Genomic DNA, 51,889 nt, shown 5'->3' with positions numbered 1-51,889 from the left:
GATTTGCTATAGCAAACTAAATTTAAAACAAGGTTAAACTGGGTGCCTCTTGCCTTGTCTGGACTTATTTGCACTCATCTGTGGGTCCTTTAATTTTTTTGTTTGTTTGTTTGTTTGATTGTTTGTTTATGCATTCACCAGTGGATCTTTTTTCATATCAGATACATTTTGTCATGGTTTGCATAATTCATGTTATTTTCCAATTATCAAACCAGCTCTTGCAATGAGTCTAAAATGTATTGTGTAGTGTAATTAGTCACACACTGCCACAGGTTTTTGGGCCTGGCAGTTGTGACTTTACTATTTGCCACTAGTTGACGCCATTCGTCCTCCTGAGACCAAAAAAAAAGTTGCAGTTTTAATTTTTCTACATTAACTTGAAACCATGGCAATAGAGGCATGACCTTTTGGTCATGTCTCTGGTCATGTCTTTTGCTCCAAAGGTATGCATCCTTTGAATGTTTCTTGAAATCTATAAACTAAATAGGACTTATGAGTAGGAATGGGTACCAAATTAGGTACTTTTATAAGTACCAACCGAACTCTGTCTGGAGTACCGATTCTTGTGAAATCAAACAGTACCATGTTCAGGTACCTAAACACATCCTTGTGACTGTGAGTGAGTGGAAGAAAAGGCATTTTTCCTGGCTGGATATGAACACAGCATTGCAAGTTGAGACAGAAGTATGTTAGATAAAAAAAAAAAAAAAGATTTCATTAAAAAAAAAAAGTATTATGACACAAACATGCATAAGAGTACAGAAAATTGGTTCCATTGAGTACCAATACCCATCGCCAGGTACCAAGCACCGGTAGCGTATTGGTTCAAATGTGAAAGGTACCTATCCTACTGATAAGGGACTGACTGTTAACTGTTTTCAACAAGCAAAGCACTCCACAGCCAACTCTTGAAAAGCTGTCATCACACCAAGTTTTCAAGTCTGATTTTCCAGTCTATCCGTTCCCTTGCTCGTGAGAATTTACTTTTATGTTCAAAGGTAAACACAGCATATTATTACCATTTCTAGAAGGGGAGAAAGCCATGGGTTCCTTCATGCCTTAAAAACATGTCTTTATATGTCTTTTTGTTAGTTTCCAGATTTATCAATATGTGCTTAATTTATTTATTTATTTATTTTGTTAACTTATGTATTTAAAAAAAAAAAAAAAGAAGTAGAAGAAGAAGAAGAAAAAGACACGCTACGTGTCCTGACCAGTTACCTGGATTAAGGATTAAGGAGCCTTCCCTTAAACACCAGTAGAACTACTATATGAGAACAATGCCTGGAAAAAATGTATAGCTGGAGGGCAGATGGCCTAGTGGTCTGGGTTGCACTCTGTGGCCTCTTTCAAGCATGTCATTCCCCACTGTCTTTCACTGTCTCCTACTTTATCCATTGTCCTCTTCTATCTGATCAAAGGAGTGAAAGAACTTAAAAAAAAGGTTAGCTGTAACTCCACTGTCTTGCACCTTGGGTTTTGTTTGCAATGTAAAAAAAAAAATAACCCCCCCCAACCTTACAAATCAGCAAACCCACCCCATGAACCTTTTGATGTCATGTGAGGGGCCTCCTTATTATTTTGCCTTTCACATTTGAAACAATACGGTACCAATGCCCGGGTACCTGGCAATGTGTATCAGTACTCAACAGTACCAATTTTTAGTACTTTTGCTTGTGTTTATGTGGTAATAAAATAGTTTTTCGGTAAGAAAACAGTTTTTCAATTTAACATTTTGATTTCTCGATATATAAACATGCGATGCTGTGTTCATGTCCAGTATGGAAATCACCTACTCTTCCCCTCCCTCACAGTCACAAGGTTGCGTTTAGGTACCAAAACATGGTACTGTTTGATTTTACACAAATTGGTACTCCGTACTACAGATGTAACTCCGGTCAGTGCCCATAAAAGTACCCGATTAGGTTTGCATCCCTAATTGAAGTACATGCAAGGTTTTTGTGACGTACAAATTATTTTGCTTTAACTCTCACTTTGACTGTCTAATCTTACTTTTTCACACATTTCACACATGTCGGCAGAAAAATGCAAATAATAGCTTCCATGTACACACACTGTTTTTGTTGTTGTTGTTGTTTGTTTTGTTTAGCAGTTTAGTTTAGTTTTTGTTTTTCTCTCTTAAAAAGGAAAACATGATAGGCTGTTAAAATGTCAAGTTTTTTTTGTACAAATAGAGACTTAACTGTCTCATATTCTAAATAAATAAAAGCCACAATGATCTGATGAGTCTAAATTAAAATTTTAAGACAAATGAATCCCCATATATGTTGGGTTTTTTAGGGTGCGGATGCCTATATGGCCAAAGTGAGGTTTCACTGCTCAGTGTCCTGAACATCTCGTTTCTTGGTCTCTGGGGAGACAGGATAGGCCTCCCTTCCCTGGTTTCAAGGGCAAAGAGGGGGGTGGTGCTGATGTGGGGGGGCATCTGCCTCTGCTTCTGCATGCATGCTGACGTCACGCAGTCTGCTCTCCTGTACGTTATCCACCACCCGCCCGCCCGTCCGTACTGTCCGGGAGGAGGAATTCAAACACTGTGATTTCATTTAACAAATCCTTCCTGAAATTCATACCAATCTACCAAAATCACCTCAGCTTCCTCAGGACAGGAGCACAGAGTTCACCTTGCCTCTAATTCACTCAGTGATTTGATTATTTATTTGTTAATTTGTACATTCTGCTTCTTTTAGAGCTGCATGTGAAAGGACTGCCAGAGACGAGGAGAGGAGAGGAGGATGTGAGGATGTGAGGGCTTCGGGATGGATCCTGGAGGAGATGGTGCGACAGGAGGAGAGCGGAGAGCGGCGCTGTGCGCCACAGCTCGACGCTCTTCTCATTCTGAGCATCCTTTCGTTATATTTCGACGGTGATTTTCCTAAAGATGGGAAGCATGCTGATGTAAGCTCCAAAACTTGATTTTTTGAAAGCATAAAAATGTTTTCAATTCCTTCTGACAGCAGCCAGTGTTTGTACCGTTATTGTTTGGCTGTATTCAGCCTTTGCTAAAGCACACAGGCTAATGCTGCATGGTCCGGCCTACAAACTGATTACCTGCTCCAGTGCATGTCGGGAGGGCTGGTATGAAACATCACTCTTATATAACATTCCTAAAGGGACATTCTGTCAATCTGTTCTTATCAATATAGAGCGCATGGTGGGTCATCACTTATTTCTGCAGATGATATGTGTGTGTGTGTGTGTGTGTGTGTGTGTGTGTGTGTGTGTGTGTGTGTGTGTGTGTGTGTGTGTGTGTGTGTGTCTTTTCTGCTCTAGTGTTTACTGTCTGCGGTGACTGTAAGATGCTTTTCAAGTCTTTATTATTTAATCAGTACCGTTTAAATTACTAACGTATTGTTCCTTTAATGGTACCAAATCCCATGTATAAAAATATTCTGAACAGATTAAAACCTGATCCATCACATGTACTTTTTCCCCAGGTCACACTATCATTATTTGGAAAGAAGAAGGGCTTCCACTAGGAGGGAAAATAAAAGGCCATATTTGATTGATTTGCTCTGTTTACATCCTGATGAGGTCCCATCAGGTCTGGTCTTAGCCTCATTCAGATCCTGGTCACCCAGTTGTTTCTCTGTAATGGCTGCCTGCTTGATGTGTCCTTGACATGTCATGAGCATAAAAAAGAGAGGGATGGAAAATAGTTTGTGTGTATTGCTGAGCTGTTATCCTGTTGACTGTCTGTCAGGAAAAGCGGTTGTAAACAGATGAAGGCTGCCATGACGTGAGGAGCTAAAAAAGCTGCAGGTGTACATGTGACCTTTAGACAATATAGGCAGTAAAGTGTCTTAACCTATTTGTGTTTTACAGGGTTTTTATTCAAATTATCTAGTATTTTGTATGCTTCAAAGAGAAAATAAGCAGTAAACTCTCCACCATGTGTCTTTAAAACCAACATTCACCTGGAAAGGGAAAAAAAATCACTGCTCCATTTGTTTAAGTGGGGAAGACGTTGTTCCTCTGTGGTGTTTTCTCCCTGCTGTTTCTCAGACTGTGGGCTGCTTCCCTCAGTGTTCACAGTGGACCTTGATTTAAAATCAGTCAATTAAGGCACGCGGTGAATGCCAAGTGAGGAGCCTGGCTGCAGCACAGTGATCAGGAGAATGTGTGGTGTGATCTTCCGTGCCCTGAGAGCTCAAAGAAACATAAACATCTCATCTTAATAATAACAGCTATTGACTGCATACATATTTCATGGCTGACGTTAAATGACATTTGATTAAGGTTGAAAAAATAATTTTGAACGATGTCTGTAACATTTTTGAGGTATTGTCTTTGAACAGTTTTTAATGTGTCAACTTTTTGTTGTTAACAGTCACTGTATTCAGTAAACAGGTCAAACTAATTCAAACTGTTTTTCTCTTTATATATATATATATATTTTTTTTTCTTTTCAATTAAGTTTCTCTTGAATAAATGAGTTGGTGAGAGTTCATCAATGGATGACTGTTTACCGAAGTTAATTATTAAGAACCAGAAAGGAAACCTGAAAACATTTTTTTAAGAAAAAAAAAAAAAAAAAAAAAAGTAGGGGAGACCAGGAACAGCTGTAACATTTTGACATTTCTGTCTCTAACTTTGAGCTCCTTTAACCCAGTGTCTCCAAACTGCTGTGCAAGCTGGTTGTGTCCGCTAATGAATGGCATAGAAATGTCTAAGCAACACAAACAGAAAATACATGGCTTAGTGGTATAGGTCTAGGCCCTCAAGCGGATGGCCCAGGTTCCAATCCAGACTGTATCGCACATGTATTTCCCAACTCACACCCTGTTGCCTACTCAATCCCTCAATCCACTGTCCTACCCTCTCTGGTTAAAGGCATAAAAAGCCTGATCTAAATCCCTTCTTTCCTCAGCAGTTGTGTCTGTTTCAGGACACTGCTTCTTCACATGACTAGGACTAAGGACTTTACTGAGCAGGTTCAGAGTAAATGAGGTGATACCTCAGGTTGTTCCTGATTGGAGTAATTGCAAGTGTAACTACTTACCTGTGTTACAACTGTCCCCGGTCTCCCCTACAGTATCAGTGCACTATAAAAAAAATCACTGTAAAATACTGGCTGCAGGAATGGCCATAATTTTCTTTTATTTTACAGTGTATGTGCTTTTTTATTATTATTATTATTATTACATTATAGTACTGTATATTGGATCACATTTAATGAATGAATATGTATTTCATTTGGAGTGAAAGGCTTCCACACAGTGAACCCAAACCGAATGAAATATGGTTTTCCTCTCAGGAAAGTAATAATAAATTCAAAATAAATATCCTGTTTACATTGGTAAGCTATTTACTCGTGATACAGCCTTAGGACACGGTTCCATCTTTTAAATAATCAGATTTCACCGTTGTATTTCACCAGAGTTAAACAGTTAAACCTGGAAGCTTATTGAAGTAATTTATGGCTGCATACAGTACCACCACATGCTCACTAGATGGAAGCAAAACATCACACATAAAAAGAGGTCCATCCTCCAGTATGTGCGATAATGAGGGATGCGGTGTTCATTTTAATCTAATAATTTTTCAATAGAGTGTCTTAACTTTGAGGTGGGTGGGCGTGTTCGTAGCTTGTTTGTTGTTGTTGTTGTTGTGGTTGTCTTTTGTTTGTTTGTTGGTTTTTTATAAGCTTGACTCGTGAATATCTCGTGACGTGAAGACAATGGTTTCAGGCAGTCGGCCACCGGAAGGCGGCAGAGATGGTTTCACGCGCTCAGTTCCCTGAGTGGAACAGATGATGGACTGCAACATGAGTCTAATGTGATAAAACTTAGTCGGGCTGTGACATGCTCTGAACTCAAACAAATGTTAGTGATGAGGTTTCAGGATGTGCGAGTCTAATCCTCAGGGTGGAACAGTAACAGTCAAATTCATATTATTGCATTTTCTAGGTAGAAAGTAGCTTCGTTAATTAAAAAATCTCTTTTGAATCTGTTTGTATTTGTGGTGTCCTGTAAAATAGTAACATCTCCTAAAGCTCCTGCCATGACAAATGTCAAAAACTGACCTGAATCATTGTCAGGATTGTCTCTACTTTGATGATCTGTGACCAAATCAAAAGTTAGGCTACTAACATCAGAGCATCAGATCTGAATGAGTAACCCTCCCTATAAGATGTCCTATTAAAAAACAAAAGCAAAACAGCTGATCCGTGATCAGTTCCCACACTTCACCAACAGTCAGCTCAGTAATCCTTCTCCTATTTTGCAAGAAATGTTGAAATTTCCCGTGAAATTCATTAAAAAAAAAAAAAAAAAACTTGACATATTCTTCCTTTTGGGGGTGTTAAGGAATGATCAAGGCCTCAGAGTCATTAAAGAGCTTGCTATAACGTAGCATGACCTTTTCAGACACGGAAAATGATTATTCGGACCACCGCAAAGTCTTTGTGGATACATTCAAAACCCATGGAATCCTGTGTTTTTATTTTATCAACAAGTTAGAAAACAGAGTAAACATCTCAGACTGGCACATAACAAGTGAAGCCTGTGATAATCTGAGTCTTCTACTGCCAAAAGAGTGCCACAAAAAAGAAATACAGTACGTTTTTACGTTGCTAGCTGCATTAACACTGTAGTATCTAAACATGTAACCTACTAGCTAGGGTCTTTGGCTTCCTAAACCAGTTTCATTCATAAAAGTAAATTCTGTGTTTACGGAGGAGAAAGTATTATAAACCACTATTTACCATTTTTTCCACTGTTCCCCTGAGATAGGAACATCAAAACCAAGGTTTTCCCAATTAAGTGGAATTCACAAGACCATCTAGTTATACTTGACGACATAAATGTGTATTTACTCACAGTTAAGGATAGGACATGAGGATAGCTGGTCGGGTTTACAGTGGAAGCTTGGGGTTATTTGACCAAGGATTTTAATATCTGCGGGAAATTCTCTTTAACGTCAAATAAAAGATAAATAAACAAAAAATCCCCCCCCCCGCACGCGCACACACACACACACACACACACACACACACACACACACACACACACACACACACACACACACACACACACACACACACACACACACACACACACACAATTTTATTTTATTTTTTTAAACAGAGTAACAACGTGTTAAGGTGTCATCGTGTTTTTATCAGTGGAATAAGTGGAGCTGCAGTAACCTCTCAATGTTCCTCTGGTGAGTTTATCCCTGCCCTTCATTTGAGAGACAGCTCTCTACCATGAGTGAGTCCATAAAAAAGAGAAACACTTCAGTCCGGTCGTCCTGGTTGGATGATGATTCTTGAGAAAGGCCCACCCATTCACACCCACTAACAACATGTTCATGTGCGCCGGAGCTCGGTGTGTTGTCCCATTTCCAACTTCACCTGAACGCAGCGGGAGACAGGCGGTGGAGAGGAGGGAGGGGGAAGATAGCAGCGGCTTGCTAGCGCCAGCACAGTGAGCCTGTATACCAGCATCAACTGAACGCTGTTTCCGGCCATTAGTGCTACAAATTCCTTCAGACACAACCAGTTTCTGTAGCTTCATATGTGACACCACCAGCTACACATCGTGTTTGTCGAGAATGTCAGAAAGACGTGCAGGAGGCAGGCTAGGTTGACGTGAAGACAAAAGGGCATCTCTGTATGTGAGCGATCGTAATCTTCGGATGAGAGTTTCTGTGTGACCGTTTCTGGACCAGCGAACCTCAATCTGACCTACCGGTCCTGGGCACCATAAAACCAAGGGGGCAGGCGAACCAAGCTGACAAGATGAAATTCACAGAGCATCTCTCCGCTCACATAACACCGGAGTGGAGGAAACAATACATCCAGTATGAGGTGAGTTAGCTCCGGGAACACACACTCTGCTAGCCACCAGCTAACTGACTCAATAACAGCAGAGCAGAGACCGACGGGTTGTCCTCAATCAACGACTCCTCCGTGAGGGTCACATTATTTTATAAACACATCCTATAAATAAAACACAGTCATCTATGTCGTTATTTACTTCTTTTGTGTCGTTATATAAAAGGGAAGTGAATGACATCCTTAAATGCTAGGCCTACACAGCGAGCAACAGTCAGGGGCGTGTCAAGACTTTCCTGATCGGGAGGCCCCACTGGGGCCCTGACGCACGCCAGGGGGGCATATCTACACACACAGTCACATTACTGGCACGCTGCCAGTTTCATCTGTTAATATATACAGAGAAGAAACAAATATAAACGACTGTCTGATGTTTTGTTTTTTTCACCAGTCTCATGAGGTATGAACATAAGAGCCAAGGTTTCCTAGTTTTGAGGAATTATAAGCCTGCTTTCTGTCTTTTATTAAAACAAGCACACACACTTGTGTTAACTATGCGACACACAGTGACATGTCGGACTGATGTAATAATCCTGAGTGTAATTTACCCACACATGTCTTCAAAATAGTTCCTCTACAAGTTCTCTCTTAACACTGAAAATGTGTAGATAAACAAATTACCGACTGTTTGACAGTTGTCATGCCGTTTTTCACAGTTGAAAAACAAAGTGTGTAAAATCACTAAGAATCCAGCGACTGTGTTAGAAACAGGACTGCAGGGAATGATCTAGAGACCGAAACCAAAACTGGACATCCTTGATCATTAAGCCCTCAGACAGCGCTGCATGGAAACCAGACACAGAAGAGGTCAGCTTAGAATCAAGGATACTTTGAATAGCTGTTGTCTATGAACACAAATGAAAGTTTAAACCTTCCTATGTATACACCAAGCTCAGGAATGCATTAGTTTATCAAAAAGAAAAACTGTACTACTCGTTTTGACCCGCCTGATCCGTCAAAACTTGCAGTCTTGTTTAGAAACCACAGGTGCTGCATCCTCCTGAAAAGTAGAGAGATAATGTGGCGCGCTATCAGTAAGCCACCATGTGTGATGATATGGGAGCTTTAGAGCACACAACTGCACATTTGTACATGCACCACCAGTGCTGACCCTTTGCTGACCACTCATTCTTCAGAGCAGAGTATGCTGCCAGGTAGAAAAGCAAGTCAACGCCAAAGCCCACGCTGTATAACACACATCTGTGAAATACCACATACTTTAAAAGCATATATCAAGCGCTGAATCCTCTGTAAAAATTCATCCACGGACATATTTTCTGACCCAGAGCTGGTCTGAAGAAAGGAGAGCAGGACTAGTCAGTCTTTAATGAAATAAAGTAAAGAGAGCGCTGATAAAGAAGATGTAGCAGTGAAAAAGACAGAAGGTTATTGTCTGATTGTTTCGCAGCCATCGGACTGTGATTGAAAACACTCTGACCAAAGCACTGGATGGTATCTGCTGGCTGCTGAATTTACACTTCTGTCCACCTGCTGTGTCTTCCTGCTCTGTCGTGCTTCACAGCCTCTGTGCTGTTAATTCTCGCCATCCAGAGGTTGGCAGATGCTGATGTGTTGTTAAGTCCTTTTGGCGTCTCCTAAAGATGCATGCGTTACGTTTCTGTCTGTTGTAAACAGGCTGAAAGCAGAGGAGAGACAGTGAGGTCACCTAGCTCCAATGTGTGTATCACTGCTGACTTGCAGACTCTTGGTCTCATTGCACAAAAGCTGACGACCATTAAAACGTACAAAATAAGAGAATTGGTGAATACAGTCAGACACCACACACACACACACACACACACACACACACACACACACACACACACACACACACACACACACACTTCTTCACTACTGTCACTGATTATTTAGAGAAGGTGTTTAAGAGATAACTTATTTCATTTTAATCCACTTATAGTTGTTCTGTTTTTGGAGATGATTTCTGTACCAGCAAATTGAAAAGGCTGAAAATCAGAAGCAACAAGATTTAAGGGGCCTTGGATTTCATTTCTCGTCCCTGTGGTATGGAAACAGATACAGATCCAGTTTGTTTTTAACTAGAATTATGTCAAAGTTCAAAGTTCTGGTATTGTTTTAATGATAGTGGTGACACTTTGTTGACTTGTATGATTATTTGTTTGAAAAAGACTGATGGGGGTAAAAGTAAGGGCTTCACTGACATGGCACTTAAAAAATGTGAAGTTTTTGTGCTGCATTGTAAATTGAAGTATGAAAATATAAATTCCTTTTTCGTCTCTCAAGCCCCTTCCCTAGTAGCTGTTAAGTCTCCTGTGTTGAGCAGGAAAATACCATGTTTGACCCCTCTTTCCCACGGTCCTCCCTCAATAGTATTAGTATAATGTACCGTATTGACCCAAATATAGGACGACAACGATTATCAGAGAACCTTCCTATTTTTGAGACCAATATCCAGAAGAAGACTCTGAAAAGTTACATCCAAAATTTACTTTGTTCAAAGACATTTTTTAATTAAAATTCGGAGACAATTACTGTTATAATAATTAGAGACTGCTTTCATTTTGGCTTCAAATACAATCAGTAAGATTGTGTTTCAGATGCAGTTTTGATGACAGCTCTGGTTATGGGCATGTCTTCAAACGTTTCTCAATAAACTCACACACCTTCCTGTCAGTCCCTGAGAAACAGATGGATGGACGCCCACGCCCATAAGCTTTTCTTCCAGTTTGCAGTTTTATGATGGTCTTTTTGGAAGCCCGATCTTCAGACATTAAGCTCAGTAACTCCATACTTTTTGTCTGCCTGACAGTTGCTTAAGGTCTCTGCTGCATTGACCATCTAAGGTTAGCGCCATACCTCCCAACTGTTGGTCCACTTTGCTCTGGACCATAACTGCACCTCTCCACTTCTTCTCTTCTCCTGTCACTGTGTCTCTGCTGTGGTTGACACATCACCATGGCCATAGAGGTCACTGGCTTTAGAAAAAGCTGGCGCTCTCTGCGGTCATGTGTCAATAGTTAGACCCTGATTATAAGGCACTCCCTTTTTTATCAACGAAAAAAACCTTGACTTATACTTGGGTCAATACTAGAGATGCACCGATCCAACTTTTCTGGTTCTGATACCGATACCTGGGCTTTGGTATCAACCGATACTGATCTGATCTGTGTTTGATAATAACCTGCGTGCCCTACTGTGGGATAAGACTGGTAATGTTTTGGGTAAAAGGCACAAAATGAGTAGATGAAAAAACTGAAGTTAAAACTTATTAAAACTATGAAAAATGTAAATGTTACCATCTAAACAATTCTTCAGATTGTACACACGCTATTTTCAATTGTAAATTGTTAGACCCTGTTGAATGGTAATGCAGCAAAAAACAAAGAAAGTGCATCAGAGGCAAAATTTCAAATCAAGGGGCAAAGAGTGCTGGTTAAAAAAAAGCAGAGAGCTGTTTGCCTGGATCGGCACCGTTGATATCTTCCCACCCCTACCAATCCAGCCTTGGGGGGCGCCGATACACCGATAACCGAAACCACCGATCAGTAACAGTGCATCCCTTGTCAATACAGTAATGAGAACTTCCACCTGCAGTGGCCTGGGTGGCAGTTGTTGCAAGGTTAGCGCTGACAGCTGGAATACACCGTAGCTGTAAAGTCTCCAGTTTTGTCTGAGAAACTACGGTATTTTAGCCCTTCATACCCAGGTGGGACTGCTCAGTAGGTGCTGGAAACTTTCCCTTTTCTTTTCAAATCCAAAACTTGACAGGTACGCCTATCCTGCAGACCTAAACCTCCGCCATCAGGCTCAACTCATCAGGCCAGGAATAAAATGAATTTCAAAATAAAATGTCTGTCCACTCCCTGTTCACCATTCCTGTTATAAATGCTCCTATGCTGATGTTCTGAGTGGCAGCAGTTTATTTATCCAAATGGGGAAGTCACTTCTCAAATAAAGACAAATAAAAGGCACATCCTTTTATTGTCTCATCATCATTTATCTTAAACAACAGTAGAACATTAATGTGGTGTGTTAAACTTTTTTACAGAGTAGATGCCTGCTGTTTTCTTAGTGTGTATGATAAAAAATGCTTGAAATTTAAAGAAATGTTACTATTTCTGGTCCAAACGTAATAAATTATGTCATTTTATTTCCATATGCACGTCGGGTGTTCATTTTTGAAAATCATCACAGTCAGGTTTGACCAACCTGTCACACTTCTTCTCAACCTGTTTGGAAATAGGAAAATGTGCTACACCTAAGCACAGAGTTTCAGCCTGCTCAACACATGCCGACGTAGGCCCCACCTCTGACCAGCATGTAAGCCAGTCATGGTTTAGCTTTTGAGGTTGTGCAGGGTTAACCAATCAGAGTTGAGGATGGCCCATACTAAAATTTGCTGTCCCTCTGAACATGCCTCCAGGCAGCAACAGCATTCATACAAGTGTTCAGTGGCTCCAAACTAAAGCAGCTGGGTAGGTTTGCTCAGTTCCTCCATCGGTCATCTACTCCTGCTATCAAACAGCACCAGACTATCGTATGTATGGGTCAGAAGACCTGAGTGTATCCGTCTTCAAAGCAGGTTAGAATGTGTTGAGGAGTCACGAGGCATTTGTCTGACTCATCATTTATTGAGCCTGTTAATCTTCGTGCCTGTTGACCATTCTCTCCATCCCTAAATGCTGACTCAGCTCAGCAGTCACGCTGCTGGTGTTTTCACATCAGGGTAGACAGGGTCACACGGTGACAAAGGTGCTGATAGTTCAGTCTCCAACCTTTGAGAGACTAAAGCTGTTTGATGCTAAGCTGTACCTCTGTCAGCTCTGACAGTGTCAACAAATGATTCAAGTTGCCTTTGCACTTTTTACGTTGTTATTCGGAGCAGAGTTATCAAGGTGAGACTGGGACAGTCTTCTCTTTTTTCACTGGGAACATTGTGAAACCATGAGAGCAGCAGCTCTTATATGAGCCATATTTAAACTATATCCAGTGTACAAGTGTCATTCATAGCTGCAGTACAGCTGGCCTGTGTGCTGCACACATCCTGTAACCAGCAACCTTCAGCTCTTTATCAAGTCCAGAGCTGGTTTTCATATGTAAATGGTAAATGCTGTCACACCAGTGTGAGCACCAACTATGAAAGGCAAGTTTGAACACAGACTTGAGGTCTCATAGAATTTTTTCCACAACCATAAATGGTCATTAAAAATCTGTCTTAATCAAATAAATCAAGTTGTTTTGAACAAATAGCATGTCTGCTATCAAGAGTCAAGTTATTTATGTCTCAATGGAATGTTACGATATTATTTCTGTCTCTGGATATGGATCGTGCTGTCTGGCTTGAGTTTTGGCTAGCACAGAAGTAGTCTTCTGTTTGGAGTCAATCAAAATGATATCAACGGAGAAACAGTGAATGTTTCATGAGCTTTGTGTAGGTTAAGATCTGTGCCAGAATCACACTGTTTAGATCTTTTATTGTGACATGAAAGTGGATTTTTCAGAGGTTACGGTTGTGCAGAATTACTCAATCAGCTGGAATAATCACCAGTACTCCTTGCTGCTCCTATACAGCCCTCGATGATGCATCGACCGATTTCCTGTTTGGAAACAGGTACAGCTACGCGCATTTTGGAAACAAAAGTGCTGCAGAGCACAATGGTTGGTCAAGCCACGTGAGGGTTTTAGCCAACAAAAAACACATTTTTACCTAAATAAGACCAGTTTCATTGACAGATGGTAAACCACTCCTGGGTTTGTGAGAAATCAGTGAGTGGACGGAAAACATCAGCAAGTGGACAGACGTTCAGTGGAGAAACCCAGTGTGAACCCCAGAGAGGAGTTCAAACACTCACGCCACCTGATGCTTATGTCTGCATTATCCATTGACACTTACCAGACTGGGAAATATAAAGACATGAACTTGTGTCAAATGACCAGAAACCCTCCCAAACCAAAGACCAGCACACTGATGCTGAGACCTGGGTTATAATAAAGGAGCCAGAAAACTATGTCCAGATAAGGAGCTGCATCAAGTACATCAGAATATTTATGGTCCGAGGCCTGAGTCAAGGCCCCTTCTAGCAGAGCTAGCATATTTATTGTTTGTATTTTAAAAGCACTAATAGGACTGGTTAATTAACTTTAATCCAAAAAATCCATCAGTCAAAATGATTGATTTGTAGTCGGACCTGGTTAGCTGAGGTTGGATAGAGCAGACACATTTAACCAAGCAGCCACAGATGTCACTGGTGTTTCAGAGTAAAGTGTGACTCTGTTCACTGGTGACTGTCAGCTGATAACGATTGACGTTTGGCTGAGAGTCACCAGTTAGCATGGTCATTCTTTGCCCTGAAACACCAGTTGCTCTGTTACAGACAGAACTGGATAAAGTTGAGTCCATGGTTGAGTATCGTTTGTGACAGCTGATCACAGATCAGCCAGACATGTTAATGCTGCTTACAGTTTGAACGTAGTGTTTAAAGGACAATAACTCGTCTAAATGGATGGAGCTAAACGTTGCTTCTGCTGCCAAAATGCACACACAAATTTTTGATGAGGTCTACAGCAAACTGGTCTATTGGAGCACCTCTAGTTCCTCTTATCTTTGTGACTCCTGTTTAACAGAAAAAACGTATAGTTCACATGTGATTACAGGATAGGTATCATAACTAGGATATTTTCCACCATACTATGCTTTAAGTATGGGAATTGTATTGATTGCAGACTGTGTCACCAGCTGCTTTGGCTGCTCTCTATTTTTGGTTTCTATTTGTTCAGTAGTCACACACTGAAGAAGGTTGATTTGCTATGTCATTTTAGAGCTCATAACATTTGTTTGTTGCAGAGCAGTTTATAATATTTTGGTGAAGCGGTGAGTTGGGCTCAGACTGGAGCAGAACAAAAGGCCATATTCATCGTCTGTTATCATTATCCCATAATAATACTGGATTTAATCATGATGAGCCGAGAAAAAAATGCAAGCTCCAAAATTCCACCATCATTCAGGTTGTGATAACAGCTGTCTATTCAGGCAGAGCCAGCTTTAAGACATAAATCAACCAACTGTGTAAAAGGAGAGCAGCTTCAGACTGAGATATGAGTTTAAAAACTGGATCACTTAATGTGAAACTCAGACTCCAACATAATTCCTGAGCAGTTATACAAACTAGTTTAAGAAGGGGCTAAAGTTGTGCCGCAGTCATTCACATCAGATGAAGATTTATGTTAGCCTGGTTGATGTGAAATGTATTGTTTGGTCAACAGAAGGTGGTTCAGTTTATGTATTCTCATGCAGATGTTGGCTTGGGAGAGTTTCAGCAACAACTCAACTCCAAAAGTTTTCTAACCATCAAACACTTAGCATCAAACACATGTGTCTTGCTCAGTAGTGATGCTTTATAGGGATGCACCATATCATCGGCTCATTATCATATTGGCTAATATTGGCTGAAAAATAAAATGTTTGATTATAATAAACTGATAAAATAATGGGCTGAAGCTGCAGATGTTTTTCGCACTTTTGTGATTCTGTTTGCACAGTTCAGACTGAGTTGTCCCATATTTGGCTCCTGTTTTAAGTTAAACTTGAATCAAAGCAGCAGTCAGTACGGTCTATGTTGCTGACTAATTTAGACACATTACCCAAAGTCAACCATAGGGGCAGGAGAAAAATAAAAGTATCGAATTGTAGTATTGGGATTTTTTTGTTTAACAATTTCAGATCCTGATTTTTTTTTGTTCTTATGTAATGTGCATTTTCTCTGAATATATGGTATTGTGATGATTTTTTTTAAGAAACAGCTTCATCCAGCTTTCAAGTAGGATTTATCTTTTGGAGTTGTTTTTTTTAAAAGGAAATGTCATAAATGAATAAACACTTTCACATGTATGTTTTCCTTATTTAGTGAAAGAAATTAATATTTCATAACTAATGTGATCAGAGTATGCACTATAATACAATATGCTCCTTTAAATACAGAACAGAGTTGATAATCTCTACTATTATGTGTGCAAAAGAAATATCGGTATCTGCTAAATGAGTTGAAATATCAGCATATCGGCAAAAATAAAATCCAATATGGTGAATCCCTAATGCTTTGAATGGAAACCCTTCAGAAAAATGTTAGCACATCTTCAACAAGAAGTCAGTCGTGTGTGTTACAGTTTGTGTTACAGTTTGTGCTCAGCTGGGGCTCAGTGATAGAGTTGGTCGTCTCTCAGGCTGAAGGACGAAGCCCTGCAGCACTCTGTCCTCAGGCAAGACCGCTCACCCCAAGCTGTGCCAGCGGAGCTATTAGTTCTGACTGATGAGCTCTTTACTGCTGTCAGTGTGTGAATGTGCTGTGATGTGAGTGTGAGTGGTCAGAATACTGGAAGAAGAGTTCAAGAAAGAGCCAAACACAGTTCATTTAGCAGTTTGTTGAAATCAGGTGCTGATTGTGGAGTTAACAAGAGCACATGATACCATTGGTGTATTTGACACGGTACACCAACTTCTACTCCTCCAGGCCATGTCTGACAGCCTCTGCTAACAAGAAAACAGACATTTCAGTTTTCTGACACGGGTACGTTAGAGCCCTCTCAGCCCTGCTGTTCCTGCTTTCAGCTCTCTCGGTGTCAGGAAGAAGAGCAGATCAAGCTTGTTGTTGCACTCAGCTGTCTATCTGACCCTGAGCCCAGTTAGTTTTTGTCCCATGGAGACTGGAATCTCCGCTCTGCAAGGTTAGCAGAACAACGCTGACTGGGGCTGTGGTTGTTGTGGTTGATGTTTTCTTATGGCAGCTGGGTTTGGTTCACACAGTTAGCAGGACAGTAAGATGTCACGCTGAGCTGTTCTGACACAGCTCCTCCATTGGAGGGTGATCTCTGCTGTTTGAAGCATGTGTTTTTTTCTTCTGTGACTGTAAAAAAGCAGAGTCCTGACGGCTATGGATGTGCTTTCCTATCACAGACTGTGAGTTATCCTGAATCAGCTTGGAAAACAGAACTCCCTCAGACTCTGTTTGCTGGCTGGCTGAATGACTGGCTGACTGACTGACTGGCTGCTTTTCCTAATAATAACTTGTGAAGGAAGCAGCTTTATTTAAGCATACGTGTTCCTAGTGTGACCAGCAGACAGGAACTATGGGAATAGAAATGCCCAGTAGACGTGTGTGTAGTGGTTCAGCAGTGATGACTCATCCTGAGTTATCCACTCGGTGCCTGTTTTTGTGTCGCTCTCCCTTAGTGACTGGGATGCTCTGGGAAGATGTGATGTGTTTGTGAAGAAATCATGTCCAGTAATGACTCAGTTCATGTTAAAAGCAGATATTTTCCTCCTCTGAGCTCTTCTAGTGGTACTAGCTGTTTGCAGTCTATTGATACTTAATTAGCTTTTTAGATTTCAAGTCACACAAACACGCCTGAATTTCGTTGTCTTACCTATCCGAACAACACACCACCATACACCACCTGGATAGGTAGGGCAGTTTTACTTTCATTTTGTTAGTCAGAACTGATCCTCCAAAGATAGATGACATGTTGACTGAGTTTGGATGCTAGCAGAAATGTGGCTTAATGCCACTTTTTCAGAAATTTTGCTGGCACCATGGTCTGATAACAGATAGAACACTTCTTACCAGGGATGGGTCATGGTTTGAAAATCATCCAACATTTATTACTTTATTAAAAATCAAATAGTCAGCGGCAACCTCTGGTCTCAAAATATGAACCTTGAATATTCTATTTTCTTTTGTATATTTGAAGAGGCTTACTTCGGCTCTTTCTCTAAAACATTTACAGTACAGTTCAGTCCTAAGGCCACTTTTTATCCACCTGCTCATTTTTAATATTCTGAAACAAAACTGGGCTGGATGACGCTTTTTTCAAATGGAAGCAAAGAAAGATGGAATTCACAACCAGAGCAGGGAAGAACTGCAGAAAACATCAGAGATGTTTAAAGAACCAGAAGGTAATAGACACCTCAGCAAAATGCTTTTCAACAGGGGAACAGGACTGGCCAGAGTGTGTGTGTGTGTGTGTGTGTGTGTGTGTGTGTGTGTGTGTGTGTGTGTGTGTGTGTGTGTGTGTGTGTGTGTGTGTGTGTGTGTGTGTATGTATGTATGTGTGTGTGTGTGTGTGTGTGTGTGTGCGTGTGTGTGTGCGTGTGTGTGTGCGCGTGTGTGTGCGTGTGTGTGTGTGTCTGCATCTGTGTCTGTGTGCATGCGTGCCTGTGTGTGTGTGTGTGTGTGTGTGTGTGTGTGTGTGTGTGTGTGTGTGTGTGTGTGTGTGTGTGTGTGTGTGTGTGTGTGTGTGTGCAGAGAGAGGTGCAGTGGGTCAGTGTGAGCTGCAGAAAGGGAAAAGAAATCTAGAAGTAGGGTAATCTGCAGGGATCAGCAGAGCTGCCTTACTTCCGCAGATGATCTCTGTGGGTTTTGTTTTGGAAACTTGCACCTTGGCACATGCTGAGCCAGGGTACTAGCAGCACACACACACACACACACACACACACACACACACACACACACACACACACACACACACACACACACACACACATGCGCACACACTAAGGGCCTCAGAGGGAGTGTTGGAAAGCATGACATTTTGTGGTTAGCGCTACAATAAAACACGTATGTATTTTCTGCTGACTGTGGCGCTATGCCACGCTGAGTTGTCGTCATATCTGAACAGAGGTCTGTCCACTTGTTTTTATTTGTCCTGAAACAAACACACACACCAGTGAGATTTCTGCTACCAAATCCACAGAGGTGATCTACATAAAACATATTCATCTCATTAGATCAGAAAACATTTTTGAAGCCACTGAAAAGTAAGGACAGGTCTTTGTTTTTAACCATCAAACTTTTGTTACTTTACAAAAAAGACTGGGTATTATGAATGCCCTCTCATAAAGAACTTATAGATTTTCATTTTTTTTCAGTACGTGATTATGATAAAGGACTGGCCCTACAGCCAGATGGTGTGGGGCATCTTGAAGCTGTCCATTAACTGCAACAGAAGAAGAGGAATTGTGACTGCTTTAGCCACAGTAGCTGGAGTAGTGTAGTGTAAATACAGATTTCTTTTAACTTCACTTTGCTCCCTGCATTGTCATGATCTCTCACAGAACAGGATAGGACAGGACACAGTTGTCATTGACCCTGCTCCTCTCAAAAAAGCGTTTCATCTGAATAGTTTCACAATGATTTGTGGTACACAACCAGCCTGTACATAGATTGGTTTCCTCTCAGGGTGTTCCCTTTTGACTAATTTTCCAGTTGTTTGGATGGAAATCAAGATTCTGAGTAACTCGTTTGCATTTGATTGGAAAAACACACTGAACAAAAGGTCCAGATTGGGCACAATACGTTTGATGTGGCTAAACCCGGTACCACAGAGCCTGCAGTTGGTTAACCAAAAGGCTAATGTTAGCACAGTAGCAGTACAGCATGGCTCTATGAAGTACCGTCTGTGCTTGTTTATATTTGGGTTGTAGAGTATTATCAGTGCAACAGTCTAGCTAGTAACAGGTAGCCTTGACAACAGCTTAGCCACAACATACGACCAAAATTTGAGGCCTATAGTGATAAAAGTGTGACAATCTGTTTAGGGATAGGCCAATTTTTGTCATTTTGTGGTATATCAGCTTCAGCCTGTTTTTAAGTCCAATGGGCGATAAAAAAATAACACGTAAAACTTTTTTTATTTTGGCACTGATGCAGCCGTGCCTCCCCATCTTCATTCACTACTCTGTGTCCAGCATTGTGCCACCCCCATCTGATTGGTTACATGCAAAGCCATGGCTCAGGTAACAGCCAATCAGCAGTGAAAGCTGTGCATACACAGTGCTCCAGAGAGCAGATAAATGTTTTGAAGGCAGGTTTAGGCAGCAGACTCTCCTGAAATTGAAATAAACATCCCAGTCCTACAAGTCCTACATCACGTGTAGCCATTATGATAGCACAATATTGGATTTTTGCCGATATCCGATATGCCGATATATCGAAACCTCTTTTGGCCGATACCGATAACGATACCAATAATCACAAGTTTGTTTGTTTTTTTCACTGTAAAGAAAGCTAAGTCTATCCTGTACTGGAATTTATATGTTACTCTAAAGCCGCGTTTCCACCAAGCAGTCCGGTTCGGTTCGTCTTGGTACGGTGCGCTTTCAGCGGCTTTTCCACTGACTCATCCCGGGTCAGATCCCTAGAAACCGAGACGAGCTGTCCCACTTTTTTGGGACCTTTTCATATGGGTGCCAGACTGTCCGCTCTCGGAAGGTGGAGCAACACACTGCAGACGGTTGATTGGTCAAAAGAATCATCACTTACCCCGACAGCGGCTGCATTTCTCCTGGCAGCACACAGTCTTCTCTGAAACGAAGCTTGATTGCACTTTGTAACAGAGAGCTACATAACAATCACAGAGAGGGCAATAGCTGCATGTCTTCCATCCGTGCTCTTTGTTTACTGTGTTGCGTTTTTCTTCTTTGTTGGATTTAATAGCAGGGTAAGCTGCTACGGCGTCGCGCTATTGTTTACCAGCTACTGCTTCCGGCATGCGGCTTACACGCCGCCCACCACGAGAGGGCACAGTTTGCTGTGGAAAAGCAAACGGGATCAGACTTAACTGTACCAAACCGTCTCAAACCGTACTGAACCGACCCGGACTGCTTGATGGAAACGCAGCTTATTTGTGACGGTTTAAGAAACACACATAAAACAAGACAAAAAAACATTTGATTTTACCATAAATAAGAAATGTATTATTTTTTCAAACTCAAGACATTCAGTATTGAAATACAGAAAAATAATTTCTTTAGATCACATGAACTTTAAATGTACAATGCATTTTTAAACATAACCAAGTTGCATTTGATTATTTTAGAGCTACTGTAACAACCTGGTGACAGTAACAGAGCTCTGCAGTGCAAATAAATGAAGTGCTACATTTTGTTTAAGGAGCTTATTTTTCAGATGGAAAATAATAATAATCCTAACTGAATAGCACCTTATCGGCTGTGCATATCGGCAGAAATTTTCATATCTGCCGATACCGATAAACGTGTTTTTAAGCTTTTATCAGCCGATACCGATATTGTGCCGATAATATCGTGCATCCGTAGTAGCCATGTACTATTTTGTTGAAGTAGGCCATCTAGTGTCTCGTAGTGGCTATAGCATTAAGTTGTTTGGAACCTTGCCTTAGCTAAGAAGGCAGCCATGTTCAGCCTGAACTTAACTTATCTTTCATTTGCCTATGAGTATTTTGAAATTTGGAGTTCCAGGTATTGTTTAAAATGATTAACTGTGATATTTTTCTGTGATAACAATTAAAATTATTATGAAGACATAGTTTTAGCAATGTATGCTAACTGCTAGCATATCAATGCAATTCCCCACATATGTTAGCATCAAGCTAGTGCTTTTTTGTTCATAACGTTTTTGGTAAATAAGGAGATTTATACCGTATTGACTGCATTGAATGGGAATCTCTTGAGAGAAAGTAATGTACATTTCTTTGTGTCTTGTGCATCCCTAATCAGCCCTGAAAAAACACATCAGTCTGTCTGTAATCTGTTTAACCTAGTTGCTAGTAATTTTGGTGCAAGCAATGACTCTGATAATTGCTGAGTCTACTAAACTATTTTTTTCAGTTTTTTTTCTGACTCTTCTTCAGCCTTAAAAGACTATTGCAGATATAAAGGTCAGTGTATCAAACACACAACTTTGCTCCTGTATTTGTGCTGATGAGCAGGTTTTCTGTGATTTTGGAGTTTGTTTAAAAAATGTGTGGTTCGTCTCATTGAATTTCAGTGTAAATCCATAAACGCAGACGTGAGAATGGGAGTCATCTTACTTTCATTGATCTCTTTGTTTGGCTGTTGTTTGTTTGTGTACTTGTTTTCTGTTGTGGCTGTTTTCTGTGTGGCTATAGTCTTGCAGTCTGGGCTGTAACATGACCTTGACTTGCTCTGCTGGGTGCTGCAGCAGACGGCTCTGTGGCTCTCTGCCGCGCTGCCAAGCAGGCTGGCATACAGTGAGGGCATTGTGGTCTTGTGCCTGTCTGGCATTTAAAACACTGACGGCTTTACTATCTCATCCATGAGCGGATAAAGAGAGTGACTGTCCCGCTACAACTCACTGAGACTGAGTGACTGTCTTCAGCTCGTCTTCTTCAGAGAGGCGACACTGTGAAATACTCTGCAGATTTACTGACACAGAAGGAAACACTGATTGGCTGCAGTATTGGTACGAGTACTTCTCACTAACATATGGGATAGTCAATGGCTGCCAGATACGGGGTCCTCTGAGGTTTTTTGGCCATAATAGCCCACATTTGTTGACTTCTGCAGACAAAACTATCCTGAATTAGACAGTTTAACAAATGAATGAAAAGGTGATAGAGTAAGGTACAGCTCCTGTATCTCTGGCACATTATACTGAAAGGACACTCTTGCGTCACCATCCGTGCACCCAAGAGATGCACTTTACTTTTCTGACATGATACTCAGGGCCTGAGTTTTGTCTTGAGATTGCAGGTGCACCCAAAGTAAAACATTTCCGCCTCTCTGACAGTAATACAGTATCCTGCACTAAATCATAAATGTCACAAAGCAAGCTTTTTGTACAGCTTTATACTGAACAGATGGCCCCATCATTGCACTCCAATCGCACTGTACCTCTTCAAGAGACACTGCTTTGAGCAGATGTGCCAGAAACAAGGGAGCGACCGTCAAACAACCATAGTCTTTTCCTCTAACAGTTTGTTCACGTCAGTTCAGAACCACAGACAGGAAACTCATGCCTGAGTTGGTTCCAGGAAGTCCGTGCCCAGCACTGGGTCAAACATCAAACTTGTCAGTACTTGTCTTCAATCAGTCAATCTTAATGTACCGCCAAATCTGAAGACACTTTCCAAAAACATTGTAGGTCTGGGTCCAGACCTCGGGAAAAAAAATTGAGGAGTCTGATCTCATCTTAATCCACCATGATTAGAGACCTTTGCAGCATCAGAGAACAGACCTGCCAACACTCCCAGTTTCTGCGGGAGTCTCATGCTTTTTAACTCTTTCTCCTGCTGAACGCCTGATTTGGAATTTCACCCAATTTTCTCTGAGAGAGTCCAAAACTTAGAGGGGGAACCAAGTGTTATTTTCTCAGTGAGTTTGCAGATATGTCAGAGAGATACAGCAGTCTAAACATATAGCAGCATAACTAAGAGCTGGTTCAGATCATTGATTGTATATAGAGTGGACAGCGTGGCTGTCCATTTACCGTTGTACAGTTTTAAAGTCAAAATTCCCTGTGCAGTATAGACTGTGAGGGACTCTGGGAGAATCTGAGGGGGGCCGGGTGACAAAAATAATGTATTTTTTCTCATCCAAGAGTCCAATCTCTTTTTGGCTGTCCCTTCAGACATACAGTTACAATCCCTGAAAAGAAATACACAGGAACGTCAGCTGTCAATCATCGTTAAGCGTGACGTAAAGTCTCATTCTTGACCTCTTATAACTAATGATAACAAAACTTTTCAGAAAAAAGAGGACCTGGATACAAGGCAGCCTAATAATACCTTCGAACCACCACAACAATCAGATGTGAGAAACATTTCTACAAGGTATATTCATTTTTTAAAGTTTGACAACAGCCCATCTGGAATGACTGGGGAGATGGATTTTTTGACATACCAACCATCAGGTAGAGCAGTTTTTGTGGTGACCCCACTTTAAGCCGAGCAAGACTATGTCCATTAATTATACAGTCTATGGTTCAGACCACAGACTGGATAATTAACGTACATAGTTTTCCTGACGTCACTTGTCTGTTTCTGAAAAGGATTCTTGAAGCAAATCAGCTGACGCAGCCATACTGGAAGTGACACGAGCTTCAAGTCTCCACACTAACAGCTAAAGTGCGCCCATCAGTCACATGACCTGAGCTGTGCCTCTGATAGGGTGAACTTGTGATCTTAATATCCTTTAAACTGCTGAGTTGGAAAAAATCCACCCCTGTATAGTGTGTGCCAATAGTGAAATTAGTGATTCAGACAGGAGAGGTTTTTTGAACCAGGTTGTAAATAGGTTAATTTCTGCTGTAAAAACAGCTTTTTTTTGGCTTGATGTGTATGTGACTTCTGGTACTTCCTGGAGCCAGTCTCAAATGGACACTGGAGACAGCAGATGTCAGCACTTCTGCATTGCCTCAAATTTTTGGGCCATGGGCTGCTGCTTGTTTCAGACGTGATCCAGCTCTAACTATAAGTTTATCAGAAGGAAAGTTTGAAGTCTCTCTTAAAGAAGAGACTGTGACTGCCCCCTGGACCTCAAGCAATAGATTGCATGCTGGGGGCTCGGTCATCTAGAAGAAGGGTTATCAAATTGTTTCAGACCAAAGACCACTTATCTCCCTCCAAAAAAACTCGTGGACCACCAAGCTAAACCGACCTGCAACAAAAGCTCAGACAGAAAACTGATGTGTTATAAACTTGCATCATACAGGTTACAACTCATCTTTAGCTAAGGATTCACAGCACAAAACACAGTGGAGTGTAGGGTCCTCTTTGTTCCCAGTCCAAAAATACCCTCATTGGATGTAGTCACTGAGGTATTTTTGTTTCACTCTAAAAATGGACTTTTCATGTTCAGCTTGAGTGTCACATGTTGGTCCAGGGTTATTGCTTGATGTAGGCAAACTAGCACTGGCACTATTAGTACTGGCACTAACGTTAGTTTCCACAGTGTCCCCAGTGCTCACAGTGGTTGAATCATGTCTCCGTTGTACGTTCTCTTAGCCAGTGTCTGAGGTTTCCTCTTCCTCATTTAACTTTTGTGTTTAGTCTTGTTAATGTAGTGATGTTAGCTTGACCTGTTTCTAGCCATGGTGGCCCACTAGGAGCGCTGGCTGACCACTAGTGGTCCACAGACAACAATTTGAGAAACACTGAACTGAAGTATAATACAACACTTTGAGCTCTTTAAAGTAGGATGTTTCCCATTAAAAGCCCTTTTCTAGTCTGTATTGGTATAGTAGGTGTAGAGATGCTAACACTGGATAGATATGCTCTCACCTCCTGGTCCCAGTCGCTACTTGAGCTGTACTGTCTGGACTCTTTATGGACTTATAAGGGCAGCCTCAGTCCAAGTGGATTGAAAGGAGCCGGCCTTGGCTGTGACTCAAGGTCCAACTTCTCAGCTGATAAAACCTAACATACTGTTGTTACCCAGACAATAATGATTGAATCTAATGCTAGCATTCTTACGTTAGCATCTCACACTGAACTGTTTAATTAATAACCTTTGTGAGATGATTTACCAGGAACTACTAACCTTACATGAACTGAACTGAACTGAAACGGGGCCTGTACTATGAAGCTGGATTAAGTCATCCAGGATAACTCTGCAACAACTTGCCGAACTTCACCGGATCTCCGTCATCCACATCTGCTGTACTACGAGGCTCGTTATCAACTCGATAAGTGAATCCAGCTGGGATCTGTGCGCCCACACATTAAATGGGCGTGGTTAGCGGCTCCGAAGCATTTTCCACAATGGAGAAGAGAGCAGCCTGCTTTACAGTGGAGGAGCAGCAGATAATCCTGTAAAAATACGAGGAGTACCGCAGTATTATCCAGGTCAGGGGCAACACGACTGCGGCCACGAGAAGCCGGAGGGATTGCTAGCAAAAAATCGCCGACTCTGTGAATGCGTCAATTTCCAAAATGCTGATATTAATAGACCTATCTCATCATGTGACGACACGGGCAGTTAGGACCTTATTCATTCATGTTGTCAGTCAGTGTGTGTGTGATCAGCATCATAGCCGACCTCATCATTAGAAAGAGTCCACTTTCCTACAAATCCCAAGGAAAACGCTCATTATAGGCAGTTTGTATTGCAGATGCAATAGCAGTGGGGGAAAAAGGACGTGGGAGCAAATAAAAAATAAATAGAAAAACATCCTTCAAAGTGGTCAGTATGAAAGATTCCATTTGCACACATTTCTACTTTTCCCTGACAATGTCTCAGTTATGATGAGCAGTAAGATATTGTTTGTTCACAGCCCATAAGAAAAAATGTTGGGCCAAAAAGACAGGGGGCGGTCCCGCGCCAGAGGACTTCACTCCGGCTGAGCAAATTGGTGACTGAGCGGTCTTTCGTGCCCCGAGAGAACCGATTGGTCAGCGGGCGGTCTGTCACACCCCGTGAGCTCTTATCCTGGAACTTAATCTGCTCCAGACCAAGTTTGGCGTTCAGCATCAGTTACCGGGGCAACGTGTCTGGATAAAAAGAGATCCACATTCATAGTACGGAAAACCCGAAACTTATCCTGGAAGTTATCTCTCTAAGAGCTAATCCAGCTTCGTAGTACAGGACCCTGAACTAAGCTGAACTGAACTGTTGTTGTTGTTATCTTACAGTGAGGAGTGCTCCCATTACTGATGATGACTCCACAAAACAAAACACTGCTGCACTTTTGTGATAAACTTCAATATCCAAACTTCTGAAAAACTACCTCTTGAGAGCAGTACATTTTTTTCTTGAAATTTGAAAGTCGAAAGTTGTTGTTTTTTTTTTTGTTTTGTTTTTTTAATCTTTGGGGTTTTCAGTTGTAATGAAAATGTGATCAAAAACTGTGGTGACAAAATATCTTCTGCTGGATGGTTGCAATCGAGACCTTTGGAAGAATAACCATTTTTGTAGAGTTGTTTGATATTTGTCTGCTAAGATGTTTCATCCTTTGTTTTCCTTTGTTTTTAGGCTTTCAAAGAGATGCTGTATGCTGCTCAGGACCAGGCCCCGTCTATTGAAGGTATTTTCCAATTGTACACACTAACACACACACATACTTACACTATAGACTCTGGTAATTGTTGTTGGCCTTGTTGTTCTTAATACAAGGAGTGATTTTCTGTTGTAAGAGTGTCAGAGACCATTATAGATTCAACCACTTTGGAAAATGTAAAAGTCTGTTTTTTTAAAGTCATGTAGGCTTGAGTGTAATTGTAAGCCCTTTTTTCCCTCTTCTCATGCTTCCCTAAGACAAACTTTCAAAGTTATGGTTGCAGAGACTTAGTTGGCAAAAACAGATGACCAATCTACTTTAACAGTGCATCAGTGACATCATCTGTGCATGTTTTTAAGCTGCGTTAACATGACAGCATATCCCGGAGTTGAACTGTTAAGGAGTGAGACATCTCACTTCCTCTCCAGCTTTGCTTGGAGTGGTGCGTTCAAGACGTCAACCCAGAAGTGACGGGTAAACAAAGCAAAGCTTAATATGTCACCCTGGAGTGAGGCAGCTCACGTCTTGCTCTCTCTGCAGGGAGCTGCACACCAAACAGTAACCAGAAAGTGATAAGATAACAACACGGCAGTATGGTGACAACCTATGAAGCACCTTCATGTCTTAAGTTACTGAAGTCTGGGAGCATTTCATTCATTGTACTCTTATCTTAAGAATCCAGTCAGAGATGAGATGTGTACTCGTTGATTTTTCTCTGTTAGCTTACTGTGCAGCTCTTCACCTCCACTTTCTCAATGACTTTTCTTCTGATGCTACCTCATCCTACATCTTTGCTAAATTATGTGTCTTTGTGGAAGCTGACTTACAACAACCGCAGTAAAACCAAAATTAGAGGCTTTGAAGAGTCTTAAAATGTCTTTAAACCAGTTTTTAGAGCCTTTATTTTTAATCATGTAATAACTGGTCTCCCTGAGCCCAGCACTTCACATCATTTAAACAACATTAAGAGTTTGACTTGCACTCTTTGTCTTACTGGTGTTGACTCTTTCATTTCTTTGAGGAAAAGTTGTCTGAGAGATGATGAAACTGGACTTCTTGTCTGTTCTGAAACACCACAAGACAAACTTCTGAAACATGTTCACTTCAGCATCTTTTAAATAGAAAAAGAAGAAGCTGACCAAACATGCTAAACAAAACCTGCATTTGGTCAAAACAGCTCCTGCAGGCCAGGTGAAAGATTAAGTAAAAGGAAACACACCTGATGGAATGAATAAAAGTTTTAATTGAATTAAAATGAAGTGCTGTCATAGTCCCAGTGATATTTAAAGGTAGAAAGCCTCAGGTGGTGATAAGACTGATAGATCTACTCTCACTGAAATTATGTTAAAGACTGAAACAGGGCTAGCACCATACATTAGGAAGGATGGCTACATGGGCTGGTCACATTTGGATTTTATCCTTTTTAATAATCATTTACAGGGTAAAATTACGGGACAAGTCCCAAATTTTGCAGAACAATAATAATCAATGATCAATGTTCCTGACACCATTAACTTATAACTTCAGTTTTAAAAACTCAACTTGATGGGCAACTGAGTGATATATTTTTGTGTTTATCCAGGAGCATAATATTCACCATGCTCACTATGCCACCACAAAAGATCCAGAAAGAAAAGTTAAAAGATAGCCTGATGTTATTTGTACTGCCCCCTTGTGGAGATGGGTATAATTATATTTGATAAATGTTTTAAAAAGCATGCATTTGACACCTTTGTTACACCCCACCAAAAGAGCAGCCCCAAGTGGCTAACAACAAACCACAAAAGATCCAAACAAAATACCGAAAGACACCTTAAACCTTTACAAAACATGATTTGTTGATAAAACACCAAGAATTTAAATGCACAGATAAAGCAACACATTACCTCGTTGGTAATTAGTGGCCTCACCTGGAAACAAGCAGAGGAGAAACATACAGCCGGAACAACCTTCATATACTTGCAACTTTGAAAACAATCTTTTTATTTGCTGGAGAAAAAATTAGTGCATTAAGTGTAAAGCCCTGCTGTTTAAACAGTGCATCTTAAATTAACTCATTTTTTTTAGGTTTTACAAAACAAAACACAGAGAAATAAATGGTTTAAAGTGTTTTTCTAGAGCCCAAAGTGACATTATCTGGTCCAACCCCCCTAAATGAGTTTCCTGTTATTGTTGAAACAGACAAGGAGTGAAACCTCACATTCATAAAAACCTAAAACCAGTGTGTTTTATTGATGCTGTATTGATGTTAGCATGCAGTGGTACATGCTGTAACTAACCTCAGCCTTTGACCTATTCACCTATCGATTTACTTTACAGAGCACAGAGCTGTCTGTACACAGGAGGAGAGGAGCTGTGTCACAAACCACGTCAATAACCCTAAATGAGACACATTTCAAGAGACAGAGCCCGAAAACTGAATTATAAAGCAAAGCTCAGCTAATCAAAGAATAATAACATTAAAAGCCTATTTTAACTTCACACTCTCCTCTCTGCATTACAGTCTGAAGTGGCTGAGCAGACATCATATAGAGTAACAATCATTGTTTTTACTGATGAAGCACTGTTACAGTTTGTACAGAACCTGTGTGTGATCTGACTTGGCAGGTCGAAGGCCGAGGTCCCTGTAACAAACATTTGAGACTAAAGCGTGATGTAGCTGAACAAACAGAACTAAAAAACATCAATCGTGAGATGAAAAGTGTAGCCCATTACATAGAGACAGACATGTCATAATGGACATAATGACAATAATCAGGATGAAGTGAGCTGTGTGTGATGAGAAAAGAGAAGAATAAGTCCAAAAAGGGACGGGGAGATTACTCAGGTCTGACTGAGCGGGCTGTTTGTGTGTTTGTGAGCGTGTTAGTGAGCGTGTTTGTGCACTGCTGTGGGGCTTAGAGGGGGAGAGCAGGGAGTGGTCGGTGCTCCAATTGACTTAATTTGGTGTCTTGTTTAAAAGCAGCCAGTCTGAAAGATGGTGAATCATGGAGTCTGCTGAGTCTGGCTCCAAACCACCTGCCTTGCCTGTTGTTTTGCTGTTATTGTCGTGACAGCAGGTTGAAGTTAGTGGTTGGACACACCGGCTCTCAGAGTCCACTGAGCAGTTAGGTTGAATGTGTCTGAGCATTAGATCTCAATCATATGGGGTCAAAGATGGTCTGAAATACGGGGCTCTGGTGGTGTAAAACTAAAATAAAACATCTGTTTCATTGGGAGGAAGAGGACTTTAGACCTTTTTGTTCTGGATTCAGCTTTGGTTTTAACATTTGGTTCAAATCTACTGAGGTTAATAGATAAAGATGCTGTCACACAGAGGTGGGTGGTGTTCCTTTCTAATCCCTTAACGTGTCATTTTCTGCAAAGACATGAATTCTGAAAAACCCTCCTCACCAGTTTAAGTGTGTTTTAGATTTTGCACACACACCTTTTGGTGTCAGAGCAGACATGATGGAGCATGTGTATCAGTGAAAGTGGATCATTACTTAGCAAATGGAGTTTGACTTTAGCGAGGGCTGCAGGGGTCTGCGTCCTCCAGTCCACAGGTCCACTTTTCTTCTTGAAAGTGTGTTTTATCTGCTGCATCTGTTGTTTTCAGATGAGTGAAATACACAACTTGACTCAAAGAGTGACTGTTAATGCTGTACCTCACAATAATGGCTGTGAAATGATGCTTGGCTCAAGCTTCAGTCATTTGATGATGAACCTATTTAGTTTCTGGCAAATTCCTCAGAATTTCTAACACATACCAAAGAGTGTTGTGTTGTTATGAATATCATAACTGATAAACAGTCTCATAGAAAGGAGACATGTTTTCAGCTTCACGTGAACTCAGACAAAGAAACAAAAGCCCAGTTTCCACCAAGCGGTTCAGTTGGTGCGTCTCTGTTGATTTGTAATTTAAATGTTTTGTGTTGGGACCCCTTTGAAAACGAGATGCTACATCTCAAGGCCATCCTAAATAAAGTGAATCAAATTAGATTGAATTGTTTCCTTTGACTTAAACCGGGACATGTCCCCAAATTATCGACCCGTACCCATTTTTGGTAACCTTCTGTTGGTACTGATCCGACCCCAGAAGGTGGAGATTGTTCTTTGTAACAAAGAGCCACATGCCAATCACAAAGAGACAAATTTCTGGATGTCTTCATCGTTGTTCTTTGTTTACTGTGTCCCATTTTCTTCTTTGTTGGATTTATTAATGGGGTATACTGTGTTGCACTGCTATGGCACCATGCTATTACACAACTGAGTCGGCTATCGGCATCCAGCCTACACGCCGCTTATCAAGAAAGGCATGGTTGGGTATGGAAACACAAACAGGACCAGGCTCGACCAAGACAACTTCTTCCAAACTGTACTGATCCAAACCGGACCACTTGGTGGAAACGGGGCTAAAGGTAGCATAGAAAAGCAGATCACACAGGCCTGTCAGAAGATACAGCTGACTGGGAGCTGAACATACGGTGAGCCTGACCTGATCAAGCCTTTTTCAGAGCATCTTGAACGATCTTTCAAGATCCCAAAATCTTGTTTTCTCTGACTATGTAAACACCAAAACTACCTAAGAATTTTTAAGAACAACAAAACAAGGAACACAAGTCAAACAAAACATAAACAACAGTACATCATAAATAAATGAAAAGGTGAGTTTCTAACTGATGTTTGAAGATTGATTGATTGATCAGAGCAGTTTTTAATATTAGTGTGTGGTGAGCTCCAGAGGGTGGGGGCGGCTGTGGAGAATGCTCTGTCTCCCCAGGATCAGTACTTAAACAGCAAGCAATGAGAGCTGTGGCCTCAGAACTTCTTCCTGAACCTCCTGACCTGGCTTTCATTTCAGTTTTCCCCTTTACACACACACACACACACACACACACACACACACACACACACACACACACACACACACACACACACACACACACACACACACACACACAACACACACACAATCCTCCGGCCTCTTACTGCACACACTTCTCCTTGTCCTGCCTCTTTCTGCTCGTCTCCTGGATCATTATATGTTTGTTCTGTCGGCATCTTTACCAGCAGTATTTTTTGTAATTTACATAAAATCTCATCTTGTATAATTCTCTTTTCACAACAGTTGGTGAGCTGTTTGAGGTGGAGGCTCGTTGTTAATGATATGGTGGATTCAAACCAACAGGCTACCGAGTGACGTTGGCTCCAACCAGTTGCACTTATCAGCTTTTATTAACAACAGCTGAAGTAGGGCGACATAAAACAGGAGGAACCACAGTAGGTGCCTTTACAGGGATGGGCTGTGTCCCTCTGCTGTTCCTAAAAACACAGCTCCAAACAATAAGTTTGATCTCCAAACAGATAAAGACTGTTCTGTTCTTCATCTGAGAGGGAAACACCTTCACCTCCACCTCTGCTTTCAGGCCTTTAATTGGACAGAGGACAGTGGAAAGAGCAGGGAACAGGGTGAGATTGGAGGGGGGCATGCAGGAAAGAGGCTCACAGGCTGGACCTGGACCTGGGCCACCTGCGCGAGGGGAGGGCAAACCTCATGGAGCGTGACCCTAACCACCAGGCCATCTTTGCTCCTTATTGTACAGTTTTTCCTTTCTCACATCCAAAGCTGTGGTGGGCAACTAATCTTTACAAGGGCCCACATGGGAAACCTGAACTGTGTCAGAGGGCCACACCAACAATAAAAGGGACTTCATTCTGATCACAAATAACTTTTTATTTTTGAAAAATGTACTTGTACATGTGATTAGCTGCTACTGGTAACCAGAAGAATAAGGATGTTCTTCATATGCGTGTATATGTGTGCAGGTCAAATAGGAAAATGCTCCTATAGGATTAATGAACAGGAAAATAAAAAGAATCATTGCATTAGCGTTTTATTTTATATTTAGCCTGTTAGACTCCACAAATACTGAAAAACTATAAACAACGTTATATAAAAAGAACAGTAACTTGAATGCTTTCCACTTGTTTTTTTTTACTTTTTTTACCTCTGCAGTGAGAAGAATCTAATGTGGCTGGGCTTTAAACAAGCCCTCAGAGATCAGGATGAGTTTCTGAGGTGGCTGTGAAAGACAGCTGAGAGGTGATCCTCATTGAGAGAGGATCTGTTTGGATCTGTTGAACTTCACGTGTCCTTGTTCACACACAGGGCTCTCATGCCCAGGCGCATCCATACGGAAACAACCCATGCTTTTTCAAAATGAAAGCGGCACAGTTGTATTCCGTCATTTTTGTTTATTTTAGTTTTAGTCTTTTTCATGATTGACCTCACGCAGGCCAGACAGGGTCGCCTGAAGGCCCGAGTGTGGCCTGGGGGCCGTATTCAGCCCATGTCTGCTCTAAAGGGACCAACTGTGCGGTTGGTTTACATGTGGTCCCGGCTCTGGCTGTACAGACTAGATGGGATGAAATTTACTTTTTATCAATACACTTTTGTAAGAAACAAATAACACTTGAACTTTTGAAATATTAACATTGGCTGCACCCTCCTCAGTTCTTCTCTTTCTTTAATTTTCTGTGTCACAGTGTTTGTTTACTCTGCCATGCTTTTCGATGCTTCCCCTGGGAATCCTGTGTTTGCTGTCACGTTGCTATGAATTCTGGGTAATCCCATCATGCCAAGTCTGCAGTTATACCTTCCTACATAGACAGAGCCTGGGCCTCAGTCTTCTTGTCCCAGCCCTCCTTCTTGTGCTTTATGTTGATCTGTTGCTTTGAGAAACCAGTTTTTATTCTTCCTGTTTTCACTAAAACCAAACACTCTATCTTCTTTCAGTTACAGATGAGGACACGGTGAAGAGGTATTACGCTAAGTTTGAGGAGAAATTTTTCCAAACATGTGAAAAAGAGCTCTCAAAGATCAACACCTTCTACTCAGGTACGGCTTATAACAACAATCTGTTTACACGCCCGTATGTGTCTGAAACAGCCGTTTAGACGTAGCTCTAATGATAGCCCTGCGCCCTGTGTGCCAAATGGCTTTTCTATCTTTAGAGTCCCCCTCATCTCTTTTTCCAATCATCTTCCAGAAAAGCTGGCTGAGGCTCAGCGACGATTCGCCACGCTGCAGAATGAGCTCCAGTCGTCGCTTGACGCCCAGAGGGAGACCTGGGCCAACGGGCGGGGCCTCAGGAGGAGAAAGACTGTGTTCGCTTTGTCACAGCAGGAGCGATGCAAACACAGGAACATTAAGGATCTGCAGCTGGCCTTCTCCGAGTTCTACCTCAGCCTTATTCTGCTGCAGAACTATCAGGTGATGGCTCACCCAGGAGAAATATTCATTATCAGTGAATCCTCCAAGCACTTTGTTTTCAACAGCAGAGAACAGCCTGTCAAATATCCAGGGGAGGAAAAGTTTGAGTGAGGTTTGACGAACTTATTCAGAGTCTTGGTCTTTTCTGTCTCTCTTTGGCTTCCTGCAGAACCTGAACTTCACTGGTTTCAGGAAGATCTTGAAGAAACATGATAAGATCTTGGAGACATCGAGGGGGGCGGACTGGAGGGTGGCTCATGTTGAAGTGGCCCCGTTCTACACGTGCAAGAAGATCACGCAGATCATCTCTGAAACAGAGGTGCCCATTTTTACACACATCCTCAGGAACATCCACCTCTCATGTAGCTAATGATGTATTTCTGTTATCTTGGATCTGTTGTGGTGTATTAGGGAGCTAATCAGGATCCAATCGCTTTAAAAAACACAACTACAGAGATCTGCTTTTCATTTTACTAATCAGATAAACCATCATTGAAGCATTTCACCTGCAGAACCATCAGCTATCAGCAGACTATGAATGGAGTCTCATAGCTTTGCTTTAATGATGCTGCTATAAAAAAAATGAGTGGGTTTTTTTTTTTTTGGAGCTAAAAAGCTATGGATGAAACTCAGAGTTGTGGCCTTGTCCTTTGCATGATATATATTTTTTTGTTCTTCTTCACCTAATAATAATAACAATTATTATTTTTATTATTATTATTATTAGTAGTAGTTGTTGTAGTAGTAGTAGTAGTAGTAGTAGTTTAAATAGTATAGCACAGGATCAACACTCCTTGAACTGTTTCCCCTGACACTGATGTAAGAAGTGAACCCCAAAACATTGTCTGTGTTTTTTTTGTTTTGTTTTTTTAAGGCGTTGGTCACAACAGAGTTGGAGGGAGGTGATAGACAGAAGGCCATGAAAAGGCTGAGGGTACCTCCTCTGGGAGCAGCACAGGTCAGACACACACTTACACACACACACACACACACACACACACACACACACACACACACACACACACACACACACACACACACACACACACACACACACACACACACACACACACACACAAACACACACACACTCACAATCAGTAGAAGTGGTAATAGAAATGAACTCCAGTTCCTCCCTACAAAAACACACAGGAAATGATGCATTATACAATCCAGAACATATTTAAAGTACAATAACGGAGTCCTATGGAGTGAAAGAATCAGCTGGTGATTTTTTTTCTGTGATGCCTGAAGGAACAGTGATGAAAGCCTTATATAACCCCATCCTACATCTTTCTGTTCATTGCAGAAAGTATCTCTTCCACCAGTTCTGCCACTGCTGTTAAGTTGAACTCCACTCATGGTGATCGCTGAGCAAAAATATGTTTATCTGCAAAACAATCAATAATAAAAACATTATTGATAAAAGGATTTTCAAACCAGGAAATCCGAGGTATTGGTTCCTCACCAGAAATCATAAAATTAGACTTTTGCGCTGCACTTTCATCATCCCCTTCTCAATAGGCCAGATTCTCACCTACAGACACCTTTCTAACAGGATCTCAGTGTCTAAACCACTTTTACAACTGTTCACATGAGGAAACCCGGTTGTGTGGAAATGATTTGAAAGAGTTGTCAGGGTGAATAAAAATATTAAATTCAGACGGAATTTTCACAAACTGACATTTTTTTTAACTTACTGAGAAATTAATTTAATTTTTGTATCAGCTGTTTGATACATTTGAAACAAGTGTAGTTCACATTATAAAACAGTTTGTATTTCAGTTCATGTTTGATGGGGATCTCTCCTCTCCTGACACTTTCTTGGCTCTGAGCCTGTTCACTTTTTTCTCCTTACTGAGCCGTTCTCTGGTGTTGACTGTGTCCTGGTCTGTGTGCCCCCAGCCCGCTCCTGCTTGGACCACCTTCAGAGTAGGCCTGTACTGTGGAGTGTTTCTTGTCCTGATAGTCACAGTGGTTATAACAGGTAACACACACACACACACACACACACACACACACACACACACACACACACACACACACACACACACACACACACACACACACACACACACACACACACACACACACACACTCAGCTGCATGCAAACACACAGCACACCCCTCAGTCAGCCTGAGTCTTCATAAAGACTGTATCTTAACATATTGTTACATGTGAAGGTCTGAAACTTTTAACCATCCAGTGACTCAGGCTGAACTTCCTGGAATATAACAGGCCGCTCTTTCCAGGCTACAAATAAACTAAGAGTATTTTAGCAAGCATTGGTCACAGGGAGGCATCGGGGCTGAATCTGCGTCAATACCAAGAGTCATAAAACACAGTTCCTCAATGTTCACTGAGGGCCTGGTGACCCACAGAGCTGCACGTTTTAATGAGTCCCTGATGGAGATGGATGCAGTACTGGCAGAGCAGTTTATCGCTGCTCTGACTCAGTGATCACTTTAATTGATGCTCTGGGTTTGAACGTTGATATTTCAATTGAATAAATTCAGCGCTGTAAAATGATCAGCCAGTCAGATGACTCACTGCAGCACTTTATGACTCCCTGTCGTAGAGTAATGACATGAATAAGGATTATCTGAACTGCACCTAATTCTGTGTTTTCTGTGGCTTATCTTGGAGTGAAAAGAGGCCAAGAAATGCCTCTGCCACTTACAAAAAATGTTGAAAGGAGAGACTCGACAGGAAAGGTGACGATGCACTGCAGTATGTTGAGTCTCCTCCACCTGTGATTGGTTACAGCGACAGAGAAATGTGTTAGTGTATGCTACCAACCAGCTTGCTGCATCAGACTCACCGCTGTGCTCATACAGCAGAATGTAGTTGAAGGCAATGGAGGAAAGGAAACTATATAAGAAAGATGGGGCTTTAGTTTTCTAACATCACGGTGAATATGAGCGTAGCGTTTGTAGTCACACAGATTTACACACCTAAACAAGCTAGTGTCTAACCCTATGTTTGTCCCAGCTCCAAAATGTATTGTATTGTATGTATAGACCAATTTCACAGTAAATGTCAGCAAAAATTTGCGCTCACATTTTGGCAGGAGCCTTAAGCTCCATCCATTGAGATAAGTTGTAGTTTATAAAACACCAAATGAAAGCTGTCAGCAGCATACACATGTCTGGTTGTTCTGTGATCAGCTGTCAGAAACCATACTACACAATCCAGTCAACTTCTATTGACTTCTGACTGTAACAGAGCTGCTGGTGTTTTAGAGCAAAAAGTCACAGGCGTTAAGTCACTCCTGTCTGTGGCAAACTCTGGATTTCTCCACTGACTGTCTGTTCACTGACTTTCTGTCCACTGACTGTCAACTGAGTGTCTGTCCACTAAACACCTGTCCAATGACTGTCTGTCAACATCCATTTCATTAACACCTGTCTTCTGACTGTCTGTCCACTTAACGTCTGTTCACTGACTGACCATCCCCTGACCGTCAGTCCACTGACTGTCTGTTAACTGACTGTCTGTCCACTGACTTTCTGTTCACTGACTGTCTGTCCACTGACTTTCTGTTCACTGACTGTCTGTCCACTGATTGTCTGTCCCCTTAACGTCTGTTTACTGACTGTCTGTCCACAGACTGTTCAATGACTGTCTCTCAACTGAATGACTGTTCACTTGACTGTCTGTCAACTAACTGTCTTTTCACAAATTGTCTGTCAACTCAACATCTGCCCACTTAACATTTGTCCACTAAGCACCTGTCCACTGACTGTCTGTCCACTGACTGTCTGTCCACTGACTGTCTGTCCACCCACTGTCTGTGTATGACTGTCTGTGTATGACTGTCTGTCAACTGACTGACTGTCCGTCCACTAAACATTTTTCACTAAACATTTGTCCAGTAAACATTTTTGTCCACTAAACATCTGTCCACTGACTGACTGTCCACTGACTGTCAGTCCACTGACTGTCTCTTCACTGAATGTCTGTCCACTGACTGTCTGTCAACATCCATTTCATGAACACCTGTCTTCTGACCGTCTGTCCACTTAACGTCTGTTCACTGACTGACCGTCCCCTGACCGTCCCCTGACTGTCCCCTGACCGTCCCCTGACCGTCAGTCCACTGACTGTCTGTTAACTGACTGTCAGTACGCTCACTGTCTATCTACTCAACCGCTGTTTCCTGACTGTCTGTTCACTGACTGTCTGTTAACTGACTGTTCACTGACTGTCTGTTTACTGACTGTCTGTCCAATGACTGTTCACTGACTGTCTGTCCACTGACTGTTCACTGACTGTCTGTTCACTGACTGTCTGTTTACTGACTGTTCACTGACTGTCTGTCCACTGAATGTCTGTCCACTGACTGTTCCCTGACTGTCTGTTCACTGACTGTCTGTTTACTGACTGTTCACTGACTGTCTGTCCACTGATTGTCTGTCCACTGACTGTTCCCTGACTGTCTGTCCACTGACTGTTCACTGACTGTCTGTCCACTGACTGTTCACTGACTGTCTGTCCACTGACTGTTCACTGACTGTCTGTCCACTGACTGTTCACTGACTGTTCACTGACTGTCTGTCCACTGACTGTTCTCTGACTCTCTGTCCACTGACTGTCTGCCCACTAAATGTCTGTTTACTGACTGTCTGTCCACTGACTGTTCACTGACTGTTCACTGACTGTCTGTCCACTGACTGTTCACTGACTGTTCACTGACTGTCTGTTCACTGACTGTTCACTGACTGTCTGTCCACTGACTGTTCACTGACTGTTCACTGACTGTCTGTCCACTGACTGTTCACTGACTGTCTGTCCACTGACTGTTCACTGACTGTTCACTGACTGTCTGTTCACTGACTGTTCACTGACTGTTCACTGACTGTCTGTTCACTGACTGTTCACTGACTGTCTGTCCACTGACTGTTCACTGACTGTCTGTCCACTGACTGTTCACTGACTGTTCACTGACTGTCTGTCCACTGACTGTTCTCTGACTCTCTGTCCACTGACTGTCTGCCCACTAAATGTCTGTTTACTGACTGTCTGTCCACTGACTGTTCACTGACTGTTCTCTGACTCTCTGTCCACTGACTGTCTGTCCACTGACTGTTCACTGACTGTCTATCCACTGACTGTCTGCCCACTAAATGTCTGTTTACTGACTGTCTGTCCACTGACTGTTCGTCTACTAAATGTCTGTTTCCAGACTGACTGTCCACTGACTGTCTTTTCACTGAATGTCTGTCCACGAAACACCTGTCCACTGACTGACTGTCCACATGGGTCACTGGATTCCTGTGGGATTCCTGTGGGATTCCTGTGGGATTCCTGTGGGATTCCTGTGGGATGTGAGTCAATTTTATATCAATCAGGGGATTGGGACGGTTAGGGATTTAAAGGAGCAGACGGGACCGGGAACCAATCAGAAAATTTAAATATAACATGTGACATGTGCCGGCATTTTGTAGTTTATTTCCAATAAGCCTAACTGTAAGGTGTTTAAAAAGAACTACACTTCACAGAAGCCAACAGTGCTCCTGGCAGCTGTCTTCCACTGAAATTCAATTAAGAGCAGGAATCAAGGGAGTAAACACTACCGTAGAATACGATGTGCTACAAACTGACTGACTGACTGCAGATAATGTCTACAGCCATTGCATCACTAGAGTCTCCATTTTTTTTGCTTTTTGCTTCCTTCCGAGATCAGGGCTCCACTTTATAAGTGGCCCGCTCGCTGGGTTCAAAGTGCAACTGAAAGGCTCTGGGTCACCTGACTGCGCACTCCACTGGCCCACTGGAGCCAGTTAAATAATCTTTTAAAAATAACTCATAATTACATAATTTTTATTCTTTATCAAACTGTTATTTGTCAGAGATCAGTGTGAGATAATGCTGTTATCGACTGATTTAGCGACAGTTTCATGTCTGTCCCTCTGCACGCACATAATGGATAAAAGGCACCGATGCACACAGCTCCACTGCTCCTCCTCCTGTCCCAGCAGTGCGCTTAAAGCTTCAGGTCAAACTGCGGTGCATTGCTCTCTCTGGTCAGATAATCTTGGTGAAATCCTGTCATTATTTCCAAATCTTGCAGTTAGTGTGTGCTAAAGATTTAAGAGATGATGATCTGCAAAGATTTCCCTTTTATGTGTGATACAACCCAGTTTCATAATCTTTTAAGATTGTTTGATTCCTGTAGTGTGAGCCCGGCTTAACCCAAGGTAAGAAATAAGGACATATCTGTTTAACTGACAGACCTGGACAGATCTCTTGTTGCAGTTTTTTATACACACTTGACACATAAAGGTATTGTCAATGCTTGATGGTAAGAATTGCTCAATAAAAAAGTGAAAAGAAAAGTCATTTTGCCGGGAGCGGGACGGGACAGGATTTTTTTTTTTTATTCTGGCCTGGGATTGGGCCGGACAGGATTTTTTTTCTGTGGGACAGGAGTGAAAATACCCTCCTGTGTCAGGCTCTACAACACACAGAGACCACCATCATCACAGCACTTATTGTACTTATTGTAGTTAGGGATGCACGATATTATCGGCACAATATTGGTATCGGCTGATAAAAGCTTAAAAACAGGTTTATTGGTATCGGCAGATATGAAAATTTCTGCGGATATGCACAGCCAATAAGGTGCTATTCAGTTAGGATTATTATTATTTTCCATCTGAAAAATAAGCTCCTTAAATAAAATGTAGCACTTCATTTATTTGCATTGCAGAGCTCTGTGTCTGTCACCAGGTTGTTACAGTAGCTCTAAAACAATCAAATGCAACTTGGTTATGTTTAAAAATGCATTGTACATTTAAAGTTCATGTGATCTAAAGAAATTATTTTTCTGTATTTCAATACTGAATGTCTTGAGTTTGAAAAAATAATACATTTCTTATTTATGGTAAAATCAAATGTTTTTTTGTCTTGTTTTATGTGTGTTTCTTAAACAAATAAGACGGTCACAATTAGAGTAACATATAAACTCCAGTACAGGATAGACTTAGCTTTCTTTACAGTGAAAAAAACAAACAAACTTGTGATTATCGGTATCGGTATCGGCCAAAAGGGGTTTTCGATATATCGGCATATCGGATATCGGCAAAAATCCAATATCATGCATCCATAATTGTAGTTTTTATTCAAGTTCATCGATAACTAAAAGGATCATTGTCAGCCTTGTGCTGTTTTTCACAGGAGTGGTCTGTGGTTTTTGTTCCCTCCTTTCTGGTTCTGCACAGCTGATACTTGTCCTCTGTCTGTTCTGACCCAAAATCTTTTTTCCTTTCCTTTGAATTTTTCTGTTTCAGGAGCCGTGATGAGCAGGAGTGCCGATGTATGGCCTATGGTCAGGATCTACAGAGGAGGCTTCCTGCTCATCGAGTTTCTCTTCCTTTTAGGTACACACACCCACACACACACACACACACACACACACACACACACACACACAATGTTTTGTTATGACTTACATCTGTTTGTTTCTAATCAATTCTCTTTGTTTCAAGTCCAATCAAACTTTATTGTCATTAGGCATTACATCCAACAGTCGTGCAGAGAAATGAAAGTTTATCTACGGCTCAATGAAAATGACACACTGTAAAATGAAGTGAAGTAACACACATGTCTGATTCCTTTTCCTCACAAATTTACAGCCTCTGACAATCAAGAGTCTGAATGTTTTTCTATTAAAAGTTTGTTTTTGAAAACTCTGGACAGATTATTTATTCTATATGTTAAATGCAGCTTTGATCCTTTTTATAAATATATTTCAAATAAACTTAGCAGTATTTTTGTTTTATTATCATCCACAGCTGTTTGCAGATATACATCTGTGTGTGTTTTTAAACTGTTTATCTGACCAGGATCCAGTGTTGTGATTTTATTGACCAGTTTTTATGAAATACACATGCACACACACACACACAGGCATCAACACCTATGGCTGGAGACAGGCCGGAGTTAACCACGTCCTCATATTTGAACTCAACCCCAGAAACAACCTGTCACACCAACATCTGTTCGAGGTCAGTACACACAGACACACACTCAACAAATGGCTTATAAAGCCAGATAAAGAACAGTGGAAACGTGCTTGCTCTTTTCACACTCTGACACTTTTCTAATCAAAGTGGTATTTTGTAGAAATCAGTGCTGGTTCTCTAACCAGTGATCTAACAGAGTTTTTTTTTGTGTGTGTGTGTGTGTGTGTGTGTGTGTGTGTGTGTGTGTGTGTGTGTGTGTGTGTGTGTGTGTGTGTGTGTGTGTGTGTGTGTGTGTGTGTGTGTGTGTGTGTGTGTGTGTGTGTGTGCACACAGATTGCAGGCTTGTTGGGTGTGCTGTGGTGCGTCAGCCTGCTCTGTTGTCTATTCAGTGATAACATCCTAATACCGATGCAGGCCAACCCTCTTGCTCTCTACGGCCTCTTCTTCCTCTTCTTCATCAACCCCTTCAAGACTTTTTACTACAAGTCGCGTTTCTGGCTGCTCAAACTGCTGGTAAGACCACACACACACACTCCGTGTTTTTCTGGGTCCTCTCTAAAATTACTTTGTTTCGCTGACTAGTGAGTGTGTGACCAGAGGGGCGGTTAAAGCTTTCTCTGTGTGTGTGTGTGTGTGTGTGTGTGTGTGTGTGTGTGTGTGTGTGTGTTTGTGTGTGTGTGTGTGTGTGTGTGTGTGTGTGTGTGTGTGTGTGTGTGTGTGTGTGTGTGTGTGTGTGTGTGTGTGTGTGTGTGTGTGTGTGTGAGTCTTTGTTTCTGTAAATGTGAGCATTGGTCAGAGCCTTAAAGTGCTGAGTGAGCAGTGCTGCTGCTGAACAAGGTTTTTTTTTTGCCTGAATAAAATGAAAAGAGAGTATGTGGAAAATCCAAAATATCTGCAGTATTTTACATTTTTATTGTCTTTATAGGGGGAGTACTCTGCTTTCCTCTACTTTACACATGGATTTAAAGTAACAGTCCTGGATGTGTCTGTAAACTGATCAAATCACCCTGCTCTAAAAATTTAACCATGCGATCTTCACCAGACCTGCGCAATGATGAGGTCATTACATCAGGATCTCCTGACTGGTTCATGGCACATTGGAGGGACAGGCCTCAAACACCAAGGTCTGCCCATAGCTCCAGCCCCAACAGGCCTCGGAGGGGCCAGCCAATCAGGGGGGAGGGGGTTTGTGGAGCAGGGAGCCTTAACGAGACAGTAGCTAAAACAGAGTCTTTCAGACAGAGGCTGAAATAAGAGATTTTTAAAACCCCGTTTCCACCAAGCAGTCCGGTTTGGATCAGTACATTTTGGTGCAGGTTGGATCAGTAAAGCCTGATCCTGTTCGTGCTTCCACAGCCAACCGTGCCCCCTCTTGGTAAACAGCTTGTAAGCTGGATGCAGATAGCTGCGTCAGCTACGTAACAGTGTGACTAGGGTCGGAGCTGTATGTCTGTCACCCCAACAGACGGGAACCAAAAAAAGATCGTAATTTGGGGGCCTTTACGGGTTTAAGTCAAAGGATGTGTGCTGTACTGAGCCGAGCTGAACCGCTTGGTGGAAATGGGCCTTAAAACACCAGTGAGAGAAAAATAGAGATATTTTTGAGCTGGGAAAAATTTAAAGTGGCAGAGGGACAAAATAAAGACTAAATAAAGCCCAGTACCCTTTCTTTGAGGCTGTATGAGTCATGTGAAGCAGCTCTTACCAGTGTCCTGATTGGAGGATCAAATTAATGCACTAAAGTGTCTGTAGGTCATATTAATCCAGAGGAGTCATCCTCAGCCTGAGATCTGTCACTACTGACTTTTCTGAGCACCTCAGACCAGCTCTGAGTCCAGAAAGAGTTTCTTAATGTGTGGGATTTTGTTCCAACCACCTGACTTTAAATGAGAACAGGTGATGAACAGGAACGTGATCTTTGCCTGGGCCTAGTGATGACGGCTTTGAAAGCGCCTTCTCTTTGTCCCTGTCCTCACGCTGACCTTCTCCTTCAGTTTCGAGTTGTGACGGCTCCGTTTCACCGTGTGGGCTTCGCAGACTTCTGGCTTGCTGACCAGCTAAACTCCCTGGTTGTGGTTCTAATGGACCTGGAGTACATGATCTGCTTCTACAGTTTTGAGCTGGACTGGAAGAAGCACGACGGACTCATCAGCAGTTCAGGTGAGGCTGAATCATGACGTCTGTGAGGAAATTACACGTGTCCGATGATGATGCATCAACGCCTGAACATGACCACCCTGTGTTTATGTCACGCTGCAGGTAGAAATGTGTGCAACTCGTACTCCTACGGCGTGCGTGCCGTGATCCAGTGTCTTCCCGCTTGGTTCCGGTTTGTCCAGTGTCTGCGCCGTTACCGTGACACCAAACGGGCCTTCCCTCACCTGGTGAACGCTGGGAAATATTCCACCTCCTTCTTCGTCGTCACCTTCGCTGCGCTGTACAGCACACACAAAGGTAGGATGGAGACTCAAACACACACACACACACACACACACACACACACACACACACACGCACACACTGGATTTAGATTGTGATTCTTTGCTATTTATGATTCTTAGTTTGCTTTTTTAAAACCAGACCATGTGAAAAAGTTAATTAATGATGATAATGTCCACAGACTATATCAGAAGCCATGTTTTCCCATAAAATGCACATCACATGAGTCAGAGAGAAACATTTCGCCCTCTGCTGGAGAAGAGCAGTAACTTTTTTCCAAAACAAGTGTATAACAGAGACTGAAATGAAGAATTTGAATTTAGAAAAAAAACATATTTTGTCCGTGAACATTATATCTCAAGAAGTAACAAACAGATCTTTATGAAATTTTAGGAAATAATCAAAATGGGATAAGGAAGAAGTGATTAATTTTTGGAGGTGATCTGGATCACAGTCTGTATCCAGGACTTTTTGAACGGATTCTTTATCATTGTCAGATAGGGCTGTTTTCACCATATGTATATATAACTCTACCATAAGTGGTCGGATTGATTTGCTAAACAATACAAGACAAGGTCACCATTATTCTGACGGATGTAAAAGTACGATCCAGATCCTGGCAATATTCTGGATACTAAGATCCTGATTGTGAAATATGAACTGGGTCTCCATCATTTTCAGCACTGTCAGGAAACAAATTATCGTACAAACCTGCAACTAACACCAGATTGTAGCAGACAGTCTGCTGAAAGGGAGTATAACATTAAAGTCGGACTAAAGTGTTGGTGACAATCACAGTATGTATGGAGGAGGTCTGCTCTCTCTGAGAACTTTTCTTGTTTGACAAAGAATCCTGATTTTTGATCTTGTCAAACAAGAAAATCCCAGTATGTTTATTTTTCGATTTTTGTCCCACCCCAGAGAATTGTGTGGGTGGCGTAGTGGCTCCAGCAACGCTTTATGGTCTAAGCTCACCAGCGACACACCCGTATGACGGGAAATGGAAGTTTGGAACCTTAGAGAACATTACAGAAGTTATTACGTAACTATGCTAGTGATGGGAAAAGCAGGTCTTTCCAGGAATGAATAAGTTCAGCAAAGTCATTCTGTCAAAAGATTTGTTCACCGATCTATTCAGTACTCTCTGCAGCTCCGTGTCTGAATCAGGTTTTGTTGAGACTGAAGTTGAAACATGGCCGAATGTCAAGCTCTGCTCGCGATCGTACTGAGAACGGCCGGTGGTGATTAATAAACCAGTGAGCTGAGAATTTAGGGAAATAAAGCTACAGTTTAAAAACTGAAAGCTACTAAAAGAATCATTTCCCACACACAAACATGATTGAATGTTAAAATGGTCAGCTGAGTAAAACAAGGTTGTAGATATAATCTGTTTGCTAACTGATCGACTCCATCTTTTTGGTTCAGTCATTACGTATCATGTCCTAAATGAAGTTGAGAAATGAACACATTTTTTCAGTGATTCAGTTCAGCTTGTTTACTTAGATGATTTGTTTGTTTTAACTGAATTATTCATGAACGTCTCATCACTGAACCATGCACAACGGTCTGCCACACAGCGCTACCCCTCACACATCTCTGATCCAACACACAGTGAGCTGGGCCGCTTTTTTCTCATTTTCCTATCTTGGTTTTCATCAAACACTAGCTTTACACACTCCTTTGTGAAACGTCATCTTTTCTTTTTCTGCCCGTGCACTTATGTCCCTCTTGAAGCAGGGATAGGTTGAGTTATTTAATGTATTATTGGAGCTTGTCGTTCATTGTATTAAAATAAAAAAGCGTTTTGGAGTGTTGGATGAATCTCCTGTATTAGAAGGTCAGAGATGTGGAGTTTAAAGTCTTATTCAGGGTGTTCTTGTTAAAATATTCACCTTATCGTGGCTCACATCTAGCGTTTTTTCTTTCCCTCCTCAGCTGAGAATCACGCAGACACACAGATCTTCTTCTACCTGTACATCAGCTGTTTGGTGGTCAGCTCCTGTTACACGCTGGTCTGGGACTTGAAGATGGACTGGGGCCTCTTTGACCGCAACGCAGGAGAGAACACCTTTCTGAGAGAGGAGATTGTCTACCCCCACAAGGTGCTACACACACTCACACACACATTCTCACACACACTCATACACACACTGATACTCCTCTCTGTGTTTTAGGAGACTTGTTGATCCATCTGCTCTTTCATTTGACGACACGTGTCGTGGAAATATTTGTGTGAACTCTTTCATTCTCCTTTCTTCCGTCTCCATCTCCTCCTCCAGGCTTATTACTACAGCGCCATCGTGGAGGACGTCTTCTTACGTTTTTCATGGACGCTTACCGTCACCCTCAGCACACTGTCTGGGTTTCCCGGCATGTCCGACATACTGGCCACCGTGTTCGCTCCGATGGAGGTTTTCCGGTAAGAAAAACCTCCCCTCGCTCTCTTGAAGCTCCCCCTTGCCCTCCCTCCTGTCTTTCTTCTTGAGTCAGTGTATTTTACCGGAAATTTGTTTTTTCTTTTGGCTGATTTGCCTGGAGACGAAGAATCTTCAGACTTAAGCAGGAGACAGAAGCAGAAGTGTAAACTGGGTGCAGAATAGCTTATAGCGTACGATCCTGTGACCCCAGGGCTCCTCAACTTTGACATGAACAACAGCCACTGACGACAGCCAAAGGCTAACGCCACGCCCACATTAGCTCCAGAACGGTTGCAGTCCAGATTCCGAGCGTATTTTCTGCGAGCTGCCACTCACATCAGCTCCAGATAGAGGCTGCGGCTGGCTGCGGTGCCGGGTGCAGAAAGGGCACTCATGAGAGCAGAAGCTCACGTGGGTTCACGTTCTTGTCTGGATTTTGGGCGAGAACAAGCTTAACGTATTTGCCTGTAACACTGCACGCTCGTGTTGTTAGGTGCTTTAGGAATTATTTCCTTCTTCAATGAGTAATTACACAAAGCTTTGTTCCTCTAATATTTTTCATTTTAAATAACGTTACTTTTTTCTTTTCTCGTATTATTCTTATAATAAGGATGGGATGTGTCATATAAAATGGAACGACTTTCTACTTCAAGAATGAGTCTCTCGTTGTTCATTGTTTTCAAAATGAGTGAGGTGTGCCGCCCACTTTTGTGACCTTGTGTCACCGGGTGTGATGTAATGTTTACATTTACACACAGTGCTGTGCTGTCAAAGAAGAGTCAAGTTACAACAGTTTGTACACTGATTTTATTTGGAAAAACAATGGATCTTCATGCCACCCGGCAATTCACTTCCTGTATAGCTCATCATATTTCATTCAGCTTGGCGCAGACCCTCTCTGGCGTCCGGGAATATTCAACTTCTTGCAGATTCTTTCCGTTGGACTCCCACCGCCCGGGGCTAATGTGAGCTTACAACAGTGATTTTAATGATACGGATTACATGCGGAAGCTGCACCGGACCCACACAGGATTCAGAGTGAGCCTGGGGTTAAAGTCTGAAATGACAAATAACCTTTTTCTGTCCTCTGCAGACGTTTTGTGTGGAACTTCTTTCGCCTGGAGAATGAACACCTGAATAACTGTGGTGAGTTCAGGGCCGTCAGGGACATAAGTGTAGCTCCGCTCAATGCTGATGACCAGACCTTGCTGGAGCAGATGATGGACCAGGAGGACGGAGTCAGGAACCGACAGGGCAAGAAGAGCTGGAAGAGGAGCTACAGCATGAGCCTACGCAGGCCACGACTGGCCTCACAGTGAGTCTCAACAACAGCAACAACTACAACAACAGCAACAACAGCTAGAGTCAACAGTCTGTTTCTGAAAAGAGAATGCAGACTGAATAGACAGAAGAAAAAAAACAAACTGTGTTCTTGTCATGGCCAGCAGAGGGCGACAGCTTTGAAAACAGTGTCTCATTTTGTTCAGGTGACTTTGAAAATGAGCTTTTCCTAGACACAGAGAACAGATTCTCCTCTCTCTGTCTAAAAACATCCAGCTCAGGGGTTTCTCTGAATATTTCTCTTTCTCCATCTCTGTTCAGTAGTAAAAATAAATCAAGACAAAGAAATAATAATGAACAAGCTGCTTACTCTAAATGAGAGGGAGTCAAAGACAAACATATGAAGGTGAGTTTTGGGGAGACTAAGAAGAGGCAGCAGGAGAGGTGGACCGGCTTGAGGATGGCACGCTTTCATAAAAAGGAGCTTTAATTTTTAAAAAAAGGCACGGCCACCTCAGATTATGAAAATGAATTATAGAAATGCTCCTCTAAGGCTTTTGTCAGTTGTTCCATTATTAGGAATCATTCATTCATTTTTTGCATTCAGGGTGGTGGCGGCTAGAGCTTATCCAAGCAGTGATTTGGCACACCTAGGCACACTCACAGCTACGGGTGTTCAGTTAACCTGATGAGCATGTTTTTGGACTGTGCACCTTGCGAGAACCCACGTGTGCACAGGGAGAACACACAAACTCCGTTGCTGGGAATCAAACTGGTGACCTTCTTGTTGTTAAGCCGCAGCACTAACCATTACGCCACCATGCAGCCCCAAAGGACTATTTAAACTTTAAATAAACTTTTCTGTGGCTGTCTGATGGTCCATACTGAGGTTTTTGAATCTATAAACATTCAGTCAAAAAAAACTTAATCCTGTTAAATCCCAACATTGAAAACTGTCTGCTGAATTTATCTTAAACCTCTGTGAGAAGTTTCAAGTGATCTAGAAAAAGTCCCCTGTTTTTCTGGATCAGCACTTTGAATCAGCCCCTTACCACCAAGACAGATAGAGCTTTGAGGAGCACAGATACACCCAAACCAGGATCGGTATCAGTACTCCCTGTTTTTCTCTGCTGAAAAGGATTTCTGTGATTAATTTTGTAGTGATGGTGGACACTGGAGCCTAACTGTCAGACAGAAAAAGGACAGAAGAGCAGAAGAAAGATAAACAGGAGAGAGATAGAGCACCAGCTAAAGGCTAACACAGGGGCTTTTGTGTTTGTGCTAATGTTTCCTCCAACCCACAGTCAGCAGTTATTCTGCAGTGGTCTGTTCAAACTTGAGAGTCTATCAATAAAATGAAGAGCCAGGATACGTTAGCTCTGCTTGGTGAGGTTGGAGTTGGTAGATGAGCTCTGGTAGGACAGAACCAGGATTCACCACCGGGCTGTGAGTAGAGATAAATATAGACAGCTTCTTTAGTGACTGGTAGAATTCAACCAACCAACAATGAAAGTGTTGCTTTTCTGACAAAGTGTTTTAATTATTCTTTCATCGTCAAGACATTTTTCTAGTCTGTGTCTTCACTTTTTGTCCTTGTATTTTTGTCCGTCCCCTTCATATTTTTATTTATTCTTATTTCAAGTTTATTCCAGTCTGACATTATGTTTAAAACTGATCTTTAGTGATGATGCAGGGCTATAACATGTCCTTTTTTTCCTCACTCTAGGTCCAAGACTCGTGACACTAAAGTCTTGATAGAGGACACTGACGACGACTCCTGACATCAGGCCACGCCCCTCGCCTGGGTCCAGAATTTATTCAAAGGAGGAAACTCTGCCTCCTAACCAAGAAATCACCCGGCGAGTTGGGCGTTGAGCTCACTCTGGAGTTTTAAGCTCTCATAACTGATTTTACCTCGCCTCCTGCACAAGCCTGGCCCAGGCTCTGAACTGATGCAGAGGAAGAGCGTTGATTCCTGACAAACCCACACACACACACACACACACACACACACACACACACACACACACACACACACACACACACACACACACACACACACACACACCAGCACCTCCTCAGTGCTCATCAGGAGTGGACTCATCATTCAGACTCAACCTCACCCAGGCAGTGGGTGCAGACACACACACACAAACACACACACACACACACACACACACACACACACACACACACACACACACACAGACATTTCCTCAAAGCGTCTGCCTCGCATGAAATTTCCAGCCAACATGGAGCGCATGTGGTCACATGGGGGGAGTGAAGCAAGGAGTCCAGGACCAAAACTCTGCCTCCTGCCTGTAGCTTTGAAACTCAGTCTTAAATGAATCCCCCTCCAGAGATCAGAATAATCCTTTCCTCTGGACTCCAGGGAACCTGAGGCCCTCGTTCCAATCAGGGGAAAGCTGAAGCTTCCTCCTGTGACTTGATAAGCTTTGTGAAGCGTCCCCCTGACCCCCCCTACTTCAGGCGCTCTGTGATGCCGATCATCACCGACCTGTTGCTCTACAGCTTGCCCTTCCAATCATCACAAAGCTGCCTACCTGCACCTCGCACGCTTTAGAAACACTCACGGGCAGAAACACGCACTTTGTGGGAGGTCATTAAGAGCAAATGCCTAACGTGTGTGTGTGTGCCCAGATGCACACAGAGCGTTCTGTGTTTGTGGGATGGACGTGCTACATGTGAGCATCCATCCTCTCTGAGAAGGAAACATTCGTACGTATACTAGCCATTATATGTACCTGTGGTTGTAAATACAGAAAAAGACCAAAGTAGGAGGAGGTGAAAGAGTGTTCACAGTATCAGATACTCTTAAAAAAAAAAGGAGGTGAAGGCTGCGTGGACCAGCAGCTGGAATGGCTGCTTTCAAAGAGGAAGGAACAAAATGAAGATGACCTCATTCATCCTGTGGTTCGTCCTCGTCGCTCCGTTTGCTCACTCCGTCTCCTCCACCCGGACGTGCTTCTGCTGAATGTAAACTAATTTATTTATGTGTGTGGCTGAGAGAAAAAGCACCTTTCAACCCTTTCAACAGGTCAAGGAGAGGAGTTACGAGTGTCCCCCACTTCTCTCCCCTGAAGAAGAGACGTGGGGATGAATTCAGTTGTGTTTGGTTTTGGTTGACTGTCACGGTAAGAAGGTAAAGGTTCATTACGCCAAACATGTCCAGACAAACTCAGCAGACACATTCTTGTTTTTGTTAACGGCAGGTCGGTCTGATAACACTGGAGAAAATGTTTCTGAATGGAGCTTGAAGAAGAGTAGGATGAATTAGTGTCTTTGTTTCTACATTCCTGAAGAGGTGAAAACTCTGGCTGCTCTCCTGACGTAGGCTGATGTACGGATGTTGAACTCTTGTCAGAACGTTAGGTAGCGTAGCTTGTTCTGTTTTTCTCTCAGACCAATCGCTCTGCTTCACGTGTACAATGACTCTGATCTCTCAGCAGGCTCTGACTGAAACCAGTTGTAACTCCTCAGTATGTTTGTAGGATTTTGTGCACTTTAAAGCCAAACATCAAGTTGTTTTTCTACCTTATTCTTTGTCCCTGTGACTCTCACTTGGGCTCAGCGCTCGCTGCATTCCACTCTTTGGGTTCAGATAGGTTTTAGGTTCAGAATGTCATCGTCATTTTTTATTTTACACCAGTAAAATAAATGGAAGAACAACTTTTTGAGGACTTGCAGCTTGAATGTGCTCTGTTTTTTTACTGCAGCCTGCTTTTGGGGGTTGAACCATCTCTTGAAGATGTTTTATGTTCTAACTTTGAGTCCTGAAGGGATTTATTCCTCCATTTCAACATGATTGAACATGTTTTATAAACGCCTCATTCCTCATGCCTTTTCCTATTTTGAAGCCACCATTCAGCGACAGCAGACAGACGCTCAAATGTTACTCTTCTCT

General features: G+C 42.1%; 1 protein-coding gene across 1 annotated transcript; it reads left to right on the top strand.

Annotated features, from left to right (window-relative positions):
* Positions 1–7,331: 7,331 nt before the first annotated feature.
* On the top strand, positions 7,332–50,037 carry LOC141804138 (xenotropic and polytropic retrovirus receptor 1 homolog). The gene is made up of 16 exons (XM_074688436.1): positions 7,332–7,831; positions 26,580–26,631; positions 33,383–33,484; positions 33,636–33,859; positions 34,029–34,178; positions 34,734–34,817; positions 35,765–35,846; positions 41,153–41,242; positions 41,772–41,869; positions 42,161–42,340; positions 43,822–43,987; positions 44,087–44,281; positions 46,202–46,368; positions 46,546–46,685; positions 47,777–47,998; positions 49,691–50,037. Exons 1-16 carry the CDS (start codon positions 7,763–7,765, stop codon positions 49,743–49,745), a joined length of 2,076 nt encoding a protein of 691 aa, XP_074544537.1. The 5' UTR covers positions 7,332–7,762; the 3' UTR covers positions 49,746–50,037.
* Positions 50,038–51,889: the final 1,852 nt, after the last annotated feature.

Source organism: Halichoeres trimaculatus, unplaced genomic scaffold, assembly GCF_033239565.1.
Source record: "Halichoeres trimaculatus isolate MK-OKI-2021-1 unplaced genomic scaffold, fHalTri1.1 fHalTri1_scaffold_15, whole genome shotgun sequence".
Lineage (NCBI taxonomy): Eukaryota > Metazoa > Chordata > Actinopteri > Labriformes > Labridae > Halichoeres > Halichoeres trimaculatus.
The sequence above is the reverse complement of the archived record's forward strand: the minus strand, read 5'-3'. Positions and strand labels throughout refer to the sequence as shown.

What these genes read in the sequence shown, in the direction of transcription:
- LOC141804138 (XM_074688436.1), top strand. Translation starts at nt 7,763, where the DNA reads ATGAAATTCACAGAGCATCTCTCCGCTCACATAACACCGGAGTGGAGG. An exon ending in CCAGGCCCCGTCTATTGAAG is followed by an intron (nt 26,632 to 33,382) that starts GTATTTTCCAAT and finishes ATCTTCTTTCAG; the next exon opens with TTACAGATGAGGACACGGTG. An exon ending in CGAGTTTCTCTTCCTTTTAG is followed by an intron (nt 41,243 to 41,771) that starts GTACACACACCC and finishes ACACACACACAG; the next exon opens with GCATCAACACCTATGGCTGG.